Genomic DNA, 71,468 nt, shown 5'->3' on the forward strand with positions numbered 1-71,468 from the left:
TGTTTTGCGAGGTTTCGTATTTCTGGGGCGTTTAGTTGTGTTGTTATAGTCATGATGCGTTGTTGTAAATTTTGTGGGTCTGGATTGTGGTTTTGTGGTGTGATTGTGTTGTTACAACCGGGAGGCAAGGCTTTTGCGTTGTTTTGTCAAATTTTGTATTTCTGGGGTGTTTAGTTGTGTTGCTATAGTCACGATGCGTTGTTGTGAGTTTTGTGGGTCCGGATAGTGGTTTTGTGGTGTGGTTTTGTTGTAACAACTGGGAGGAAAGGCTTTTGCGTTGTGTTGTGAAGTTTCGTATTTCTGTGGCGTTTAGTTGTATTGTTATAGTCACGATGCTTTGTTGTGAGTATTGTGCATCCGGATTGTGGTTTTGTGGTGTGGTTGTGTTGTTACAACTGGGAAGGAAGGCTTTTGTGTTGTGTTGTCAAGTTTCATATTTCTGGGGCGTTTAGTTGTGTTGTTATAGTCACGATGCGTTGTTGTGAGTTTTCTGGGTCCGGATTGTGGTTTTGTGGTGTGGTTGTGTTCTTACAACCGGGAGGCAAGGCTTTTGCGTTGTGTTGTCAAATTTTGTATTTCTGGGGCGTTTAGTTGTGTTGTTATAGTCACGATGCGTTGTTGTGAGTTTTGTGGGTCCAGATTGTGGTTTTGTGGTTTGGTTGTGTTGTTACAACCGGGAGGCAAGGCTTTTGCATTGTTTTGTAAATTTTGTATTTCTGGGGCGTTTAGTTGTGTTGCTGTAGTCACGATGCGTTGTTGTGAGTTTTGTGGGTCTGGATTGTGGTTTTGTGGTGTGATTGTGTTGTTACAACCGGGAGGCAAGGCTTTTGCGTTGTTTTGTCAAATTTTGTATTTCTGGGGCATTTAGTTGTGTGGCAAGTTTCGTATTTCTGGGGCGTTTAGTTGTGTTGTTATAGTCACAATGCTTTGTTGTGAGTTTTGTGCATCCAGATTGTGGTTTTGTGGTGTGGTTGTGTTGTTACAACCAGGAGGCAAGGCTTTTGCGTTGTGTTGTCAAGTTTTGTATTTCTGGGTTATTTAGTTGTGTGCCAAGTTTCGTATTTCTGGGGCGTTTAGTTGTGTTGTTATAGTCACAATGCATTGTTGTGAGTTTTATGGGTCCGAATTGTGGTTTTGTGGTGTGGTTGTGTTGTTGTAACCGGGAGGCAAGGCTTTTGCATTGTGTTGCCAAGTTTCGTATTTCTGGGATGTTTAGTTTTGTTGTTATAGTCACTGCGCCCGCAACTTTATCCTTTTATATATATAGATTGTATTATATCATAAGCTGTAGTATATATACTACAGCTTATTATAGTATATATAATATATATAGTATAATATATACTTTAATATATAGCATATATTATAGTATACACAGTATAATGCAGTATATATACTTTATTATTATATATACTAAAGCTGAAGTATATAGAATAATATATATTAATATTACAACATTATTAATATTATATATAACATATTAGTATCATTATATTAACTTGTTGTTATAATGTTGTTGTGTAGCTGCACCCATTGTATGGAATCCTGGAGTTTGCAGTTTTCGGGAAGAAGCATTTAAAATGGACCTCATTGGACTACAAACCCCAGAATTCCACAGGATGTTGCCATGGAAGTTACATTGGGAAGCAGCACCTTATGGGGCGATTGAGCGCTTCTGCCTCTTTGAATCTGCCTCCTTCGCTATGAGTGATTGAATTCCCAGCCAATCAGAGATGGCCACATCCATTCCCAACCACCCCTTTCAGGAGTCCAAGCGAGCGTGTTGGAACGCACCAAGTGTGTTCATCGGAGGGGAAGACGCGGCGCAGGCCCAACTATCATTTCTGCCTGAAAATCGCAACCTTATGCCGATATTTCGATTCCTGCGCGCGGAAATAATTCCAGAATGTGCCGCATCCTAAGGTCGGGCTGTGTAAGTAAGGACTGACGTCGAGAGGAATGGTACATTCCGCAGCTCCGGGCGGAAGCTGTCTCTTCTTCCCTTGGCGTGGAGGCGCGGCGCAAGATGGCGGCCCCGGGTAAGAAGTGGCTTGAGGTGGCAGCGCTGGAAGATGGCTCTTTCTCTCTATGAAAGGAAAGACATAGGGCTCTTTGTTGTTCAAGTCTGAGTCGGGGCAGGCAGGGCTAGCCTTCCTCGACTCCGGTTGTAGCTTTCACTGAGTGGAAACACCGCCAGATTTCTGTTTGAATAGGGTCCAATGTGAGGCCTTATTTCGCCCTGACAGTGCCCAGCTGTGTTTGGCTGCATCTGCACTGCAGAATGAATGCAGTTTGGCACCACCTGATGGTATCAAGGGAGGAGTGGTTTTCCAAGATCTGGGGCCTCACCAAACTACAAATCTCAGGTTTCTACTGCATTGAGCAATGCGATAGAATCCTGGGAATTGTAGTTTTAGAAAACCTCTGCCAAAGAAGGCCAGTGCCTCTCCAAACTACAAATCCCAGCATTTCATAGCATGTGACCATGATAGCCTATTTTATTTATTGTGTCAGAAGCCAATTGAAAATACAGTTACAAAGTATTTTTAAAAAGCACAAAGTTAAAAACTTGGCATTGTACTAGATTTTCTTTGACTACTTGGAATGCCTCTGGTGTCGCTATAAGAATGTCCTCCATTGTGCATGTGGCAGGGCTCAGACTGCATTGTAGTAAGTGGTCTGTGGTTTGCTCTTCTTCACACTCGCATGTGGTGGACTCCACTTTGTAGCCCTGCTTCTTAAGATTGGCTCTGCATCTTGTGGTGCCAGAATGCAGTCTGTTGAGCACCTTCCAGATTTCCCAGTCTTCTGTGTTTAACCTTAAATACAGTCATATGTGTTTAGCTGTGGCAGCTAAAGTGTCAAACTGTATTAATTCTACACTGTAGATGCCCCCTTTCCATACAGCATAACAGGGGTGGTAGAAATGGGCTTTACCTGTTGAATTTCTTCTCTATGTCATGGGTCATCCTGTATTTGAAAGCATAGGAAATCTGCAGAAATAACATCACTGTAATGCATTGTGTGTCATGTTCTATGTTGAGGTAGTAATTGTAGACATTGTCTTGACAGAATGAAGGAAGCAAGGTGAATGCAGTCCATGCCTGTACATGTTTTAGTCAGAAGGACATCAGTGTTCATTAAGCTCATCTAGAGTTTTATAGTAAAACATTCTTTGATGTCAGCAATTTTCTGTAACAAAAAAGCAGGCTTTATTCATATCCAAGATTTCGTTTAGAAATACATAAAAATGTTACCAAAGTAAAACTGGCATTTACTGCAAATATATTATAATGGTGTTGGAATGATAATATCAGTGAAAGTAAAGGAATATTAGAAACAAGCCAGTGTCATGTTCCTTTTGACCTTGACTTACTGTCCCTATTATAGCATTCTCTATTAGAAGTGGTTTGCTATTTAGCTTTCTTAATAGCTGTTTTTATATCAACAGGTAATTCAGCTAAGTTTATTTTTCACAGAGATATTCACAGATGTGTTTTCTCCCTTCTAATTCTTAGGGTATTTTGCATATGTCATCTTAATCTTAATATTTGTGGCAAGCATACAGGCTCTGACTCCTAGCCACTTTCTCACGAAATATGATCTTCAAAGGTTACGAGCTTCATTGGAGCGTCCATTCACTGATTTGGAAGGAAGCTATTACTCTATCGTTGGACTGAACAGACTTGGAGGAAAAGTGGCTGATGAAAAGGTGAGAACGGACATTGATAAAATTGTCAAAGGGCTAAGAGATACAAATATCCCATCAAGGAGGTTGCTGCTTTCTTGGCGCAGTCCTACTTATTGAACAATCCTGGTATTTCCTCTGCTGTCTGTATTCTTATAGAGTTGGTGAATTTAAGCATATGCAGTCACAGTTGGTTTTATTTTTTTTTTTCTTCTCTTTGGATGATAGCAGACGAAATTAGACTGGCAGAGATAGTCCGTTATTTTATTCTAATGGCAGCAACTGACAATCGGCAGCTACCAGTGTTGACTAGATGGCTGTTGACTTTGGCTTCCAGTCAACCTCTAGAAGGAAAAGGAGGTAGATTACCTATAATGGTGCCTTAAATCCAAGGTGCGCATTCACTAACAGGAAGTATCTTTGTAGTAGAAGAGCACTCTGTGACAAAGGTGACCTACAATCCTTAACAGAACACTACACCCATTAAGACAATCTTTGCTCAAGTTTTTGTATGTCCTTTTAATTGCCTGTTAAATAACAGATTATCTTATTTATTCTATTTCCTACAAAATGCCATCATGCTGCACTGCAGAGCCTTTTGCTATCTTACATAGAGTTCCCAGAAGAGCTCAAATACCAATTATCACAGCCGGGGGAGCAAAGAAATGAAACCAAGAACCAAAATTCCTTCCTATATAATAGTTGGTTATTTGTACACATAGACTGAGTTTGGGACCTCACATTACAAGGTGGCATTACACAGAGGATTTCACAATTACTGTGCGAGGGATGTAACTATATTTTTAGTCTGATAATATATTTGAGCAATATCTTGTGAATGCAGCCAAACATCATCAAAAGTATGGAAACTTTGTGCCTAATATGTATTTTAATATTGTAGTTCATTGATAGATATTTTCCCTATGGTTCTTGTTTGTGGGAGTAATTCAGCATCAACACACAAAATTCAAAAATTGATTTGATTGATATATTTTCTCTGGGACTATCTGGATTCCCCAGTGTAATTCAGTGGTCAGCATCTGGAAGAGGTTGAGCATAGAGTTGTGCTGGAGTGCGTAGAGAGTTTTAGAAAGGTGTTCGCTCAGTGTTTTTTCATATAGTTTTTTACACTTTTGTGGGGATCCTGTGCTCCTAACCCTGGTGAATGTGAAAGTTGAATGTATATGAATTACCATGAATCAGTCACATGCTCAGTAATAAAATTTCAGTATCATACGTTGCATTGTTCAACATTTAACACAAGCATAGGATGCAGAAATAGCTGGAGTCCCAGTTTTAGGGGAAAGGTGAGATATAAATAAAGGAGTCCTTAGCAATAGTTCTTATGTTCCTTTTCATAATTCATCATGTTATTCACGAGAGGCGAGAGGTTGGGTAATCTGGAAGTAACCTATCTCTGTCTTGCACATATGATGTAGTGGGTGGAATATTGGAGACACAGGTACAGATCCCTGCCTGGTTATCAGACTTTCTGGGTGACCTTAGCCAAATTGTTCTCAGTCCTATCTACTTCGGGTCCTTTAGCATAACTCTAAGGGGCAAAGTTCTTTAAATCAAATAAGGTTGCTATTATCCACAGTTTTGATTTCCCATGCAAAGTCCATGAATGTGTCTCCACAGATACAGGTGTTGTACCTAACAGTAATTTATATCTTCTCTTTCAGTTGTCAATGACAGGCGGACTTTAAGAGGTTGTTCTACAGTTTTTCTGCAGCATGCTTTTTAGAGTTATATGTTTTGGCATTGCTACTGTTACCTGGTTGCTATCTCCCCTTTAAGACTCCCCCAGCTAAGAAGGCTTCACCAAAACTTCCCAGATTCACGTTTCTTTCTTGTCCTTCCTTCTAGCAATGCCAAAATTGCAGTTTCTCACCCTTCCCCAACGAACTCAGTCCAGTCAGCAATTATTTTGCCAAACTTTCAACTCGACTCATTCTCTCACCTCTTCCACCTTACTAACAGTTGTTCTGGGAGAGCTGTGCATTGTGGGCAAGACTTTCAATTTATTTATTTTTTGGAGAAATAGGCCCTTTACTACTGTTCTTTTCTCTGTCACATTTCAGAACATTTGTAAAATTCAATCCTCCGTGCCTTTTTGCTATTTCAAATCACGGTGGATTAGATCTTACTTTGTAAGGATTGGATTGTGCACATATAATTTTTATAGAGTGTTATAATAATTCTTCCATAAGGTGGAGCCAAAATGTAACTTATCACCTGTTTTGTTTTGCTAAGGATTGCCATTCTCTAGCTAATAGCCATATGATTGGTAAATTTATTACATGCCTCAATCAAAGCCATTCGCTATCTTGGGCTTATTGTTTTGTGCCTTGTAGCAAGTGCCACAAAAATGTGACGGTAACTTCCTCATCCCTGACATAAGTGCTGTACTGAGGCATGTGTGGAAGCATACATCTGGAAAAACTTGCTATTTGCTTTATTCTTTATTTGCTTTTTATATTTCCTCTCCATTAAATTCAAGACAGCCTATGATCCGAATAATAGCTCTGTGAAGTTGATTGAGAGTATTTGGCTCAAGATCTCTCTGGGCTTCATTGGTGAGAGGGATCTTGGACTAAAGTATCCTAAGGTCCACATCCAATATTCTCACCTCTGTACCACACAGGTTATTATTGTAGATGAACATCTTAGAGAGGCATAGAACACTTGACCAACTAACTCAGGTTGCATTTGTTAATTTATATTCATTTTCATTTTTAGGCTTCCTATAGATGTTTAGTAGGTGGTTTTGTAACAACAGATGTTTACACTGAGTACGTTCTCCCCCATGATTCCATTTTTGTAGATTTGCCGTTATACCCTTCCCTCAGTTCCATCTTATAAAGATACTAGCTTTGTCCAATCACAGGTTGCTGTGACATTGTCTGGCAATATGGAAAATAATGAGAAAGTGGTGGTATTTAGTATATGTTATATGCTTGTATATCTGTAGAAAATGCATAAGGTTGTGTGTGAATTACAACTCACATCATGCCTGGTTAACCCCAAAAAGTCCATGAGTACTTAAAGTGGGTTAAGTTTGGTCTAGATGCATCATTGGTGGGGTTTAGTCTGCTCTCTGGCTGTAGGGTATAGTGGAACTCTCACTATGGTGAGTCAGTCTCCTGAAACCCCTCCAGTAGGTTGAGTTAGTCATGGGGGTCCTGTATGCCAAGTTTGGACCAGGTCCATCATGGGTGGAGGTCCCAGTTTCTCTGGATTTGGGTGAATTTATTTATTTATTTTTCAAACTTATATGCCGCCACTCCCCTAGGGCTCGGAGCGGTTACAAGAACCGGCTAAAATCAACAATTTAAAAACATCTTTAAAAACATCTTTAAAAACATCCTGAACGCACCTTTTAAAACATCAACAACAGAACTCAAAAGCCTGTCGAAACAGGTGTGTCTTACATGCCCTACAGAAGGCCAACAAGTCCCGCAAGGCACGAACTTCAGGTGACAAGGTGTTCCAGAGAGATGGCGCCACTACTGAAAAGGCTCTGCATCTGGTTGCAGTTAGACGCAAAGTCTTAAAACTGGGGACTTCCAACAGGTCTTGGTCCTCAGAACGGAGGGATCTCTGGGGTTTGTAGGGAGTGAGGCGGTCCCTCAGGTACATCGGCCCTAGACCATGTAAGGCCTTGAAGGTAAGCACCATCACTTTGAAAGTGATCCGGTGCTCAATTGGTAACCAGTGCAGCTGCCGTAAGATTGGTGTTATGTGGCATCTTATCGGGACTCCCGCAAGGAGCCGGGCAGCTGCATTTTGCACCAATTTGAGCTTCTGGATCACTGACACAGGAAGGCCAATGTAAAGGGCGTTACAGTAATTCAGTCTCGAGATGACTGTAGCCTGGATCACCGTAGCCAGGTTGTCCCTCACAGGCTGAGGAGGCGGAGGAGGATGCCCCGCTGAGGGCCCTCCCACCTCAGGCCACTCCTCAGCTTCCTTCTCGCCGCTGGGGAGAAGATCGGGGAGGGAAGGATTGTGGCAGGGGATGGTCTGGCGCCATCTTGTAACATATGTTTCATCATGCGGTGGAGGGGGGCAGGGCCAGGAGCGAGGAGGTGGTTTTCTGCGCATGCATGATGTTGTTTTCATATTAATTTCATTTTTTTGTGTCCTTTCGTTTTTTATTTAAAAAATCTTTGTGTTGGTCACACATTGGCTAGTGAGGAGTTTTGTGGACAATTTTGGTGTGTTTTACTCCAGGGGTTTTGTTGTTTCTTCAATCCTAAAAATGGACATAACACATTTAAATATATATAGATGATAGTATTGATTGAGGTGGGTTTTTTCCTCTAATCAATACAGATTGTACTCCATATTGAATTCAGTGGGGCTAACTTCTGTGTGGACAAGTCTAGGATTATGTTGATTTTTTCATGTTTTTGATTTCAAAAGATAATTTTAGCTACCTACTCCTGGGAGTGCAACCAGTTGTTTTTATTGAAACGGAATATTTTGTGGAACTATCTTACAGTTACTTCAAATCACATCCATTTCTATACAGTGAGCCCTCCACATTCACTGGGGTTAGGAGCACAGAACCTACAAAAGTGAAAAATCACAAATTAAAAACCTTGGGGGGGGTTACATCTGAGAGAACACTTCCCTAGGAACCTCTAGGTCCTGCAGCATGACTCTGGAGAGGTAGATGTTGACAGTAGAGTTGCAGTGAAGAATCTAGAGATTCCTAGAGAAATTGTTTAATCAAAACCGCAAATGTGGAGAGCCAACTGTATTTTTCTCAGGTAATATATGTTTTAAACAACGAGACTTGAACACTTTAGTCAAGGAAAAACCAGAAAGATGCATTTCTTTAAAAGTTTTATCTTGTTTGTACAGGCTGCCTGTAACTTCATCAAATCTAAGGTGGATCCAAACAGCATTGATTCCCTCTTCTATGCTGCACAGGCGAGTCAAGCATTGTCTGGATGTGAGGTAAGTTGAGTTATTGCAAAAAACAATCATAATAACAAAGAGATCTTTCTTCTGGCTATTGGGATGTTTAGTTAATATCTTGAAGGCACTTCAAGTGTGTGACACATCATATGAGGATTTGAGTATAAATTTGGAATATCCTTTTTGAGTTAAATTGAATTTCTGTTGTATTGTGTGTGGTGAGAATCTTGAAGAAAGACTCTTCTTGAGGGTCTATAGTGCAAGGAAGACTCATTATGCTCAATAACCATGAAAACCTGACTAAGTAGATGGATCAGAAAACTATAGGCGTCAGGGATGGTAATGAAGTATCAAAGAAAGGAACATGGCTGAATAGGAACGCTGTGTGGCAGACTCCAATGTTGCTGCTTCTAAATACTCTGTCCCTTTTTTTCTCCATAGTTAATCTTTTTTAAAAATCCCTTTCCCACAAGGACATCTAACATGTCTTGGCCAGTGCATTCAAAGAATTGGAGGCTTATATTCCAGAGGAAATTGCATGATTTCCATTGTCAACTTATTCTTTATTGTAGCAATAGACAGTTAGTGAAGGTACCTTCTATGTTATGAGGTGGAGTTTCTATATACATGCATTTTGACCCCATCTATACCACCATGTAAAATTCAGATTATGTGATTCTAACTCAATTACATGGCAGTGTCGATTCAGATAATCCAGTTCAAAACAGATAATCTGGATTTTATATGGCAGTGCAGATGGGGCCTAAATAATGGAAATTAAGGAGATACCAAGTATACTCTCTGCTGTTTCCACACTAAGGAATTTGGTAGCCAGTGATGAGGATGACCTTTGCTTGTGATCCTGGTGAGTCATTACTGAATGGACTGTTCATTACTCAGTGGACAAAACATGGCTAAATAAATAAACAAACAGCATGACCCAATATAACACAGCTTTCTGTTTCTTGACTTGATAAATCTGTCTGTAGGCCTTTCGGTCTCTCACAGATAACAAATATTGATTGATTGATTGAATTTTTATACCACCTTTATCCCAAAATGGGATTCAGGGTGGTTTACAACAAGTTTTTTTAAATGCAGCTATAACATCAATTTCTCTTATGCCTGAAAAGCAGTATGTGTCTGACTATGGTTCATGAAAAGTGTAAAAGTGGAATAATAACATTTTTTCTTCAATTTCTTTTCTCAGGTTGCCATTTCAAATGAAACTAGAGAGCTGCTACTTGCTGCTGTCAGTGAAGATTCTTCAGTAAACCAAATCTACCATGCCGTTGGAGCCTTGAGTGGCTTTGGACTGCCTCTGGCTTCCCAAGAAGCCCTGACTGCCCTGACATCTCGCCTTAGCAAGGAAGAGAATGTCTTGGCGTAAGTTTTGTTTCTTTTTAAGAAGCCTAATAACACATTTTTATGCATGTTTATTCAAAAATAAATAAGAAATGAGTTCACCAGGGCCTATTCGCAGACAATCCTGGAGGGGATGGTAGCATAACAAGGTCGCTTAAATATTGTTTCCGCCATTGCACTTCCATGCAGCCACACTTTTTTGAGAATATTATTGGATTGTAAAGATAATCTGTATGGTTTGGATGGATTTTTCAGGACTTTTGTGTATTGAGAAAAGCTTTACAGCTTCATTTATTTATTACAAATACTTATATTTGAAGAAAACCACTAAGTAATGTTCATGAGATTGAAATCAAGAACCTTCCAAAGCATTGTGACATAATACAGTAAATTTTTACAGAGCTAATATATTATTTCCACCCCGATCACCTTTCAGGCATGTATATGAATTATATGTGGGGCATTCCCATTGTAAAGACTCTGGTTTAATTATCACAAATACTTGGTATTCTTTGCTACACCTAGAGCATCTCCATGTTTTGAGCTGTACATCATGTGATTTTAATTATGTTTTTATGCCTGTTTTAATTTTAATAATTTTATTCATGTCTGTGTTTTATGCCCAAGGCACTGCACACGTGCCGTTTGTAAGCCGCCTTGAGTCCCCCTCGGGGTAGAAAAAGGCAGGAAAGAAATATTGTAAATAAATAATTAAATAAATAATGATGATGCTTCTTCTAATGTATTGCAGCATCCTGGTAATTTCAAATCTCTTTTTAAAAAGAAAAAAAGAAAGAAAGAAAAGAAAGACCAAGCAAATAGGTTTTTTGGAGCTTCTGTTTTCCCAAGAAGATACTTCTGCATTGGCAAGTCACTTTGCCACTATAGTCCTGTCTATACCTTGTATTTATTACATGAGTTCTTTCCCTGCTTTGACATCATTTAGCTCTATAGTGCACTGTTTTTACCATTAGGAGGAACTAAAGTAACCTAGCAGGAGAGATGTTACTGTTACTGCTCATAATTGCATAATTTGTTCCATATGCAGTTAGTGAACATAAGTGCTAGATGTACTGTTGCTTGAGGTACTATTAGCTGTAGTATGCAAGACCTTCAAATCTGGCTTTCCCGCTTTGTGAAATTTTAGTTTATTGCTTAGGGTAGATCTGACCTCAGTGATCTCTATTCAGGTATTGAATTTGAACATTTGGAGCTAATGTTTTATTTTATGGAAGTGATTAACTTTATTTTAACATAGTAGTGTGGCTCTTTCATTTTTTGCCCTATTTTGTGCATCCCCTCTGCTATGAATGTAATTAGTGCTTTCTGTTTTGTATTACACACTTTGATACCTCTGGTGATATCAGCAGCCTGCTCTTAAGTACTCTTGATACAATTACACCACAAAGTGTGCATATGAGAGAGAGAGAGTGTGTGTGTGTATTTCGCCCACACATTCTGTTATTTATTGTTTCAGAACAATCCAAGCTTTGCAGACAGCATCATACCTATCTCAACAGGCAGACCTAAGAGGCATTGTGGAAGAGATAGAGGTATTTAAGTCATTTATTTACTTGTTTTTAATTTTCCCATCAACTTGAAATGTCCTAAGATGCAAAATATAAGACCAGTTAAAAACTTCATTTTAAAACATTTCAGTGTATTTTAGATACTAATAAACTTCTAAAAGCAGAAATGAATTATTGACTTTGATCAAATCAACTTAAACTTATGCCAACTCTTTGTATGAGATCTCTCCAGGTTACCCTTATCAAGTTCTGTACACTCCGGGTTATAGCTTCTTTCACTGAGTTCATCTACCCTGTTTACTCCAGCCCCAAATATTTGAAGGAAGATAGTTTTGTATTCTGAAGAAGAAAAGAAGGCCGAGAGGAGACATCATAAATATGTGAGGGGAAGTCATAGGAAGGAGGGAGCACGCTTGTTTTCTGCACTCTTGGAGACTAGCGTATGGAACAATGGCTTTATTAAACTACTGGAAAGGAGATTCCACCTGAACATTAGGAAGAACTTCCTCACTGTGAGAGCTGTTCGGTAGTGGAACTCTCTGCCCCGGAGTGTGGTGAAGACTCCTCCTTTGGAGGCTGTTAAGCAGAGGCTGGACGGCCGTCTGTCGAGGGTGTTTTGAATGCAATTTCCTGCTTCTTGGCAGGGGTTGGACTGGATGGCCCATGAGGTTTCTTCCAACTCTGCGATTCTATGATTCTATGAATTTAAAGGGACACGTGCCTCTTAAGTTGAGAGTTTTGTATTGCACAGTACTAGAGGATAGCATAGAAATGTCACTTTTCCTGAAGACCAAGCCCCTGCTGTTGATAGAGCTTAGGGCAAAATGTCTGTCTGTTTCTTGGTCACATTTTCATTTCTCCTTTTTCCCCAAATCAATAAGGGCAGCTACATTTTCACCTAAACCATGTGAAGCCAGTCAAACGGTAGAAGAGAAACATGCACTGGCAAATTATGTGAAAGACAGTCAAGAACCAATATTGAGAAAAGTCAGTAGTAGAAAACCGCTTAAAGTGCAAAAAACAAAGAATGAATATTGTTAAAATACAGTGCAGAGCAGAAGAGAAAACTGGCAAAAGAAGGCTCTCTGTGGACAGTTCCTGGGAAAATTTGAGAGCAAAATTAAAGCAAAACTGAGCAAAATCAAAGGAAAAATCATGGATGTGGCTCACAAATGGAACTTACAAAAATTATACCAAGGGCCTGATTATTACAACCCAAGAACAAGCAATTAGAACAAATGCCATCAAAGCCAGAATTGAAAAGTTGACTACAGATTCTAAGTATAGACTTAGGTGATGACAGATGAAATGATGGATCACATACTTAGCTGCTGTAAGAAGATGGTGCAAACAACTACAAGCAGAGACTAATACTGTTTCACAGATCATCCACTGCAACTTGTGCCACAAATACCATCTGCCTGTGACAAAGAACTGGTGGGATCACAAGCCAGAAAAAGTTACAGAAAATCAACATGTCAAACTACTCTGGGGTTTTCGAATTCACACTGACAGAGTTTTGGAGCACAGTACTCCTGACCTCACAACCATGGGAACAAAACAAAGTATGGGTCGTCAATGTTGCAATCCCAGGCGACAGCAGAATTGACGAGAAGCAGCTAGAAAAGCTTACACAATTTGAGGATTTAAAGATCGAACTGCAAAGACTCTGGCACAAGCCAGTAAAGGTGGTCCCAGTGGTGATCGGCACGCTGGATGCAGTGCCTAAAGACTTTGGCCAGCACTTAAAAACAATAAGTGCTGACAAAATCGCCATTTGTCAGCTGCAGAAGGCCACCCTACTTGGATCTGCACACATTATTTGCCAATACATCACATAGTCTTAGACACTTGGGAAGTGTCCGACGTTGATCCAATACAAAAGCTGGCATAGTGATTTTGTTTGCTGTATACTAATCTTGATGTATTAAAAGTTTCTATCCAATCCTAGGCTATTTAGATAAATGGCATTTCTGCCATTGAATTAAAGATTTTGGTTCAGTTGATGCTAACTTCAGGCTCATCATGAATCTATGAAATCTGATGGACTTCTTGTTATAACCTTTCTGCAGGATCTTGTTGCCCGACTGGATGATCTCGGAGGAGTGTATCTACAGTTTGAAGAAGGCCTTGAGACAACTGCATTGTTTGTGGCTGCTACTTACAGACTCTCTGACCATGTAGGGACAGAGCCAGCGATGAAAGAGGTGGGTACCATTTGGATTTTGGTTTTGCTTGACATCAAATTACTGTAGGTGTTTTGGATACAAGTATTAAGAAGAGCATTTGTTGTCATAATGGTTGATGCAGCAATAAATAGCAAGTCCAAAACAGAAACGGGACTGATGGGTTGAATGGAATGCATAATCCTGTAATAACTGTCATTATGTAATCACTCTGTTAGTTGACACAGGAACATCTTGTTCTTGGTTGTATAAAAGTATAATGTCAAGGTCATCCTGTTCTAATAAAGTAACCGCGTTGGGTAGTAGTAGCAAAAAGGTTCCTGTTTAAGAGCAGCAGTTGCCCAAAACACTGTACCTATAGTACAAAAGAAAAGCCATAGGAAAAGCCAAGCTGTCCTGGAATCATACCATAATGTGGTTGAAGCAAACCAAGGATAGCATATGAGAGGCAATGTGAGTAACTGAAGACCAATAGCAACTCAGGGCAGCCAGAGGAAATGATCAGACAAGCAAGATGCTCTCCAGTAATCTATAGTGCAAGGAATATCAAACATTGCTGCATAGAGATTTTGGAGTAGCTGTTTGCAATAAAGAAATGGCTTTGGCCGTGCTAATTTACAGCTATCTGTAATTCAGCGGAACTGATCTAATTGTCTCAGTGTCTTGCTTTTAAGGCCGGTCAAGCTTTTTCCTTCTCTTTTATTTAGTGTTTCAGTGCTCAAATGAAGTGGTTCAGTATCTGGCTCTTGTTTTTTGGGAGCTACATTGGTTGGAGTTACACTTCTGAATAGGTGCAGAACAGCTGTCATCTTCCTCTAGTTCAATCTGGAGCCTGTTATCTTGGCTCTCTTCTTCCTTGTCCTCATCTGAGGAGGCCTCCTCCAGGTAGGGGATGACAGAAAAATTGAATCATAGTGACGCTCAAGCTTCATCTGAACTTGCCTCTTGAATGGACTTTGTGTCTACATACAACATATATTTTCTGTCCCCTTCTTCATATAGCAGTCCTTTTATAGCTCCAATGCAAAAGTGAAATGGAAACAAGAATTTTAAAAATGTGTCAGTGTTTTAAAGCTCTTTTCGATTAGACCAGAAGTGTCTCTGCTCCAAATATTATGCTCACACTGTCGCCACTAGGAAACCTGTAGACAATTTCTCCTACTAACGTTCATCAGACTGGTATTCCAAAGTATAGTCTGGGAATGTCACAAGTGTTGAAGTTCAGTTATAGTGACAGGATGTTAAGACTTTGAACAGAAAGGAGATTAGAAACATCAGGTAAAAACTGATTAAATTGTGACTGAACTTCTGCTGACCTGATGATACAGGAATTGATTGAAATTATTTATAGAGTTTTTAATGTGTCACCCACTGGAATATACATATTTCCCCCCCTGTAGATTAAGATCTCAATCGCCAGAATTCATTTCTTTGAACTAAAAATTTAATTGGTGCCTAACATCTCTAATTAATAGTGGAAATGGTAATGGACTAGAATGACCCCCTAGGTTATGGATGAGGCCACTCACTGCCTCTTTTTAAGAATATTGCTGCAAAATAAACGATGCAAAAACTATTTCATGCCATTGTGTTAAATGCTATTACTCAAGACAATCTGAGGTGACATTTTATAGACTGGTGAAAAAACAAACAATTAGTACAATTAAAGATAATTGTTCAGTTGGAATTATAAATTATGTTGTCAAGTAGTGGAAAGTTGTACATGCACTTTATTCTCTTCAAAAATTAGAACAATGATTATGTTAAATAGAATGAGGTTGTGCCTTTTCCCCAAAGAATAAGTTTGTAAGGCTGTCCATGGACAGTGATTTGAGGAGTTATTAGATCAGCACTGGGTGTCAGAACCCTGCTACTAGAGCCTGGATGTGGCTCTGAGTTTCAGGGTCACTGACATTGATAAGACACCTGCGTCCCAGGACTCGGAGGAGAAACGGCTGATGGACTTGGCGGGGAATTTGCGCGGGGTTTTACTGAGCGGGAAGAGACTGTTCAAATGAGGGGGAGGGTATATAAAGGAGGGTTGGCCGGAGCCTCCCATTCTTGGCTTTTCTGATGTTCATGTTTCCTACAGTAAAAGTTCCTGGTGATACCACAGAGAGTCTCGTGTGTTCATTCAGGAGCGGCTGTGGTGAGCTGACACTAAGCCAAGAATACGGACACCATCCCGCTGTAGCGGTGAGGTGTAACATGCAAGTGGAGGATGAAGAGCTCTTGGGCGCCGGAGGAGGAAGGTCGGAAAGGGCCACTCCCGAGACGGACGCTGAGTTCCACCAGCTGGCGGCCCTGGCGTCATCCACCGCTTATGCCCAGCCAAATGGGGTAACCCAGAGGCGCGGAGTGGTGCGGGGAGATAGCACCGGAGGAGAGGAAGGTTCACCTTCCCCAGGCCCGCAAAAGATGGTGTTTCTGGAGGAGAGGATGTCGGCGATGGAGACCACCCTGGCAGTGATGTCGAGGGCGATGGAGCGCCTGGCGGTTTTGGCGGAGCCGGAGCGAGGAAGGGAACTCCGGGCTAGCTCAATGTGGGACGTGAGCATGGGAAGCAGCCAGGGCTTTGCAGACCTCCCAGCACCGAAGGGAAGGGAAATGCGAAAGGAGCCCGGTGCCCGGCCCAAGATCCAAACGAGCCTGACGCGGGTGGAGGAGAGTGACGACGAAGGGGAAAAGCCTCCGAGAATCCCGGCTACGCTCCCAACTGAGACCCTGGTGCCCCTGGCGAATGCCGGGCGTGGCACAGGACAAAGGGAAGCAGCAGCGGGGCCCACTGGCCCGCAAGGGGGCTTGCGACGGGCGGAGAATTGGGGATTGCCACCACAGGGACCCCTACCGAGACGAGAGGAACTAAGGATCGAGTTTGGGGGAGAGTCCTCTGAACTGGATTTTTTCCTGACCACGGTGAGGGGCTATATGGAGGACAATGCCCACACTTTTAGAACGGAATCCAGCCGGGTACGGGCCATTGGTGCAGTGTTGAAGAGGGGAGCGGCCAGCTGGTACGTTCAACTACACGCGCGGCGCGACCCATGTCTGGGGTCACTCCGACGCTTTATGGGGGCCCTGGAGACCCGTTTCCGAGATCCACTGGAGCAGATCCGGGCGAGGGAGGAGTTGAAGACCGTCTCCCAGGGGCAGAGGTCGGTATCTGAGTATGCGGAGGAATTCCAATGCCTCGCTGAAAAGGTGCCGGAATGGTCTGCAGTGACAAAGATAGAACTCTTCAAAGAGGGGCTCAGGCGGGAGATCCTCTCCTGGGCGGTGCATCGTGATGAGCCTGACACACTGCGCGGATGGATTCAGCTGGCGGGGCGCATCGAGACATCGCTGGCCCAGGCGAGGAGGCACCGAGGAGGGCTACAGCAGCGGCCGCAGATGAAAGAGGGGAGCCGGAAGGAGGGATCAACCCCAGCCGGGAGGAGAACGGAGCCGACAGGGAACGTGAGCACCAGCAGGAGGGGCTGCTTCGTGTGCGGCCGTTTGGGCCACAGGGCTGCCGAGTGCTGGCAGAGAAAAGGGGAAGGCGGAGGCCCGCCCAAACCAAGAGCCGTGGCAGGGAAACGCGCCGAGGAAGAACCACCGATGAGGCACCACTCGGGGGGGTTGGTAAGTCAGGACAAAGCCATGATAGTGGTCCCCATTCAGCTGGAAAGTGGCAGCAAACAAGCAACCTGCAAAGCATTTGTGGATTGTGGATGTTCCAGGAACATCATCTCCCCTGAATTAGCCGAGGGATTGGGATGCGAAAGAACGAACCTAGAATCCCCAATAGCTTTTTCGCAGTTGGACGGATCCACAGCATCGGGATCATTAGCTAAGTACAGTGCCGAAGATGTAAAGTGTAAGATAGGGAGTTGGGAAGGAAAGGTGTCATTTGTGATATCACAAATAGCCAGCTATAATGTTATACTAGGCATGCCATGGCTGGGGCAGGCCAACCCGCAAATCAACTGGGAGGATAAGAGCATGATCTTCAGGATGAAGTTGGAAGGAGGGAGCCAGGAAGTGGAGAGGGAGCCGGGGAAAAGGGGGGAGGAAGACTCTATCAGGATAGCAGAACTGGCAGATAAATTACCCCCAGAGTATCGGGATTTTGTGGACGTATTTGATGAGAAGGAAGCAGACAGTTTCCCACCGAAGCGGAGAGTTGAAGTGAAGATAGAGCTAGTCCCAGGAGCAGAGCTTCCTAAGGCAAAAATATACCCAATGTCGGCTAGGGAAAAGGAGGAACTGAGAAAATACATTGATAAAAACCTAGCGAGGGGTTTCATAGAGCCTTCAAATTCCCCTCTAGGGGCGCCTGTGTTGTTCAGGCGCAAAAAGGACCAAACGCTGAGGCTCTGCATTGACTACAGGGGCCTGAATGCAATCAGTTCTGGAAATAAATACCCCCTACCTTTAGTGAAGGACTTGATCGCCCAGTTATCGGAGGGACAGATATTCACTAAATTGGACTTAATTGAAGCGTACCATAAATTGCAGATTAAACCAGAGGACAGGTGGAAGACGGCCTTCTCCTGTGCATTCGGATTATTCAATTATCGTGTGCTCCCTTTCGGTTTGTGCGGCGGAGGCGCCGCGTTCATGCAATTAATCAACGAAGTGTTGCATCCATTGTTGTACAAGGGAGTCTTTGTTTTTTTAGATGACATATTGTTAGTATCTCGGACTAAGGAGCAACACATAGAACTAGTCAGGGAAGTCCTGCAAAAGTTGAGAGAAGCAAAACTGTATGCGAAGCTTGCCAAGTGCGAGTTCAATAAAGACCAGATAGACTTTCTGGGGTATAGGATTTCCTCCCAGGGAGTGGCGATGGACCCTGCGAAGGTAGAAGACGTGAGGGGGTGGGAAGCCCCCAAAACACGGAAGCAGCTGCAATCCTTCCTAGGGTTCGCAAACTTCTATAGAACATTTATCAAGGACTTTGCGCGCCTCACTTTGCCATTAACGGATTTGTTAAAGACTAAAGGTAGGGGAGAAACAGCCAAAGTGAAGGCCCCAGGGGCCAAACTGACCTGGACAATAGAATGCCAGGAAGCTTTCGAAGCCCTTAAAAAGCGTTTTACTGAGGAGCCTGTCCTACAGCACCCTGATATGTCTAAAGCCTTTGTATTACATTGCGATGCGTCAGACCGGGCATATGGGGCAGTTCTGCTACAGAAAGACGAGGGGGGGAACCTGAAGCCATGTGGCTATCTGTCAAAAAAGTTTAGCGATACAGAAAAAAACTGGCCGATTTGGGAGAGAGAAGCCTTAGCGATTCTAAAAGCACTAGAGTGCTGGAGACACTTTCTGGAAGGAAGTGGAACACCGTTTGAGGTGTGGACTGACCATAGAAATTTACAGTATCTAAGATCCCCTCGTAAACTATCAGCGAAGCAAATTAGATGGGCCCAATATTTCAGCCGTTTTGATTTCAGACTCAGATTCTTCCAGGGGAAACATAATATACTCGCTGACGCTCTCTCTCGGATGCCTCAGCACGGGGGAGGAATTCAGGAATCTGAAGGGAGTATTTTTCTTGATAAGCAATGGGGCCTGGCAGTACTAACTCGAGCACAAGCGGCCAAAGAAAACAAACGTACTGCCATTTCCACGGGGGGAGGAGAAATATGGGAGGAAGAGTTGAAGCGAGCGTATGGAATGGACAAATGGTTACAAACAAACAAAGAAAAGGGAGAATTGTGTGGGGATTTGGTGTTTGTAAATAAGAAATTGTATATTCCTGAATGTTTAAGACGAGAAATGTTAAGGAAGTACCATGATAACAAGGGTGCGGGTCATCTAGGCCCCACCAGGACTATTAAACTGTTGGCCAAACAATGCTGGTGGCCCGGAATGAGGAAAGACGCCAGGGGGTACGTCACGCAGTGTGAATTATGTGCAGAGGGAAAAACACCACCGGGGAAGCCCCAGGGGCTATTGCAGAAGGTGGTGGAGCCCATGAGGCCATGGGAATGCGTGGCCATGGATTTTGTAGGCGAACTACCCCCCAGCAGAGGCCACAGATACATTTGGACAATATTGGACCTATTCTCAAAACAGGCACACTTTGTGGCTCTGCCAAAACTCCCTTCAGCTGAAAAACTTGCTGATTTGTATGTGAAGCATGTATATCGCCTACATGGGTGTCCCGACAAGATAATTAGTGACCGGGGAGTCCAATTTACTGCAAAATTTTGGGGAAAATTCTTACAGCTGTTAGGAGCAGAAAGGAACCTGAGCTCGGCCTTTCATCCCGCGACCAACGGGGGGGTCGAACGTACCCAACAGACACTGTGCCAATTCTTAAGGATGTACACCAATTATAGACAGGATGATTGGGCGGACCTTCTTCCGTTTGCTGAGATGGCTTTTAACGGGGCCGTACATTCGGCCACAGGTCGTGCCCCATTCGAAATAGTATACGGACAGGAGGTGGCACCTTTCCCCAGGCTACCCGAGTGGAAGGAAGGGGAGGGCCAGACCGACGAGGAATGGCCGGCCAAAATCAAGCAAGGGTGGCAAACCGTGGTAGAGGCATTGCGGGAAACACAAAAGAAGTACAAGCTCTTTGCGGATCGTAGGCGCCGAGAGGGGGACAAATTGGGCGAAGGAGATCTGGTTTGGCTGAGCACAAAAAACCTGAAATTGGGGTTCCCATCCAAGAAATTGGCTCCACGCTATATAGGGCCATTCAGGGTAGCAAAAAGAATAAACGAAGTGACCTATGAGCTGAGGCTACCAAAGGACCTAGGAAAGGTACACCCGGTATTCCATTGCAGCCTGTTAAAAAAGTATAAAGGAACTCTGGACAGCGGAGAACAATAGTTGTGTTTAATCTTTTCCTTCCAGGACGAAGGGGAGGAGGACGCCATGTCAGAACCCTGCTACTAGAGCCTGGATGTGGCTCTGAGTTTCAGGGTCACTGACATTGATAAGACACCTGCGTCCCAGGACTCGGAGGAGAAACGGCTGATGGACTTGGCGGGGAATTTGCGCGGGGTTTTACTGAGCGGGAAGAGACTGTTCAAATGAGGGGGAGGGTATATAAAGGAGGGTTGGCCGGAGCCTCCCATTCTTGGCTTTTCTGATGTTCATGTTTCCTACAGTAAAAGTTCCTGGTGATACCACAGAGAGTCTCGTGTGTTCATTCAGGAGCGGCTGTGGTGAGCTGACAACTGGGGATTTTAAGGCACTGTCTGAACTCCTAATTGAATGCAGACATTTAATGCTGTATATTTTAAAATACAGTAGAGTCTCACTTATCCAACACTCGCTTATCCAACATTCTGGATTATCCAACACATTTTTGTAGTCAATGTTTTTAATATAACGTGATATTTTGGTGCTAATTTTGTTAATACAGTAATTACAACATAACATTACTGCGTATTGAACTACTTTTTCTGTCAAATTTGTTGTATAACATGATGTTTTGGCGCTTAATTTGTAAAATCATAACCTATTTTGATGTTTAATAGGCTTTTTCTTAATCTCTCCTTATTATCCAACATATTCGCTTATCCAACTATCTGCCGGCCCGTTTATGTTGGATAAGTGAGACTCTACTGTAACAGTGATCATGATCTTTCTGGACCAAAAAAGGTTAATTCTAAGAGTTATGAGATTACTTACTGGACTACAGTTAAAAATATGCTAAACCCATTTCCTGAACCACTATTTATGTGCCATCTCTAGCCTTGACTCCACTTCCTCAAGTGTTGCAATAGACGGAACTTATAAGGTCAAATGGCAGGACTTTTTGATTTGTCAGGGATTATATCCTTATCTAAGGAGCCCCGGTGGCGAAGTGCATTAAAGCACTGAGCTGGAGACCGAAAGGTCTCAGGTTCAATCCCCGGGAGCGGCGGGAGCGGCCGCTGTTAGCTCCAGCTCCTGCCAACCTAGCAGTTCGAAAACATGCCAATGTGAGTAGATCAATAGGTACGGCACTCCATGAAGTCATGCCGGCCACATGACCTTGGAGGTGTCTACGGACAACGCCGGCTCTTCGGCTTAGAAATGGAGATGAGCACCAACCCCCAGAGTCAGACATGACTGGACTTAATGTCAGGGGAAAGCCTTTACCTTTACCTATATTCTTATCTACCCCCTCAGTCTCCTCTATGTCTTCTGAGCATAGCTGTGATCCTTACTGTAGCTAAGGGTGAAGTGAAAGGTTCCAATAACCGTCTGGTGTTTTGAAGTACTGTTATTATACTCAAATGTTCAGGAGTGGCTTAGATCTATAAGCTTCACAGAATTATATGTTCTAGGTAGAAATGAGAACTCTAGAACTCTAATATGCCTCAACACAGCTTCCTGAATTGTTGAATTTACCTTAGTGGCCTGGCAAGCCCCTACATAATTTATGACTACAGCATTGCTCCTCCGACTAGGCCAGGGTCCTCACCTTACAAAATCATGTGTCTTTTGCATTTGTTGGTTGACAGACCCAGACTTGTACAAATGTGTGAAAAATTATGCTGTGTGATACAACCATCCCTTCTTGGTGCAGAGACTAACCCATCTGTTTGCTGTCTGTTTGCCTTTATGGATCCTGAACCTACCCATCTTCCCTAAGATTTAGTTTCTGTGCTTTCTTTTTCCTTTTAGGATCAAATAATCCAGCTGGTAAATGCAATTTTCAGCAAGAAGAACTTTGAGACTCTTTCTGAAGCATTCAGCATAGCTTGTGCTGCAGCTTCCCTTTCCCAGAACAATTACCATTTGCCAGTCATTGCAGTCCCTGAGGGACCTGCAGCTGTTTCTCACCATCAGCCCATTCTCAAGGTGAGTTGTTACACTAGGATCTGTTCTGCTCATGTCCTTAATTCTCAGAAGCTAATTATTCAGACAGCTGCAAAAAGAGGATAACACTGAAACTGGATTTTTAACTAGGGATTAGCTATATCAGCCTTTTGTAAACTCATTTTGACAGCTCCTGCTGTGGGACTGAAGTGAAGCTGGCATGACCATCGAAAGCCAACTCTTGACATTATATTTATTGTGGAAATAGATGTGGATGAGAAATGCTTCTCTTAGCATTGTTCTAAGGTAAAGGTTTCCCCTGACGATAAGTCCAGTCGTGACCGACTCTGGGGGTTGGTGCTCATCTCCATTTCTAAGCTGAAGAGCCGGCGTTGTCCGTAGACACCTCCATGGTCATGTGGCCGGCATGACTGCATGGCGCACCGTTACCTTCCCGCCGGAGCGGTACCTATTGATCTACTCACATTGGCATGTTTTCAAACTGCTAGGTTGGCAGGAGCTGGGGCTAACAGTGGGCGCTCATTCCGCTCCCAGGATTTGAACCTGGCACCTTTTGGTCCGCAAGTTCAGCAGCTCAGCTCTTTAACGCACTGTGCCACCAGGGGCCCCTAGAAGCATTGTTCTACTATTATCAGTCTTGCTCATGATATCAGACACTTAACTTAACCAACCCACTTACCCCCACCCCAATCCCTTCAATTTTAACAATATCTGCAGATAACTTCTTGAAGATGTTGAGCACAAAAAATTCTTTGTAATGTGAACATTGGTTTTGTCAGGGAAATGGAAGAGCTAGATTTTCAGTGGAATGAGAAATGGAGGTTTGGGCTAAGGTTATGAAGTTACTTTGTAAAAGTCCCTAGGTTTAGAAATGAATTTTTTTCCCTACAAAGCTCTGAATTTAACATGTTGCATTATTTTCTGAGCTATTTGTTCACCGGTGCCTTCTGATAATAATTTAAAGTTAAAATTGGTAAGAGAATGGCAGAAAACTTGAAAATGTCCAGTCAAAAAAGAACCCAGAAATTACCTTGAAATTAACTGTTCATTCTGTTATTTTGAAAATATGCTCTTGTTACATCTTCTTTTTCTCCAAAAACAAACGTGTGCAAGTAACCATGATCTCCTAAATCTAGCTTTATGAGTATAGAGAACATTAGGCTGAAAGGATGAAACTGAACAGTATTGAAGTATAGCTTTTATATAAAAAAGAGTTTTTGCCAAATATATTTGTGGATTTGGAGTTCCAAAAGCATGTGTAGAGTAGATACAAATAAAATAGATTAGATACAAATAAAATAGAGAAGGAAGAGAGAGAAGACATGCCACCCTAAGTCTACATTCTGCGTTTGCAGAATGTAGATTTAGATCTCACTAGATATCTGGATGATTTGCAGTAGATTGGTAAGTATTCCTCACTCCGTGATTCACCTGCCCATATTTATGCTACTGAAATGAACGAAGTTTGAACAACCAGAAATAGATTTTTGTGTCTATGAGTTCTGTTACTCAAAATAAATTCCTGTGCTCAGAATATTTAGTTCCAAGTTTGACTTCTGCAGAAACGCAGAGTCTTCCTGGATCTTGGGATTCTAGTAGAAAATTAAAGTATACCTTTAAGACCTGCCTTCTCTGGTCTGCATGATAGGTTAGTGATCTAAATTGAAATAGCACTACATTAAAGACAGAACAAGAAAGCAATCAGATGTTACCCAGAAATTGACTAAAGGGAATCGGGTGTTGGATCTCCATCTGGCTTTGTCTCTTTCTAGGATTTGTTGGTTGGTTGATTGCTTTTGGAAGCTGTAGTGGTTAAAAAAACTACCATTATCTTTCGAATCCCTCTTATTCCTTAGCTCCAGGTGACAAATGTTATGTCACAGCCGCTCACCCAGGCGAGTGTGAATTTGGATCATGCAAAATCTGTTGCTACTAAAGCCACTGTCCTCCAGCAGTCTGCCTTTGCCCTGTCTGGGTAAGAAGTTGTTGTTGTGTGTAAATATTGTGATGTATAAAGTTGATCCCCCCATTCTGAATTTAAGTTTCTAAAGGATTAAGATTTGTAAGAATTAGGGAAATTTAAAGATACACGTCAGCCTCACTCTGCAAAAGACTTTTAGATTTCTGTTTTGACAGCTAGGGATTGACTTGGCTTTTGTACCACAATTAAGTTTGAGAGCCAAATTGTCATTTGGGGAAGAAGTGACTAAGAAAATCAAAGCATAAAGTCAACCTTGCATACAGTTTTATTCATATATGACTAGTTTATGGCTCTCCCTTTTTGGTAATGGTATTTGAATCCAAATAACTTAGTCTTCCTCTCTAAATTGTGCGATGTTATTTTTCTGTTGCTGTTATTTTCTCCTTGAGCTAATATAGGCCAGAATGTCATTTTTGGCTTCTGATATCAACTATTATTGAGCATAAACACAGTCAGATTCCTGCAATTTTACAGCTATTGTTTTTATTAATAGAGATATCTTTGAGCTGAACTTCATGAGTGTTAAGCCTGCCAGTGGCTACTATGATTTTGCAATCAGCATTGATGGAGACAGTCGATTTATTGCAAACAAAGTTGAGGTGAGTACATGTTTCGAGAGAATTTGGAGCCTGCATTCTTGTTCCTGTTAACTAAAAATTTTCATATTTATCCATTTATACTCTGCTCTTCAGTGTCAGAATTGGTTACAAAATTTACTTTTAAAGAATAACAGTGAGCAGAATAATTTAAACGTCTGGATAATCAAAATATCTCTGATACTGAAAAGACATCAGAGCGCTGGACAAATCTCATTGGGAAGAGAAATATTTCAGCAGGATGCCATATACACAGTTAAAACTGACTTTGTTTAAGGTAGCAAGGCCTTCTGAAAGTCTGTGATGGTGACCCAAGCCTTAGGAGAAGGTTCCTGGAATTCACTCTGTGTACCCACCCTCAATTAGGCTTTTGCCATGTAGCTGGCTATGTATCAGAATGTTACAGTCAGGCCCAGGATCCCAGCAGATTTCAAAAATGCCACCCTCATCACCCTTTTCAAAAAGGACAAACTAGAAACTATTGAGGTATCGCCCTTCTAACCTCTGGAAAAATCCTCGCAAGAATCCTTGCAAACCACCACCTACTTATTTCAGAAGACATCCTCCCAGAATCCGAGAATGGCTTCTGCCCCTCCAGAGGAACAGTGGATATGGTCTTCACTGCACGACATCTCCAAGAAAAATGCAAGGAATAAAATCAACCTTCGTACATGGCATTCATTAACCTTGCAAAGGCATTCGGCACAGTGAATCACAGTGCTCTCTGGACTATCCTCCAAAAATTGGATGCCCTGACAAATTTGTGAACATTATGCAGTTCCTCCATGATGACATGATGACAGTCTTGGACAACAGTGGCTCCCAAAGTGACCCATTTAAGTCAGAATCAGGTGTCAAACTGGGATGTATTGTTGTTCCAACCTTATTCTCCATCTTCATAGCTATGATATTGCACCTTGTTGATGGGAAGCTTCCTACCGGCATGGAAATCATCTATCAGACAGATGGCAAACTATTTAACCTCAGCAAACTGAAACCCAAAACCAAGGTGTAATGAAGTATGAATTTTTGGTTTACAGATGTTATGTTTAATTGTGTGTTTGTGTTTTAAAAGGGTAAGTATTACAGTTATTGCATCTCAACACTCAGAGGCTGGTTGCCATGGAGAAGTAGGCGGAGCCAACTGCCATTTTGTTGAACAAGTGCAGAGTTTTTTTAAAAAAAGGGATTCAGTCTGTGCTCTGATGAGGCACAGGGAAGATTGATCCTAGGTTGAGGGGATCAAGGAGACTCAATTGTTCATTTTGAGTCGATTTAAAATAAGTTTGGTGACTTATTTAATGTAGTCTGTGTCCTGGTAAGGAACAGAGAATCTGTGATCGTATATCACAGGGGTGACTGCGGTTTAAAAGTAGCAGAGGAAGAAGTTCTAACTACTTTAAGTAAAAGAAGTGACACTTTAGGGAGTTTGACTCACCTCATTCTAGTATTATAACTGTTAATAAAAGTGCCTTTAAGTGAGAAACAACATTGTAACCACTAAGCTCTGTGCCTGAATAAACTTGTTATTGTTCCTCCAACATCTAAGCCTCTGTCGCATATATTATAAACCAAGTTGCGTTACCATCTAAAGTGAAGAAGAAGAAGAAAAAAGTAAAAGGTCTTCTCTCTGAGTCTTTGGTGGTTGCATCTTTACAAATTGGTGGCAGCAGTGGGATAAAATGATTCCCCCTGCCTGAAAGAACCTTAGTCGTTCATAGTCCTTTACACAAGTTTGCAACAACATTGGTTACAGAGCTCCAATATGCTGATGATATTGTAATTTGCGCTCATTCAGAAGACCCGCAAGCCACTCTAAACACCTTTTCAGAAGCACTAAACATCAAGAAAACCAAAGTGCTTTTTCAGCAGGCATCTGCTCATCCCTCTGCAATGTCAGAAATACAGCTTAATGGTGCAATGTTAAAAAAATGTTGACAATTTCCACTACCTTGATAGCCGCCTCTCCACAAAAGTCAACATTGTCACTGAAATACAACACAGTTTGAAACAGAAACTGTTTGAGAATCGGTACATTCATAGGGAGACCAAGATGCTTGTTTATAAAGCCATTATCCTCCCAGCCCTGCAAAACTAGAATGTCACACTCAACTTCTGGAATGATTCCATCAGCATTGCCTCTAAAAAGTCCTGCAAATGTCTTGGGAAGACAGGCAGACAAATATCAGAGTGCTGGAAAAAGCAAAAACTACTTCCTCTGCCATCAACTTCGCTAGACTGGCTACGTTGTCCGAATGCCTGATCACAGTCTCCCAAAGCAGTTACTATACTCCCAATTCAAGAATGGAAAACGTAGTGTTGGTTGGACAGGAAAAGAGATTTAAAGTTGGGCTTAAACTTAAAAACTCTGGCATAGACACCGAGAACTGGGAAGCTTTAGCCCTCGATAGTTCTAACTGGAGGTCAGCTGTGACCAACAGTGCTGTGGAATTCGAAGAGGCACAAATGGGAGGCGAAAGGGAAAAATGTGTCGAGGGGAAGGCGCATCAAGCCAACCCTGACCGAGATCACCTTCCACCTGGAAATCGATGTCCTCACTATGAAAGAGTATGCAGGTCAAGAATAGGTCTATACAGTCACTTACGGACCCACCGCCAAGACACTACACTTAAAAGACAATCATGCTCGGACATGAGTGATCACCGATGATGACAGGTGAGGACTCAGAACATAATAGAAAAGTCTGAGAATTTATTAAGCAGCAACAGTAATGCTCAGTGCCAGAACATGGTGAGGAGCCACATGTATTGAGACAGGAACTAATTAAATCCATGCTTCCAAATCCTTGGTTGTGATTCTGGTATGTAAAACTACAGAACCCTCTTATAGCCAGAGGATAGGGACAGAATTTAAAATGACCTGGAAAGGTAGGAAAGCTAGGCCAAAACTGACAAAATGAATTTCAGAAAGGTTAAGTAAAAGTTGTTATATCTATGCAAGAAAAATGAAGTGCACAAATACAAATATTCTTCTGTGTTGATGGGTTTGTGTGTTGATGGGGTAAGGCCAGGTACTATGCTGATGGCAGCAGCACTGTTTGTAGGGTCTCCCATGTCAGGCAAATGTTTGCTGAAAAGTCAGAAATGTGCCAGACAGCTCCCGAGCATCAGCGGTAGTGGTACATAATAATAATAATAATCATCATCACTGTCAGGACGTATCAGAGAGAGCAACAGTGGCACTATGGCTAATGCTTGTTAGCAGAAGAAGGCAGTGGTAAACTACTGAAGATTTTTACCTTGAAAACCCTACAACAAAAGATTTTGAAATGATACAAGAGATAGTACCAGAGGATGAGACTCTCAGATGAGAAGGCACTCAGCAAGCTATTGGGGAAGAACAGACGGCAAATATGAATAGTATTGTGGCTAATAATGAAACTGGACTCAATCTCAAATGAAGTTTAGCTGTTGACATGCTCTGAGGTGAAAGAAAGGTCTGAAACCCTGCAACATATATAATAGAAACATGGAATGTAAGAAGCATGAATCAAGGTATGCTAGATGCTGTAAAGCAAGAATAGAACATATAAACATGTGAAATAGCGACATCAGGAATGGGATGTTTTCATTCTTAATCAAGAAATGAAAATCTCAGATGAAATGGGGTGGCATTAATAATGAGGAGAGCTGTAGCAAAAAGTAGTCAAGGGATATAGAGGGAGAAGTGGAAGAAATTCAGATGATGTTATTCTGGAGTCCAGAAGAACATTGATCACATAGCAAAATCAGACATATTGTTAATCATAAGTTATTGGAATACATAAGTCGTAAACAGAGGAGAATCAAAGATTATATGAGAATTTGACCAGGGAGCAAGAAATGAAGCATTAACCAACTGATTGAATTTTGTAATGTCAACACTTTATTCACAGCAAATATATTCTCTGAGCTACTCAAGAGGCAACAGTAAACACAGACGCCACCTGTCTGATAGAAATCAGATAGACTAAAATATTGGAATTAGAGGCTCAATTTTCCCTGAAAAAACAAGACCAGGAACCAATTGCGGCACAAACCATGAACTACTAATATTAAAAGTTAGTGTAAAGCTAAAGAAGAACACTAAATCAATTATTCTGCCCAAATACAATTGGCTGCCCAGTGTTAGCTCCCCTTTTATCAAAGACAGAAATGATGTCAGCAAAAAAGTTCCAATTTTTGGTGTCAGATTTCTCAATTCTGTAGATGGAATTCATTGTGGATCACCTAATGTCTTTGTTTATTAATACAAAATTTAATGTAATATAATTGCAATTCCTACTTAGTGATGATTCTAATTTCTTCTTGGGAGGAGAGCAAATCTCAATCAAATAGTTAAAATGAGAGACATCACACTGACGAAGATACACATAGTGAAAGCAATGGTATTCCCCATAGCAACCTATGGATGGCGAGAGCTGGACCATAAGGAAGGCTGAGTGAAGAATGATAGACACTTTTGAACTGTGGTGTTGGAGGAAATCTTTGAGAGTGCCGTGGACCTCAAGAAGATCCAACCAGTCCATACTCCAGGAAATAAAGCCCAACTGCTCACTGGAGGGAAGGATATTGAAGGCAAAGATGAAATACTTTGGCCACATGAGAGGACAGGATAGCTTGGAGAAGACAATCATGATGGGGAAAATGGAAAGAAAGAGGAAGAGGGTCCGACCAAGGGCAAGATGGATGAATGGTATCCTTGAAGTGACTGGCTTGACCATTAAAGAGCTAGGGGTGGTGATGGCCGACAGGGAGCTCTGGCATGGGCTGGTCTGTGAGGTTAAAAAGAGTCAGAAACAACAACAAATAAACAACAGTTCACTGACAATCAATATTTAGTTATATATCTTTAAGCATTTGACATTTGAATTTCAAGAAATGTATAATTGATCTGAAGGAGGCAGGCAGTCCTTTTCTCAACAGTCTTCCAAACAATTATAATAAAGCTAAGATGTATTTGCAAAATTTTTGAGACGGCAATGATCATATATGCAATGAATACCTTGCTCATTCTGACGTTTTGTTGGGTTGAATAAAGGTATTGTCCACTATGTTATCTTAATACTTTTTCTCAAAGATAAGCCCAGTTATCTTTTGCTTGCTGTTCTTACCTAATTTTCCTTTTTTAAAAGTCATTATTAAGGTCACAATAGGTACTGATCAGTAGAATTGAGGGTGTGGGGAAAGCACTGCGGTATTCATTCAAGCATTGTTTACTCCATGTGTAACAATTTTTTCCCTTTAATTGCCTAATTAATTGAAAAATTAGTATTTAAGTATTGCTGCTCACTCTGGGACAGCTAAAAAGAGGCTCTTGTTTACAGGCACTGACATCTGCCATAAATATCAAAATCATTGTGGTAATTGGAGTAATAATTTCTCTTGGGGCATCAGAAAATGAGTGATGGTGCTGCTTGAACACTCTGAAAACATAAGTAGTGCTAGTGGTTATGCATTAATGCTGATGGCTTTGTATGAACCCAGCCTAATAATAAGCCACATTCTTCCTGGGGGAAACTGTCGGGGAAGCTGCTTTTTAGAGGCTGTCATTAGTGATAATTCTAATGAGTGTACTAGAATTTTTGAAAATTACGATTTTAAGTTGAAGGTAGTGTTCTGGGCAGAAAGACTGCATTACCTGGTGTGTGTGTTAGAGAGAGCGATTGAGAAAGAGAAAGAAATAAAATTCTCTCACACGCAGAAGCATATGCACAAATCAGGCTGACCATAAACATTGCCAAATGCCTTATCCCAGTGCTGTGCCAGAACATGGCTATAGTGAGAAAATTTTATTCCAGTCTCAAGAAGACAAAGGATAACCTTTCCATTTTAGTGGGTCAAAAGCTGGAGCCATATTCAAATTCTATATATGTGGCCATTTGCTCATGACCTCCAATTTCAATATGCATTGACTATCTCCTTAAATTAATCCGCCAAGGAGGCATCTGGCAAGGGTGCATTCACTCACAAATTAATGTAAGACTCCTTCCCCATCCCCAGTTGAAACTTGAATCAAAAGATGAAAAAATAGATGCATAGAAAAGAAATAAGACAAAATTCTGCATTTGCACAGCTTTTTCCAAATAATGAAGTTGGTTGATCCATCAAGTGATCATATACTTCAAACTGAAAAAGATTTACATTCTTGTCATCTTTGCTACAGTCTTAAGTATTTCAAATATATATTTTGTTTCAAATATAGATAATGTCCCGAACCTCTTCTCTGTTTCCTACACTGAGAGCTGTTTTGCATTTTAGCATCCATTCCCGTGTTCAGTATTGTGAGTTGTTTTTTCCATTGTTTCAAGAAATGTTGAATTTCCTCCAACACATTCCATGAGTTTTGCCGGCTTTTGTCATAATTCAGGAAAATAAAGATGCCAATTCATTTGCTGGAGATTACATCATTCTCACTTTAAGAGAAATGCAGCATATAATAATTTCAATAAATAAAAATTAGAGAAGTGATGGTCACACCATAGTCTGTTGATTTATTTCTCATTTGCAGCTGAAAGTCAAGGTCTCAACAGAAGTTGGTATTTCAAATGTGGATCTCTTCACTGTGGATAAAGATCAGAGCATTGCACCAAAAACTACCAGGTAAAAGATCACCAGGCTCTATGTAGTGCTAAATGAACAGCCATGTGACTCCATTTCCTTTGCCAACTTTTTACTGAAGGAAGATTGGTTATCAGCAGATTCTCCTGCTGTCTTAATGAGCTTTGGTCTGGGTTGCCAATGTTTGTAGCATACACATACAGTTAGATGTTTATTACATTGAAGCAATTAGCCAAGTAGCAAGTTAAAAGCAAAACATTCCTCACTTATTACTTCCAGTCATTGATTGGAGATCACAAGAAGGATTCTCCCCAAACCATTATCCCTTCCAGCTGGAAAAACAGTACCATCCAAAGCTTTGTAGTGCTCAACCATTATATGCAAGTGCTAGCAAAAAGAACTTTTTCTCCCCCCTATCTATGGTGGCAGTAGTGGGGAGCTCGATTTACAACTAAGGCCTGTGTGATGGCATAGAGATGGGTGTAATCCTTATTCCATCTTGCTCACAAAAGACTTTGGGGGGGGGGGTTCACCCCCAGCACTAGAAAATTGTTTCGGACTCCTAATTTACATCTCAACAAGTTTAAAGACTGGGTATTGATAAACAACTCCTTAAATTGTTTCAGCTCCTTGGGTAATCTCAGGCTGCTTCTACACTGCCATTTACAATCCAGTTTGGTGAACAGAGAGGACAGTTGTACTAGCTGAAAAGTGATCTTTTCCTGATTGCACTACTACCCCCCCCCTTTTTTTTTAAGGCAGCCAATTGGCAGATCATTAGCCTGCAGTTGTTTAGCCAAGACTCCTAGTTTAACAGCAGATTGTTTCAATGGAAGGAAACTGCCTCAAATACAACTTTCCTATAGCTTTCATCTACTTCACAGACTAGACAGTGTCATTGGGCTTTCAGGCTCACTGATTTTGCAGGGGACTGTCAACAAGAGGCTGAGTTTGAAACAGTTACTTATTTGGGCTACAGCTTCCAGAAGTTCCAAGTTATGGCATAATGTAGGTTTTGGGTGAGCAAGAGGGCTTAAATTAATTCCCTTAGCAAAACTTGTGGGTTTCCCCCCCAAAATAACTAATACTTTGTCCCTCTCCCACAGGGTCACTTACCCAACAAAAGCCAAAGGGTCCTTCACTGCTGATAGCCATCAGAATTTTGCCTTGTCTTTCCAGTTAGTCGATGTGAACACTGGAGCAGAACTCATCCCTCACCAGGTAAGTTGCTTTGAATTATTAACTTTTCTACTTTCTGTCAATGGACATGTCTTTGCCAAGGAAGTCTTTTCAAGGTAGTCTCTGTAAGGCTTTAAAAAAACAGTCTATTTCGTTCTAGAATGGATAGCAGGAACAATATTAAAGATAAATCTGAATTGCCCAGATTGTTTTGAGGTAAGTAAGGCAATTTATTCTCTCTGTGATTTGCTGATTCTACCTCTTAAAAGTCTGGCAAACATGAAAAATGAATAAATGAAAAACATGAACAGAACATAAAGTTGCTACCATATTTATGTGTTTACATGAAGGTTTTACCAGTTCAATTATTTTTCAATTTTACCAGTTCAATCACTCATTCAGCTAACCCGCAAATAAAGTTGTAAAGTTGTGTGTTTTTTGTGGGGGTAACACTAAAAATTGCACCAAATCACAGTGTGGCTTTTGAAACAATATTTTTGTCTGTAAAAAAACATTTTTTTGTACAAAATAGCCAACTTTTTCACATAAAACACTTTTTTGTGTGAAAGATCACGAAAGTTTTGTTTGTTGCATGTTGTGTTGTGTATTATAAGAATGAAAGAAAGTACATCAGAATGTATTCTCTAAATCACCATTCCTAGAATTATCTCATGATCTTACTTTTCTGTTGGGATCTGCTCATAAATCCCTTTTCTGAAAAGTGGATACCATGTAATAATACTCTCTTAGTTGCAATAGTATACTGATCTGAGATTAGGATATAAAACAGAATGGTACGCTCTTCTTTTTCCTGGCTTGTCCTTCCATGATTTGTAATCTCTTTACTTTTTGGGGAGAACAGTGTGGGCAGTCATTTGGAAAATAATTGAACCTTATGATTTATTCCAAGCTCTAAAAGAAACAACTTTTCTATTCTCCCTGTACAGCAAATCACATGCCACGTTGTCTCATTTAAACCACCAGAAATAAGGGTGGTATTCAAAACCTTTCATGTTGTGTTATTGGATGCTAAAACAAGTGTAAAAGCCTTGCCACTGTTTTGTTGGGTGCCTTTTCCTGCAGACCTTTGTTCGTCTTCACAATCAGAAGACTGGTCAAGAAGTAGTGTTTGTTGCAGAACCAGACAGCAAAAATATCTACAAGTTTGAGTTGGATACTTCAGAGAGAAAAACAGAGTTTGATTCTGCCTCTGGAACCTATACTCTTTACTTGATCATTGGTGATGCTACTCTGGAAAACCCAATCCTCTGGAATGTGGTATGTTTTTCACTCTTTACACACTGCTTGCCTGAAGTATCACTGTTAGATATATGTAACATCATTGGCATAAAATGTTTCACCACATAGTGTCACACTGTAGTGTGAAATCTCTTTGTTTTCATGTTGATCTTTGTATCTCCTCCAGGTGAAGCACAATTCTTTGCTCACAGTTTTTGAGGGAATTTAAAACTTTAATACTCTAACCTTTTAGCTAGAAAATTGTCTTTTTTCCTCTTTTTTAAACTATAATTTGCTTACATGTAAAAGAGAAAAATACTCCTAAAAGCAATTGCATTCATGCTCAGGTTTACCAAAAAGTGGCTTGTTGGCTTGTGCAGACTTTTTTGGGTGGTAAAATAGTGACATAGCATTTCCATTTGTACATGATAGAGCAATTGAGGGATTAACCATTGTCAAGATGACGGTTGACCCAGTGTAAATCCTTGTCATGACATTATGTCTACCAAGGTCCAGTGCTCAACTTCTGTCTTTTAAGCCATCATATTTAACATAAACTGAAAACTAATGTTACGGCTTTGTACAGACAAAGCACAGAATGACTTCCCAGTGCTAAAAAAGAGAAAAGAATCAACAAGTCTATTTCCTCTTGAATTGCTCCCCCTACCACAAATTTGCATTAACAGACAGATGATCCGTCTCATTTTGTGTGTGTGCACATGAGCATAACATTTGTTATACCAACTGGCAATGTGTAAGAATGTTTCTGGGGGAAGCAACATATATTCTCAACATAACTATATAATATTCAGTATTAATCAAGCGTAAGTAAATTGTCTAGAGGAGGCTTATTTACCAATAACTTTCTTTTCAGGCTGATGTTGTCATCAAATTTCCAGAAGAAGATGCTCCATCCACAGTTCTGTCAAAAACCCTTTTCACTCCAAAGCCAGAGATACAGGTAGAGTGCAGGAAATAAGTTGGTTACATTTCTCTATTTTTCTTCTGAGCATTCTTAAGAAAATTTTCAATTGTATGTGGCCTTACAGATATCTGGTGTAAATAAGCCTACATATGTTATAGATGAGAGGCTTGTAATAAGGGAAGAGGAATAACACTCTGAAGCTGGAATTTGCAAGCACCTGAGTGAGGTCTCAGTTGGCACCAGCATAAATCAGTGCCTTTTTGTTTCTTTTTGGTGTCTTCTGTAACATAAGTACTCCATCTGGCACTTTGGCAAGAGACCTCGTGATATCAGTGGGCCCTGCTATCCACTCTTCATACACAGGGACTAAAAATACCTTGAACTTTAACGTGTCTTGTATTATGTCCACCACCTTCTAGACAGTTTCCAAGATTGGTGGTGATTTAGTATACAGGGATTTCTAGCAATTTGGTACTTGAAAGTGACAATGAGCAGCTGCTGCCTCAGTTAGGTTGAACAGCAGATTCTGAACTGTGTGAATTCTATAGAATAGAGCTATGAACAAATGAAGGGTGGTTATTTTCACCCATAGTTTTCTGTCTTACTTGCTGAAAAGAGCTACTTTTCAGATCCATTTTACCTGGAACTACTTGTTTTACAGCACCTGTTCAGAGAACCTGAGAAGAGACCTCCCACTGTGGTATCTAACACATTCACAGCCATGATCCTCTCTCCACTGCTATTGCTCTTTATTTTGGTAAGTTTCTCATAGCCAAACCGGTACATACTTTCCAGTCGGTGGTAATTTGAGGTTAGAAGTTGAGAGGAGATGAAGCTTGGCCACAGGGAGACAATGCTATGCAATGCTAGCTAGAATTTTAAGGAGCCATGTCAGTTTATGTTATATGGCTCCATTTTGCTGTCAATAAAACATTTAATCAACACAGTTCATGTCTAAACTTCTCCCCCTTCCAAATTTCTACTTCCATGTGAGTTTTCTCGATTTTAGGTGACATCCAGTGATACTTTCCAACACAGGTTTACACTTCGTATGCAAACAGTCATTTTGAATAGAATTAATTGTAAAAGACAGTACCCTTGCTATGGTTTGTGATCTACATATACAAGTATGCAAACACAGATAAATACATGCATACATAATTAGAAGCCTTTCTTAAGTTGATAGATTTCTTTTTTTGAGGGAGGATCAATGTGATCTTGGTTTCATTGTCTATTGATCTTTTTCCCTAATGGCTGTTTTGTATTTTTTTCAGTGGATAAAGATTGGGGCCAACATTTCCAACTTCAGCTTTGCTCCTAGCACCATTATATTCCATCTGGGCCATGCAGGTAACTGGCAGAGTGATTCCTCTCCATTTGTCTTTTACCACGTAAGCTCTGAAGCAAGAGCCTGATGACACATGAGCTCACAACCTATTAACTATAATGGGCATAATAGTGCCTTTTGTCCTCCCCCCTTCACCCTATTTCTATCTCGTAGAGTTATTTCTGTGCTGCTAAATACATGTTGCCCATCACTTAAACAGCTGCCATTAGACTAGGTTTCTCTTGCTTCCATTTAGATACATTTCATAGTACAGAATGTTCAGAATTTGCTTGTTATTTAACTTTGATGTGTGCATGTGTGTGTAGCATTCTGAAAAAGAGCCCAAGGGCCCTGAGTCATTTCCCTTGTTTAATATACTTAGAGATGTTACATAAAGTGCCTTGGTTTCTCTGCCACAAGTCCATAGTATTGGCTAAAGATTGCTATTACCTCACTGCATCTCTTGTCATTTCCTTGTGTTGTTTTACTTTCATGATACTGAATTCTCTGAGAAAGAAACATGGGAACCTGTTGTGTTCTGGAAGACATCCTCTACTTCTTCAGAATCCTGCACATAAATATTTAGTTCTGCCTTCCCCATAGCTTCATGGTTTCCTAATAAAATGGACAATTGAAGTAGTGTATCAGAATTTACTGAGGGAGTGGGGTGAGTTCTCGCTGTTAGCCCCAGTTTCTACCAACCTAGCTCTTTGAAAACATGCAAATGTGAGTAGATCAATAGGTACCTCTCCGGTGGGGAAGGTAACAGCACTCCATGCCGTCATGCCGGCCACATGATCTTGGGGGTGTCCACAAACAACACATGCTCTTCAGCTTAGAAATGGAGATGAGCACCAACTCCCAAAGTGGGAATCAACTAGACTTAGATGTAGATGTTCAGAGCATATGTTGAGTTACATTTATACTCAGTCATTCTTTTCAAATTGAACTTACTAGGAGTTAACTGACATGCTCTGTCACTTTCAGTGATAACTAAATGTGATTCATATCCAACTTAAAATTGGAGCAAGTTCTTTTAAGCATGTTCAGGCTTGGGATGTAGATTGCCTGTCTACTGTTGCAGGGGCTTCTCACTAATATTGCAGGGAATTGCAGGGGCTTCTCACTAATATTAGTGATGCACAGAAGTTGTTGGATCATTTCTAGTCAGCAACATAAACTGCCAACTTTCTCAACTTTCTCAGAATCAAAAGGTGATGGAAATAAAGAAATATTTTATCTGGGGATCTAGTTAAGAAGATGCAGAAATTTCAAAATACTGTATCCAGTGGAGGCTAATATTTCTGCCTCTACTATAAGGTATTGTAGATCAAGCACATATGTACTCTCGTTCTCCCAATTGATAGTAATAGATCACAATTTTGGCATCTAGAGTAATATTTGTGATATAGTTTCACCGTTACCTCCATGTAATCCAGGCAGTGATGTGAATTAAGACCTTGTATGCATTTATTCTATATTACCTGTGCTATGAGTGTTGATGCTCAGTCTTTCCCAGTGTAATTTCACCCCCTTTGCCTTTGTGTCTTTCTTTTCTTAATAGCCATGTTGGGACTCATGTATGTCTACTGGACGCAGCTCAATATGTTTCAGACCATGAAGTACCTGGCTATACTTGGCACCCTCACCTTCCTAGCTGGCAACAGGATGTTAGCACAGAAAGCTGTGAAAAGGTAAGAAGGCAAATATGGATATTATCATAGGTGCTTTTGGAAATAACGCACAGGCCATCCTTGTCCAGATGTGTTGGAAAGCTCCTAGAATTCCCCAGACAGCATAGTTATAATCTAAACATTTGATGGTTTCCATGTTGGCACAAGGTATTGCTGCTTGATTTCATGACCAGTGTTTATATTTCAGGCTGTGAGAGGCACTTCATAGCATAAACTGATGCCACTGCATGCTCACCTAGACTAGTATATTTTTTCCTCTACAGTGGGAGTTCACTTATAGCTGTAAAACCATTTTCCACGTAATCTTCCTTTACTCAAACAAAGCTCCTGGAAGTCAGTTCACCACCATATTTGTCACGGGAACATAATTCATCCACAAGAAGGAAGGAAGGGAGTGGAGGGCTTGGCCACAGATCCCATTCATTGATTGATAGATGTTTAGTTTGGCATCTGGGATACATGTACATTTATGGTGTTATATAAATAAATAAAATTATGGTGATGATATAGCTTGTACACGTGTGAATGGGATCCCTGTACAGTGATTGCACACAGTCTTGGGGCTTTCCCAATCATGTCCCGTTCACATGAAGACATTCTGTTTACCAATGTCATACTTCAGTTGTTTGTGGCAAACAGCTTGGGCATGGAATAGGTTTGACTGCGAGCAGCAGCATAGTCCTGTTCTTTCTTTAAAGTATTTGTCACAGAAGTGAGGAACCTGAAGGACAATCTCTCAGGAGTTCATACTGGTTGATAGGTGAAGCCAGAGATTGGCACAACTACAAAAAATCAATTCCTCACTGCTGTTTATGTATTTCTCCGTTTTCTACCCACCTTCAAAGTTGCTGGGGAAGGACAGGTTATTTTTGCAGTGACTTGAAATAAATGCTTTTATAGGGTTCTTGAAATTACAACAAAGACTACATGGGATAAGATCAAGGGCCTCTGTTTGTCCACTTCTAGTTTATTACGCATGAGGAGATTTGAAGAAGGCTAAGGCTACCAGCACTTAGAAATGGTAACCCACAGAGGCAGCAGCTGTTACATGCCACAGGGAGTCCTTTTGGTTCTAGTCTGTTTTAAGGACAGTTAGAAAATCTTTGACTCCCTGGATGCCTTGGACTTCAACTTCCTTGAAGTCCCAGCTTGTATGGAACTATGGGAACAGTGTCCAAAGAATCAAAGAATCTTTTCCCTGATTTTCCTAGTGGCCTTATTGCTGTTTTTTTCAAAAGCAGTTTACAAACTGAGACTGCAGCACCCTGTAAGCACTTCACATTTAGTGGTTTGGAGACCCAAAGAATGCACCAAGGAATGCACCTTATAGATGCGATGTGGAGTGAAGTAAAAATTCACAGGAGTGTTCACCATGTCAGAAATTCGTCCACTTCTTCCTTGCCCTACACTCAGCTATAAGACACTGACAGGGATGACCTGGAGGCAAGGCATGCAGTAGAGATCAGTCAGTATAGACCCACATAACAGCAATAGAAAGTTTGCTCTATAAAATAGCTTCCAAGCAGACTTGAGTTTCTATTTCAATTCTACCAGAGCTTCTAGTAACATAAATAAATAAATAATTCTTGCTAGCAACAGCTGTGCATCAAGGTTATAATAAAATAGTTTGCATCTCACAAGACAAGATTTTAAATTTATTTTCTCAGTCTAGCGAATAATACCATATGGTAACACTTCTGCTAACATTCTGGTGTTAACTTGATCTATTGGATTCCAATCACACCTGTCATGATGGCCTAAATCGTCTTTTAAGGTATTATGAAACTCCTTGATGCTTAGCCATATTTCAGAGTTGCTGGAAGGTCTGGTTTTGCTGCTTGCATGTTTCTTTTTTTAGGTGTTGTCGGTTCCTGGAACAGTTTTGCTCTCCGCTTACTCTCCTGTCTGAACCTTTTATCCCTTTTTCCTTTTGGCAGGATCGCTGCAGAACAGAGCAGTAGGTTGGCAAAATATAGAACACTGCGGTAAAAGGGTTATTTGCTAGTGACCAGCTCTTCTTCCTAGAAGTAAGGGTCTTTGGATGTTGCCTTTCCTAAGCATGCTGGCTGCTTCATTTCATGCTTATTGTTCACCTCTCTGTGTGCCAAATAGAATCTTAACAAATTGCCAAGCACATCCTTGAATCTGCAAGAGCCACATTCCTTAAATTATAGTTAGTTAAATATCATCATTCAGATTACTCTCACTGTATTCCAAGCCTGTGTCATGTGTTAATAGATACCTACATGCTAACCCTTGCTTAGTAGAGATGCTAACCAATTTAAAGTAATGTGTTGTCGAAGGCTTTCATAGCCGGAATCACTAGGTTGCTGTGAGGTTTCTGGGCTGTATGGCCATATTCTAAGTAAATTTGCATTTTCCTAATTGTCATAAATAGTACTATTGGTAGTACTATCGGCCCTTCTTGTTCTATTAATGCCAGGCAGTTTTCCATGAGCACTGCTTCAGCAACATTGCTATTCCACTGTGTCTTGAGACCATGACCTTAGTTCTGAAGGGAGTGTGTGAGAGCTTGGAATGTAATCAATGAACTCAAGAGTCAAGCAAGACAAAACAATGGCATGTATTTTTCCCCTAGAAATTTGCTGTCTTTAAATACAGAGCAGCAGGGGGATCCCTTGAAACTAAAATTTGTATTATGAGGAACTGCACTACATACAACTCTTTAGTCCATTGCTTCATCCACTTACCTCAATTCACGTCAAGTACTGGCATTAGGAAGGGAGAAAAGAACCTGGAGCAATGGAGTAGAACAGTGATGCACAACCTGTGGTCCTCCAGGTGTTTAGGGTTCTAACTCCCAGAAGCCCTAGCCAGTTTGTCCAATGATCAGTAATTCTGGGAGCTGAAGTTAAAATACCTGGAGGATGGCAGGTTGCGCACCACGGGAATAGAATATAAAGTACAAGAGAAATAAAACTCAGCTCCCTTCTTTTGTACACTGCCTTTATTGTTAAAGTCACTAGAGTAGCATAGACTGTCATCTGTCAAGGCATGTTGGATGTATTTTTCCTCATGCCTTGTTTACAATTAAGTCATCACTTAGAATATAAAGATTTCTTCCTTTTCCATTTACTTTAACATTAGCCAAAAAAGTAAACAAATTGTTTCTTCACAGCTGCAGATCTCATCATCCTCCCCCACTATAGGCTGTGTTGAGCTATGTAAAAAAAATAATTGTTCGCATCACTGGTTATACTCACTAGGGTTGATGGAGCTTGCCTAATTGTGTATGTCCTTCTTGTTGGTCTCTGTTGCTTCACTGATCCAAAAATGAGAGGCTTAAGTGGTTAGACTAACTGTATGGTTTATTTTTGATCCAAATTAGATTAAAAGTGTTACATTACCAGTTCATATTAGTACCACCGGATTGTGCCTGAAGTTGTGATTGTAGAGCAAAATGAGTACATTAGTACAGGCTGTATCTCTATGTTGTCACCCATGTGCAAGAGGAATGTGTTAGTTTGTCCAAGAGAACATTTGACTTTGGAGTATCCCAAAATAATCTAAGGAAGATGCAATCATAGCATCTACTTTACCTCTCTTTTTCCCAAAACATGTTATTATTTCATGAAGCAAAGAATAATTATAATGCTTACTTTATTACAAAATTGTAATTCTAAGAAATCTGGAGAGCCTGTTAAGGTTAAAGTCATGTTGATGCAAACTCCATGGGAAGAATTGTAAGGTAAATACAAATGACAGGAGAGGCTGAGAAAAATGTTCAAGTAATCAATGAAAGCTATGCTGCTATAGAATCATAGAGTTGGAAGAGATCTCACGGGCCATCCAGTCCAACCCCCTGCCAAGAAGCAGAAAAATTACATTCAAGGCACCCCCAACAGCCTCCGTTTAAAAGCCTCCAAAGAGGAGCCTCCACACACTCTGGTGCAGAGAGTTCCACTGCTGAACAGCTCTCAGAGTGAGGAAGTTCTTCCTAATGTTCGGGTGGAATCTCCTTTCCTGTAATTTGAAGCCGTTGTTTGGCATCCTAGTCTCTAGGGCAGCTGAAAACAAGCTTGCTCCCTCCTCCCTATGACTTCCCCTCACATATTTATATATGGCTATCATGTCTGCTCCCAGCCTTTTCTTCTGCGGGCTAAATATGCCCAGCTCTTTAAGCCGCTCCTCATAGGTCTTGTTCTCCAGACCCTTGTCATTTTAGCCGTCCTCCTCTGGACACATTCCAGCTTGTCAACATCTCCCTTCAATTGCAGTGCCCAGAATTGGACACAGTGTGATTCCAGGTGTGGTCTAACCAAGGCAGAATAGAGGGGGAGCATGACTTGCCTGGATCTAGACAGTATACTCTTATTTATTCAAGCCAAAATTCCAATTGGCTTTTTTTTTTGCTGCCTCATCACATTGTTGGGTCATGCATGTTTAACTGCAATAGACTATATATTTTTTTCTCTTTTAAAAAACGGACCTTGCTCCATTGGCAAAGAAATAGTATTCTTCCAATAGTTAAGTCAGCATAACAGTTTATGTGGCATATCATGTCTTCTCAGTAACAGAGGAGAACAACCAAGATGTTGGTCCCCAACATGTCCCACTTCTAGATAGTCCCAAAGGGTGCTGGATTGCGTACAACAGCTCCAAATTCTGGGCTTGTGTGTTGATGCCATAGATATATAAAATATTTATTTTCTTGCACATATCAACATTGATGAAATAATTTGATGCCAGAGTCGACTGTAAGCATACATTCAGGTTTACAAATTCTTAGTTTTACTCTGTGCAAAGTGAATTGTTTGAGGAGGGTGCATTTTGGAGTCTTTGATGAGACTATATGTGAATAACTGGGTGATAGCTGATTTGATTTAAAAGTGATTAGCAGTTTTGATCTAGAAAGTCGAGTATATATAGATACACATTTAGTATGAATGCTGAGTTGCAGCCTTTTCTGTTTACTACCTGTGAAAATAATTCCAGTTTGAAAGGAAGGACATGAAGCTACCAGGTGAGAGGTAGCCTAATAAGGTAAATTAACTGATACAGCAATGCTCCCTGTGTGCTTTTACCTAATGCCACAAATAAATGCAAATATTTGTGTATGCTTTTTTATTTAAAAAGATACCGTATAATGCAACAGGAATACCTTCATGTGCAAATTATTTACTCTTTGTTTATCTGGTAGCCTTTAGTTCTGGAATAATTCTAAGAGCTTAGATGCTTGCTATTATTTTCACCACTCAACCCCTTTCCTTTTAATTCCAGATGATATTTATACACTTTATCCTATTTGGAGGTTAGCAATGTGAAATATAGTAAACCCACAAGGTATGGTAATTCCATCCTTCCCATCATCTTCTGCAAAGGAGAGCTTTCCCTGTTTATGGTGGTTCTCCCTACAGTTTGGAACTCTTGAGGGAAAATGTTCAAAATCTTACAGAGTTCTTCTGAAAACAAAGGATGAGTCACCCTCCATGTGCAGAAAGTGTAGAAAGTGATGGATGGGAGCTAGTGTACTCTTCATATAGGTTGATTATTTCCATATTTCTAAAGCCAGAATAGGACTTTAATGCTCAGCTTAAGTTGGGAATATGAAGGCATTTCAAATTTTGCCATCTTTAAAAAAAAAACTGGAAACAATCCATAGATACGAGTTTAATTAGGCTACAATGCTGTGTGGCAAGTCCACAATATCTTTGGGTTCAATCTGCTTTGGCAAGTCACAGCTGCTTGCCATGTCTCTGTGGAAGCTGCTCGCAACCCTGCAATTAGCGATAGCAGTGCCTTTGCTTGTTCATTTGTGAACCACCATGCAGGGTCACTGCTATCTGGAGGACAAGCACCAGCCTCTGTGGGATCATAGTAAGAGTGGCAGCACTCCTGCAAATTAATTCAGGAACAACCATGCAGAAACATCACTAGTGCTGCCAATTGCAAGGCAGCAAGCAGCTTTCCACAGGGAAGCAGTGAGTGGTGCCAATGCCAGTATTCCTGCTTGGTCATTTGCAAACAACTATACAGGGACACCGCTCATCACAGAGCATCAAGCAGGTTTTGCAGGGATATGGCGAGTGATGGCTGTGCTCCTGCTTCATCTTCCATGAATGACTGTGTAGGAGAACTGCTTGTGGCCACCAATCCCAGGATGGCGAGTAATAGCAGCACTCTTATTAGGTTGTTTGCGAAAAGCAGCTCCAAGGGGAAAGCAAGTAGCTGTCAGTCTTCCTGCCTCCCCTTCACAATTTTTAACAGGAACTTGAGCATTAGCCTTTTTTGGTATATGCAGGGGTCCTGGAACCAATCCTTTGTGAAAACCAGGAACCCCCTGTAAACCCATAATTAGGTGTAAGATCTGTTAAGCACAGTTGCACTTTCAGTTTTGTTAATGTTTATAGGATAGAGCTGTAAACATTTGTCTTCACTGTATACAACAACGCTGAAGTGCAAAGCTTTGATATTCAGGTCCTGGCCATCTGTAAATACGATGTAGTATGGCATAACGTTAGCCTTTATATTTTTATTATCTCGTCATTGTGCCTGTAAAAGGATAATCATGGAGATATGGTGTTTTCAATATGGAATTTAACTTTGAGGATATTTTTGTGTACTTGCAGAACACACTAATTTCAGAAGAAAGGAAGAACTGAAGGAAGATCAGTTTGAGATACAAAGGAAAGGAGCCAAAGGAGAGTTTAAAGACCAGAAACTGAAATGTGGAAAATAATTGCCTGTAATGTTGGAAAGATGTCTTTTTTTTACAAGAAGTGTTTCCCCACTGTTTCTGTTCAGTGTCTGAAATGCTTTGTTTTATGACATAAAAAACCTTGCCAACTACCCAGAATGATAGAAATTGATGAACTCCAAACTGTTGTTTTGTCTTTTTTCCCCCCCATTGTCCTTATGAAATAAAATAGACAAAAAGGAGCAGGTTTTTGCAGCAAATTCTGATACACCAAGCATGTACATTTGCACTCTCCAGATCATGTTCTCATGGAAACATATAGTATGTCATGAACTACTTGGGGGGGTTTGAATGGCTGAAGAAACTTAAGAAAGTCAAAAGTAAGTTATAATGTGTTTTGAGGAATTAAAAGCCCACTTATATCTAGACTTTCGATCTAGGTGAAGTCTCCAGGATAATGTAGTGGCCTTTGAAATAGGAACAGTAGCATTACTAGGCCATGTATCTTCCTTGATCTGTGTCAGCCAGAGGTATACAACCATTTCAGTACTAAAGGGATTGTGTTGTAGGACTTGAAAGCATACAGGTTATATACCTATGATCTATAAACCTTCCTCCCCAATCATTATTTATGATTCATTAGGTTTTCCCTATATTTTAATGAATCCTGTTGATTAGTCAAAGTAGAATCATTAAATCAAATTTCAAGTTGGTAATGAGTGTGTCCCGGTGGCAAAGTGCGTTAAAGCACTGAGCTGCAGACCGAAAGGTCCCAGGTTCAAGCCCCGGGAGTGGCGGGAGCGGCCACTGTTAGCTCCAGCTCCTGCCAACCTAGCAGTTCGAAAACATGCCAGTGTGAGTAGATCAATAGGTACCGCTCCGGCGGGAAGGTAACGGCGCTCCATGCAGTCATGCCGGCCACATGACCTTGGAGGTGTCTACAGACAACGCCGGCTCTTCGGCTTAGAAATGGAGATAAGCACCACACCCCAGAGTCAGACATGACTGGACTTAACGTCAGGGGAAAACCTTTACCTTTTACCTTAATGGGTGTAGTATACTGATGAGTAACAGCAAATTTTTGACCTCATTGATTCAGTTACTCATAATTGCTTTTGACTATAAATATTCCCTTCATTCCTCTCACCAGCTTGCAACAGGTGGAAAAAGCTATCTGCAGCCTTGAAATCATCGAAATTATTTTCATTAATGCCTTAAGGTCAATTCCCAGTTCATCAGCAAAGTTCTTGTTTGTTGTAGTTTCAGTACTGGCAGACATTTCCTCTTTTTCCAATTGATCAGATTGTCTTGTACATTAGCTCTCCATAGAAAGATAAAATAAAGAATTGGCTATATGAAATTTGCTGAATAGATAAATATTTTATTTTCAAACCAGACACAGACAACACATTCACCAATCTATATATGTAATAAATGTAGGGAACATACATTTCCCTCTTGCTTGTTTTCCCCCTCTCTCTGGCAGTTGTAAGTGTGGTAGAAAATGACATTCCTGACAGTGTCAACACTCACAGGGCAGCCAATGTTTGTTTTCTTATAACTGCTTCAGGAATTTGAATTCTTAAGCTTCAAACTTGGGAATGCCATTGACCAGATTGAGATGGGAATAAGCTGATTTACAGTTCCATGAGCTTTGTCAGAGTACTAACGAAGTTCTCTAGATGGTTATGGTTGCAATCTTGAGACCTAGACACAAGGGAAATAGAAGAGCTTGACAAAATACTTCTGGTTTACGTCAGATAGAGGAGTATCTTCTAGGAACAATTGATTGCACAGACTGAGAAACAATATAATGATCAGGGATATTATTAAAGGGGATATTCAATGGGCATGGAAAGAGATGCTAGACCACTTCATTTCTGTCAGCTCTCAGGGCAAGATTATCTGAAGCTATCCTTGTCTGTTGGCCCATAACTCCATCTGGGGTTGGGAAAGTCAATCTGGAAGACTTAATTCAGTTATGCATTCATAAAGAAGTACACAATGTAACAAGAATTAACTATATTTTTCAGTTGGCATTCAATTTTGTGGGTGCACCTAAGAATATAACATTGTATAAATCAATTTGTATAATCCAATGAATGTGCTTACTAACCTCTTATTCTGTAACATGGCTCCCAAGAAGTTTCTCAATACCATCTGCTGGTGATAGTGACTGTCCATAAGAATGCTGTCTGAATGGCGCCGGGTCAAGAATTCATGGTCTTCATCTCCTAGGCTGCCTTCTCTGCAAAAATATTGGTTGTAGTGAACCTAAATGAACCCTGCTTAGTGATGGAGCTTGCATATTGAGTCTGAAAAAATTAGTCTTAGCCTATCTTCAAACAACTCATAATCTGATAACATTAGGTTACCAGATGTCCCTGACAAGAGGTACTTGCAAGAAAATGTCATACTATCAGGACTAACGGATTGGAGCTGGAGCACTAGGCTGCAAACACTGTACAGGCAGTCCCTGAGTTACAAACTTACAAATGACTCATAGTTAAGAAAAGGGCTGAGGCAACAGGAAGTGAGAGAAATCTACCTCGAGGAAGGGAAAAGAACTCTGGGGAAAAGGTGTCTCCACTGAAGCACCAATCCCTGTTTCCACAACTAGCCAAATTATTCAAAATTCAATTATCACAAGGACAGAAAGTGAGATGAAACCTGAACAGGGACACAGACAGCAAACAAACACCACAGGGGTGTTAACCCTTCCCTATGCTATCCAAAGCTTATATTATTATATAATATGTATTACATACATGCACAAACTTAAAAATGTGCCAGTTTTGACTTGCATACAAATTCTACTTACGAGCAAACCTGCAGAACCTACCTTGTTTGTAACTTTGGGACTGCTTGTAGTCTAATAGTGCATGGAGAAATGGTGTATTCCATCCAATTACTATCTTTAGCTCACATAAGAAAGTTCTTGCCATTTTAAAAGAAAGATAAACTGAATCCTTTTATAAACTGGCATGTCTCAATTCTTTTAAGAAGATAAAAGCCATAAGATCAATTTTTATATTTTGTCATCAAACGCCCTCGCTTTTTACAGGTAAGCTTGAATGGGTTCTTGTAAGATATTTTCTTTGAATGCAGCCCACTGTGACTGAACTTTAAGAGCATCTCTGGAGAGACATCTCTTACATTCTAACTTCATGAGCTAAATTGGGACTACAGCAGTCTGTACCTTCCCTGGACCTATATGCTTGACAGACACTACCACAATAACTGATAATGAGTAATGGTACTCCACTTACCCAAGTCTTTTCCCAACAATACCCTGCAATAACTTCTGGGCAGACAGCTTGCCTCGGACTTTACGGTAACTATCGGTGAATATGGCATCTGCATGACGTTGCATTCTAAAGAAATAAATTATGTAATTATGGTAATGAGGATAGCTCCTTGCACACTCGCATCATATACAAAATCATATGAAGATTAGCTTCTCACCTCATTCAGATGTAGCAAAACCCATAGTTCACATCTTTTTTGTGAACATGCAGCCCATTCCAGGGATGGGGAAAGGCTACTTGTGTTGCAGCACTGTGCATGCTTCTAAGTATTGGCAAAGTATGTGAAGGCACAAGATGGACAAAAGAACTAGAAAGGCTAAAAAGTTAAAGATCAATAGCACTTGAACTGAGTAAACTTGAATAAGGTGCATCATGGGAAATGCTCATATTTTCTTTCTGTTGGAAGTAATGTGGTGTTGGTATAGAGCTATTGCATTCTAACTTTCTTAAAATGTCCTGGACCCATCTAACATCTACATGGAAATATGGCTACACTGAAATACACTGTGGATGTCTTACGACTATGGCCTAAATCCAACTGCCCAAAAAAAGAAAATACATGGGTTTTACATAAATCTGGACTTGCCATTCAGCAATTGTTTCAAAAGGTTTATTCAGCCTTGACATAAGAATTGGATTCAGGATTATAATGTGTATATCCCATTTTAATTTTTAAAATATTGATAATATATTCAAGCTTTTCTGGAATGCCCTTGGTGCTTCCTTCATATATATTGAATAAAGAATATATGAAAGTCACTGGCACAAGATGGGATCACTAATATTTTTATCAACTTGTTATATCTCATCACCTAAGTCCTATCTGGCTCCTCAGATGGTAAATTTGTGGTGACATAAAAATGCAGAAATTTTTAGCTCATTATTACTATTGTATTTTTTACTGCCAGAGATCACAAATCAGAGACAGTATACACAAAATGTGATAGGAATATTGGTAGCTTGTGATCTGAGCAAGAGAAGTGGGACCCCACCTTTTCAAAGTCAGGTGCCCATGCTCATGTGCCGAGCCAGTGTGCTTTTTCAGAAGCAAAAGCTCACAGATGGGCTTCCTAACAGCATCTGGCATGGTCACTGAATGAAGCAGGATATTAGATTAAATGGACCTCAGAGTGATCTAGGAATGATCTTGCACTCTTTTGACAAGTAGATTTGGGGAAGTAATACACTCACCTTTTCTCAGGAGGGCTAGTCAGGAACTTCTCCTCTTCTTGCTCTTCCACCGAGAGATTGTGGCTCTGCACCGGACCACTTTCTTGTAGCTGAAAACTTACTGCCTTCCCAGAAATGGGTAATGGACTGTACCTAAAACAGCAACCCAAATATAATATGACATACTCAGAATAAACCTTAATACGTGCTTTTGCGTGCATGACACATTCAGAATAGACATCGCCAGACTATCCTGGAAGGGGAGGGGAGTGTTATCTGTGAGATGTAGCTGTACTTCAACATGTCTTCTTTTCTCAAAATGTCTGCTGAATGTGTTGGTTATAATTTCATCTAACTCACCCTCTACACAAAAACGATTATCCATTATTTCTTGTTTTAGCAGTATTGTTGCCAGTTTGAAGCAGAGAAATAATTTAAGAGCACATACAAGAAGAAACAAAGCAACCACACATATAAGAACAATTCCAGCGAGACATGTCTGATAGCTTTTAAAACAAAAATATCCATTTTTACCCATAAGACCAAGAGCATTTTGAGACAAAGGCACTATACAGCTATTCCACCTCAGTGGGGAATTGAAAAATCGAAAGAGTGCTATGAGTGGAGGTTGACAACAACCTTGACATCCAGAATTACAAACTGTACCTCTTTTATCCCACAATTAATCATAAAACAAAGGATGTGAATTGCAAGAAACAACTGAGAAGAATAACATGTCTTTCACTACTTAAATGAACCCCTTTTCTAAAAATGTGCCAAGCATGTTGCTCAGTTTAACCTCTACTATTAGAGAATATTTGGGATCCAGCCCAATATTTTGTTCTGTTCTGGTTTTGTGGGTTTGTTTTGTTTTGACTAGACAGGAAGATAAGCACGAATGCCACCCACCGGAGTGCTGGGTAGAGAGGAGAGGAGAGAGTACACATGACAAAATACAAGAGGAGAATAGGCCTATCCAGCATTTTTCACTCTTCTGAAGCAATCTGCAAAAGGATGAGGAAGAAGAATAGAGAAAGAATTAGGATTCATTAGTATTGCAAAGACAGTCTCATATGCAGCCTTGGAGATATCCAGATAGTACATCTGTGCTACAAGTGAGTCTACTACACTACACCCTCCTGCTCTATGCACACATTGTTGCTTTATTTCAGTGGCCCACCAGACAGTTGCTGAGCAATAGTGCATGGCAAGGGGTTGGACTAGATGGTGTCTTCCAACGCTATGATTCTATGATTCCATCTTTCCAACTAAACATAAACACAAATTAGACTGTGTCCAGAGAAGTACAACCCAAAATGATCAAAGCCAAGTCCTCTGAGGAAACTCAGAGAGCTGGGCATGTTTAGCTTGGAGAAAAAGGGTTCCATGATAGCCATGTTTAAATATTGGAAAGAATGTCATACTGAGGACATTCAAGCTTGTTTTCCGCTGCTCTAAGGGCTGACACACGGAGCAAAATATTCAAATTGCAGGAAAAGAGATTCCAACTAAACATTAGAAAGAACTTCCTGGTAGTAAGAGTTGTTTGACAGTGGAATATGCTTCCTTGGAGTGTGGAGGAGTCTCCTCTAAAAGTTTTTAAGCAGAGACTAGATTACCACAGATTGGGGATGCTATATGATTGTGTGTTCCTGCCTGACAAATTGGGGTTGGACTAGAGGACCCTTGTGGTCCCTTCCAGCCCTAAGATTCTATGATTCTAAGCCTAGCAACAAAATGTTGCTGTTTGGAATTCTAGCTGCCCCTTCCACCTTTCTCTCTAAAACATTGTCTGTATTCTGTGGTCATTGATCACAGATGTATATCCACATGATGCTATTATAGCATTTTGATATGTCTTTAACTGCAGTGACTCTGCCCTATAGAACCCCAGGATTTCTAGTTTCCAGAGATATTTAGAAATCTCCTGCAGAGGATGATACTGCTGTAATTCAGAGAAGGGCACTTTAAACCTCAAATCCCAGACTTACAAAGTACATTGCATGGTGGCATCAAGCTGCTCTATTTATACAGTTTGATACATGCCCAGTTTTCATCAAGTTGTTCAGGATTCTCCTTTTTGATTCTCCCCTTTTGTCTGTGGGTGATGGTATTTTGGTTGCAAAATGAATGACACTCAAACATCATAGACCCCTAAACAGAGAAAGCAATTATCACAGAAATGCATACAATTTTGTTTCCAGCTGGAAGACTGTAGGCAGATTCACTCACAAGTGGGATCTCCACCTGCTGTTTTAAAACTGTAAAAGGACGGGAGAATTCATTTCATAACGTGACTCTTCAGTTGTAATCTACAACCCCACTGAGCTGTCCTGGTGCTTCTAAGTGGCTGAAGGAGTGTGTTTTCACATAACAGAATCACTTTCTGAATGTCAAGGGATGTAGTGCTGGGATTTTCAGGATTGTATGGATTAAATCTTCATACATTGCTGTCTCTTTTTACATGAATTACTTCCCTACATTCCAGAACCAATGAAGATTTTTTCTGGGATTTCAGAAATTGTAGTCTAAAAATGTAAGTTTTCTAAATTCTGCTGCATGCTTATTATTCATTTAAGGACTATAATCATGTGAATAATCTTGTGAGCACTTAATATTTTTGCAATGGTGCAGTTAAGTTTATTGTGGATCAATTTTCTATTCTGGTCTTGAAACCGTGTTGACTGGTTTCAAGACCAGAACAGTAGTTATAAATATAGTTATTTTATCTCTATTTTCTTTTTGTGATTCAAGGGTTTTGATATTTCAAAAGATATTTTAAAAGGATGTTTCTTTCCTCTGCACCGGATTTAGTTGACAGCTCAGCAAGATGTTACTGGATTTAAGAAACTCAAGGCACTGTTGTTTTTATCTTGGCTTTGAGATGGCGCAGGAGATAAAGTGATGGATACAGTGTGCATTATGGAATAAAAAAGGAAAACAATTTTTTGAAGAAAAGCCTTTGATCGTCAAAGAAAAAATCATCTGTTAGCCAATAGTACTTCAAAAACAATTGAAGTGCTACTTAATCATAGTTGCAGAGATAATGATGCGATCATAGTTAGTGGCAGATAAACTGTTTACTATGCCAGGGATTTTATTTCATCGATCTAGAAAATAACACCAAAGTCATAAGGCTAAGAGCAGTCCTTTAGCCTTGAATTTTGTTTTGGTATAGTATTATACCTATAATCCATTGTTACTGTGGGGTTTTCTCAGCAAAATTTGTTCAAAGGGGGGCTGCTATTGCCTTCCTCTGAGACTGAGAGTGTGTGTCTTAGTCAAGGTCACCAAATAGATTTCCACAGCCAAGAAAGGATTCAAACTCTAGTTTCCACGGTCCTAGTCCAACACGCAAAACAGTATAACACTCCCACTGAGTTTAACAGATCTTGCTTTCAGTAAAGTATGTACAGGATTGCTGGTTACCACTGATACTTGAAAGTACATGTATTTGAAATTAATGAAGCTTAGTTGTCATAATTGCATTGTCATAGCATTTTATATAGAAAATAGTTATGTAAGAACATTGACAATTCTAAAAGGGTAATTGCATTAACAAAAGTAAAAAACAAAACGTAAGTATTGCATGTTTCTTTTAGCTTTGAAAAGTTTTTATTGATGTTTGCGCATTTGGATAAAAGTTAATCAGTTATGTATTAGTTCCTCCCTCACTTCCACTTCTATTTTTAACATATCTGCAACATTTTTTATAAATAAACTTGCAACTAACCCTGCATTGACTGAATAAACATTATTCAGAAATTTGAAATGCTCTTAAATCTAAATGGTTCACATAGCTGCGATAATGACACCTTTGTTTTTGAATAGTTCAGTGCACACAAACGTTATTTGATGCACAAAACTATTTAAAATAATGTGTATAAAATTTCCGTCAGACTATATGTATAAAGTGTATACGAAACATGAATGAATTTCATGTTTAAACTTGGATTCCATCTCCAAGATATGTGTGTGTGTGTGTGTGTGTGTGTGTGTGTGTGTATTCCAAAATCTGGAATTAAAAACCTGAAACAACTTTGTTACTGCACATTTCGGACAAGCAATACTCAGCATATAGTTCAGATATCCACTCTTTTTCTGGAGTTGGAGAAAAATAAATGAAAAGGCATGGAAAGATTTTTTTAAAAAATGTTTTCTAAAAAAACAACAACAAAAGGAACCCTGAAGTCTGTGTTAGATATATGAGGTAGAAAATGCTCTGTTTTGCAAGTATGGTGAAATCTTCTAAAATTATATGCTGTCTACATGCTGTCAGAGTCCAATTATTAATATTTAAAACTGTAATTTACAGTTCAATCCTATGTGCAAAATACCCTGCTATTGACTGGTTTCCAAGCAAGATAATTTCTTTTAAATCCTGCAACCTACAAAGTTTCTTGAAGATAGACAGGGAAAATGAGATGAAGCAGCTCTCTGGTGGAAATATAAAAATAACCATTAAAATTCATGCATCTATTAAACTTACCTTTGGGAACAACACCCTGACAAGTCAGCACGCTCTTTTTTGACCTTCCTCTTTCTTGTTGTCTTTTCTTACTTTTGTTGTGTCCTGGGAACTGGGGAGCACTTCAGCTTTTTCTAATCTGTGTGGCTGTTGCATTGCTGCATCCTCTTTATATCTTCACTCCCTCATCAAACCTGTAAGCTTGTGAACGTCAGAGGATCAATTACGTCCCTGTCATTGAAAAAGCTATGTCTCGCAAATGAGTGTACAGGCAAAAAGGAAACTAGTAGTGAATGGTCAACACGCCAATCATTAACACTACCATGGCTAGGTAGAAAAAAAGGCAAATTTGTTTTGGTGGATAAACTTTTTATTTCTTTAAAACATAAGTTTTAACATTAAAAACAACAAGGATCAAGACTGGCCATTAATATGTCATATCCTCCCTCTCCTGCAAAAGAACTTGTAACTTGGTTCTTCAGTTCCTGCATGGCAGGGGGTTGGACTAGATGGCCCATGTGGTCTCTTTCAACTCTATGATTCTATGATTCTATGGTTTATCATTGTAGCACCTTATGTTTTTTCCAATTAACAGCATTGTTCTCTGCTTCCTCTGGAGTTTTTCATTGCTAGAGGTAGCAGAGAAGTTTATGATACAGGCATTTGCAAATGTCTCAGAAAAATAAAATATCCAGAGATCTGGAATCATAGAGTTGGAAAGGGCTTTAAAGTTTATCTAATTTTCTGCTAAATTGAAAGAGAATCTGCTGTCTCATCCACAGTCAATTATATCAACTCTTCATATGTTGCTGAAATCACCTTTCTTGTAATGAAAGAAACGTCAATTTCTTTGAAGCCTATCTTTTGGAGCAACAGACATTTCTGCCATCTTTATGTCTTTCAGATATTTAAAGACAGAAATCATATTGCTTCTTCATTTAATTCTTCTTCTCCAAGTTTCAACCTTTTCTATACCTAAAGTTGCATTTATCTTTTTAGCTACTAAATCAAACTGTTGAGGGGTGTTTCATGTGTGCTAAAATCTCTTGAACTTTTCCATACATTAAGATGTCTCTGATGATAATTTTGAAGAGAGGAATAGAGCCACTTCATAATAAAGTGCCCTCTACACAAAATCCATTAAGTTGCTAGAGCAGTCAGCACTTAGGAATTGTGAGTTTTTGTCCAAAATACCCAGAGGGCCAAAGTGTGCCCATGCCTGTGTTAGAAAAAGATATTTGTAGCCAATGGTACCAAAAGCCATTCAAGATATCAAGAAGGGCAATAGTAACAAAAATTGGTTCTCTTTAGTGTCTGTCCATATTATCTCTATTTACACTAGTTTTGTTCATTTTGGTCCATTTTATTATACCAATAATAATAATAATAATAATAATAATAATAATAATAATAATAATAATAATAATTTTATTCTTATATCCCGCCCCATCTCCCCGGAGGGACTCGGGGCGGCTTACATGGGGCCATGCCCAGACACGACAGCACAAATCAGATAAAACATTAAACTGAGCAGTAAAACTTCAACATGATTAAAAACAGTCATAAAAGTCAATATACACAATAATATTAAAATCCCGATTTGGGTCAAAAGATCCAGGCCAAGGTGCAAAGCAATATCAAGTTATCAGGGAGGGATAATTATACAGCAGGTGTAATACTTAAAGTGCTGAATGAATCCTAAAAACAATCCAGAGGGTCTACTGCTTAATAGGTAAATAACATGATCCCACAAGGATCAGTCAACGAAGGCCTTCTGGAATAGCCAAGTTTTCAGGCTCTTCCTGAAAGAAAGTAGGGTAGGGGCCTGCCTAATCTCCCTGGGGAGCGAGTTCCACAGCCGGGGGGCCATGGCGGAGAAGGCCCTCTCCCTCGTCCCCACCAACCGCAACTGCGAAGTTGGTGGAAGCGAGAGGAGGGCCTCCCCCGATGAGCGAAGATGTCGTGCGGGTTCATAGGGGGAAATCAAAATCTTTAATATGGTTTCTTAAGAAATTGTTTTTTTAAGAGTGATCAACTTAGCATAGAGTTAACTGCACATAGGAATATCCATGCTGAAACAATACCTAAATGGGATAACTTGTGTCTTAAAAGACAGAAACAATATATCCATCTAGTCAGCCCTCTGCAACTATGGGTTCCACATTTGTGGATTTAACCAACCTCAGATAAAAAAAAATATTTGGAGGGGGAAAGCCATGTCTGACATCTCAGCTATCTCCCCACATCCCACCTGGTCTATGGGGGGCTCATGAGAGGACCATAACGGAAGCTGTTCTTTAGGCTGCTCCCCTTCTGGGGGTGAAGGCAAAGAAGCCACTGAAGTGGACCAGAGGAGAGAGAGAAAAGGGGAGAGGGAAGGAAGGAAGAAAGGGGGGCACTCACTGAAGTTTGACAGAAGGTGGGAAGCCATTCTAGGGTCTTCTTTTCATGGAGGCTGGAACAAAAGGGTTAGTAGTCCCTTTGCCAGTGGTTGTGAAAGTGAGGACTTGAGCATCTGTGGATTTGGTATCCACGGGAGGTCTTGAAACCAATCCCCTGTGGATAACAAGGCCTGGCAACAAATATATATTGACATCTCTCATCACACTGGCCTTGTATCTACAATAAGGTCTTTTAGCATTTGTGATACATAGCTTTTCCAAAACAAGAGAGTCTTATGACACATTAAAGGACAACACATTGGTTGTAGCATTCACTTTGATAAACTAGAGTCCAGTTCATCAGATGCTCTTCGACTTTCAGCTGGAAACGTGTAAAACTGTGTCTCTGTATGCCATTTCAAGTAGCGTCTTAGTGCCTTATAACAATGTGGAAAAGCCAAAGCTAAAAGGGGTACAGTAATACTGTAACCAGGGCTGAGATTCCTTGTGGTATTTAGGAATCCATTGACTGCTGAAGTAGGATAATAATTGTCTCACTGTCCTTTTGACTCTCTTTTTAACATCCACAAAGCTACTGTAGAGAATTTTCCATCCCTTCAGAGGAGAGTTGTAGAATGCATGGAGGTGCAAAAGAGAGAAAAGAAAGTTATTCCTTTTATATAGAACAAGCAAATTGCAATTTTATCCCATACTTGGGGTGTAAGCCCTTCATGAAGACAGAAATTTTTGCATTGTGTAATTTATGAATCTGAACAATATGATAGTTTTACCGAGAAATTGATGGCTAAGTTAACTGAAATCAATACTTCCACCTGGTATTTCAGTAATACACCAGCATGTTTAACAGCTACTTCTGCATTCGCAACCTGTATGTTATGAATTTTAATTATCCTTTTTTGCTGTTTTAAAACAACACTATGGGGCATATGTGTTCTGGTTTTCATCTGTGAAATGTTAGCACGTATGTGATTGTCCTGCCTTTCTTTGGACAGAAGTGTGTTGGAGCATTAAAGGGGTAAAAATGTAATAGTTGAATGCACATTTTCCCACTTTATTCCAGAACTGACATCTATTTCAAAAAATGCAGGAAAGTAGGATCGTTCACCAGATCACCAACAATCTTAATGGAGCATTCTTTCATGTATCAATCAATAAAAGACAGCCAAGCTGACGTTACAGTTCCATTTAGAGTCAGAAAATCAGCTCAATAGAAAAAGCAAAAGAATAGAGAATGACATGGAACATCCTGAAATCCAATCGTTAGGAAGTTATGTCACTTGGATCCTCCTCCATAACTGAGTGATTTAATTATATCAGATGAAGAGCGAATGGCCAGAGTGGGCGCAACCTGGGTTACACTGACCCAGGCTGCCATATACAGGTCTTATCAAGTATTATAACATTTCATACATTCACAGAATCATTTTGATTTTGATAGGTGTTGCTGAGAACAAGTCTTTTTAACTGTGTGGATTGGAAAATGTGTTCTTATACTCTTAGTGCCATAGCCATCATGCTCCACACTGCTCTGACCCACCTGGAGCAACAAGGGAACTACGGGATGATGCTTTTTGCAGACTTCAGTTCTGCGTTTAACACAATCTTCCAACAAAGACTGGTATCTAAATTTATGGATCTTGGATTGTCATATTCAGTTTGTTCCTGGATTATGGACTTCTTGTCTGGACGTTCCCAGAGGGTTAGATTAGGTAATCATAGTTTTTCAGCTCTCACTCTCAACACTGGGACGCCACAAAACTGTGTGTTGAGTCTTCTGCTTTACACTTTGTACACATATGATTGCACCCTCGTCCATCATAGCAATATCATTATCAAATTCGCAGATGATACAACAGTGGTGGGGTTTATCTCTGAAGGGGGTGAGTCTGCCTATTGGAATGAGGTGGATCAGCTGTTCTCATGGTTCAGGGACAGTAATCTGGTTCTTAACATCATTAAGACCAACGAACTTATAGTGGACTACAGAAAGAACGGATCAGAAATCCAGCCCTTGGTCATAAATGGAGACCAAGTGGAGTGGATGGCCAGTTTTAAGTTTCTAGGTGTCACTGTGAAGGAGGATCTGACCTGGAGCACCCATATGGCAGCTTTGGCTAAGAGGGCCCAGCAGAGATTGTATTACCTGAGACTTCTATGGAAACAACATCTGAATTAAAAACTGCTGGTGACTTTCTACTGTGGTGCTACTGCATCTGCGAATGGTTTGGTAACTGCACAGTGACAGATAGGAAGGCGCTCCAAAGAGTCACCACTTTTGCACAGAGAATCATTGGTTGCTCTCTCCACTCATTGGGATAACTTTAAAAGTCCCACAGCCTTAAGAAAACTCAGAACATTCTTAAGGATCCATCTCACCCAGCATGTTCTCTTTTAGAATTATTACCATTTGTCTGACGGTATACTATAGGGTAACAAAGACAAGCACAAACAGACTGAAAGATGGCTTTTATCCTAGATCTGTAACTATATTGAACTCTGTGATTTCGCATTGATGTGGCATTGGGGGTAGTGCGGTGGTGGGTGGAGTGCGGAGGGATGGGTGTGTTGTTTTTGTGATGTGTGCTGGGGAGGGCATTTAATTTCACTGTACAATGTACAATGACAACAATGTTATTTTATTTAGATTGTTACTCCCTAGGATAGGAGACCCAATGAATCAATGGGAATGTGCCTGAGCTAACTACTATGCAAGATTTTACTGATGCAGTGGCTCAATCTACTCCATTAGTACTAACAATTGGATTTAGGCTTGATAAAGTGATAGAAGAGCAGACTTTCCAGACTTTAAGCACACTTCATATATTTGTTATTTGTTACAGGTTAAACTTACCTAAAATAGGGTACTTTTGAAGAAGTGAACATCCAATGTGTTGTCAAAGGCTTTCATGGCTGGAATCACTGGGTTGCTGTGAGTTTTCCGGGCTGTATGGAAATGTTCCAGAAGCATTCTCTCCTAATGTTTTCCCCACATCTATGGCAGGCATCCTCAGAGGTGTGAGGTCTGTTGGAAACTAGGCAGGTGGGGTTTATATATCTGTGGAATGTCCAGGGTGGGAGAAAAAAACTCTTTGTGGCAGAATGAAAAATCACACATAGTTCATGTTTGACAAGTCCACACACTGTCTTGCCAGAGAAAAGATATGCCACACAAATCATCAGTAAAGAACAAGAAGTTTACTGTTCAAAATGCAGAGAAGTGTATATACAATCATGTGAACAGTTGCATTGACTCACACAATGTCCTTTTAGAGAGATTCAAGTGGTCTGTAGATTGTCCATGTAAAATGTCTTCTTCTCAGCAGCCCAGGAGCAAAACCTCATCTCTTGCTAAGCTCCTGCACAGAAAGCCATCCGTAACTCTTGCCAAAATCCCCAGGTTCAGTTAGCTCCCTGGGTGTGGCCCAACCAATCAGTTTTGTGGTTTGCATTTTCAGTTATAGGTTGTTGATGTTATACTCAGTTCACTGATATTAGGTTTAATTTGAAGTTAGGTTTTTAATGCTGTATTCATATGTGAGGTCTTGTTGGGATTTTATGCAAATATTTATCTGTTTTTTTTTATTTTAAATAAATGTTATTAAATATTTCCCAAAAGATAAAAAAAGAAAAATAAGAAAAGAAAAAAGAAAGAAAACAAAACAGAAAAAGTTACCGTATATGGTGGCTTCCAATCCTCTTCATCGTGAAGTATAGTCCTTTAAAAACTTATTTCATATATCTATTCTTCCTCGAGATTGTCGTGAGTTCCCTAGGATTAATATCATTTATTTTTTCTTTCTGCTTTAAAGTAATATTCTCATTTCTTCCAGTTTCATAAGGTTCATCAATATAGTCCAGTCCGTTTCCTTTTTGGTTTATTTTGACCTATAGCCAATTTGTATGTCAGTCTGTCCACACTCATTATTTCTTTCATCTTTGTCAGCCATTCCTTAGAGGAAAGTATTTCATTTGTCCTCCAATGTCTTGCCTAGACAATTCTTGCTGCAGTTGTCAAATGATTGAACAAGATATCTTTATTTCTTTCTAACTTTATATTGATGATGCCTAAAAGAAAATATTCTGCTTTCAATTGTAAACTTATCTTTAAGATCTTCTGAATCTTCCCATGAATCTCTCGCCAATATTTTTTGCCCTGTTGCAGCTCCACCACATAGGAAAGAAGGTTCCGATTTCCATGTTACATTTCCAACATTTTGCGTTCATATTCTTGTTACATTTTGCTAATTTACTTGGGGTGATATACCATTGGTACATCATTTTATACCAGTTTTCTCTTATATCATATGCATATTTTATCTGTTTTTTGAAGGCATTGAATGTATGCCATTGTTTGTTGGAATCCGCCCTGAGTCTCTTTGGGGAGATAGGACGGAATAGAAAAAAAGTTTTATTATTATTATTATTATTATTATTATTATTATTATTATTATTATTATACAGCAAACAAGATAGATATGCTGGATTTCATATCACAATATCACAAGTTGAACACTTCCCAAGTGTCTAGGACTGTGTGGTGTATTTTCGGATGATGCGCGCAGATCCCAGCAGGGTGGCCTTTTGCAGTTGGCAGATCGTAATTTTGTCAATGTCTATTGTTTCCAAATGCCGGCTGAGATCTTTTGGCACGGCACCCAGTGTGCCGATCACCACCGGGACCACCTGCACTGGTTTCTGCCAGAGTCTTTGAAGTTCAATCTTGAGGTCCTGACAGTGGCTGAGTTTTTCCTGTTGTTTTTCGACAATGCGACTGTCACCTGGGATGGCAACATCAATGATCCAAACCTTTTTCTTTTCCACAATTGTGATGTCTGGTGTGTTGTGTTCCAGGACTTTGTCAGTCTGGATTCGGAAGTTCCACAGTATCTTTGCATGTTCATTTCCAAATACTTTTGCAGGTTTGTGATCCCACCAGTTCTTTACTGCAGGGAGGTGGCACTTGAGGCATAAGTTCCAATGAGTTCCAATTATTAATACATCAACTGATTTTTCCATCCCCCAACACTCTTGTCTGTTGGAGGCAAGTGTGAATGTTGCAACTGGCCACCTTGATTAGTACTGAAAAGCCTTGCAGCTTCAGAGCTTGGTTGCTTCCTGCCTGGGGGAATCCTTTGTAGGGAGATGTTAGTGTCCATTTCTGTTGTACACCATTGGCAGTGTTGAACTGGTTTTTCCCAGCATTCCAGTTGCAATATTTCACACCTAGGATGTTTCCCATTGAAGTGTTTATTATTTTATTGCCTGACCTCACTTACGAAACGTTGCACTATATTTGCACTATATCTGTATTTACCGCCATTTTGTTTTATCTGGGAAGAAAGGCAAAATAAATACACGCCATGATTAGTAATTGTTGGAGCTCCCCATCCAGAAGCATCCTAGGTTGTATGGCTTGCTGTTGTAACCTTCATTTCAAGCGAAGGTAGCAAAAAAGGCCTTATCACTAAAGCCCAGGCATGGGCACACTTTGGCCCTCCAGGTGTTTTGGACTTCAACTCCCACAATTCCTAACAGCCTAACGGCTGTTAGGAATTGTGGGAGTTGAAGTCCAAAACACCTGGAGGGCCAAAGTGTGCCCATGCCTGCTCTAGATGCACTCTTAAGTATCCAGAGCAGGTTAGAGACCTTGAAAATATACAACTCCCATGATATCCCTCAGCATGGAGCCATGGCAGTTAGAAGTGGTGCCAAAGTACACTAATGCCCATAAGATCTGCAGACTTAATAAGTCAATGGCGAAGCAAAGACTCAGAGGAGGCCATCCCTCTGTATGACGCCAGGGGGCGCTCTGCCCTCGCTCCAAAGAAGAGGCTTTTCAGCAGCACAGGAAGCGCAGCAGCGAGGCAAGCAGCAAACCAAAGGCCACGCCTCCCTAGCAACGCGTTGCTACGGGTGGTTGCTACGGTAGACGAAGAGCGAGCACTTCCTGGAGGAGCACAACCGCTTCCGGGGGAAAAAGGCTTGGCGTTTGGGTGGAGGTAAGAGGCATCTTATTGGGAGTGTGAAGAGGGAATGTTGCATTTGTTCGGTCCTGTGCAAGAATAGGCAGGGACATCTTTGTATTTCCCAACTAGGAGGCCGGTCTGTGCATACACACAGCGTGGTGCTAAAGGTGCAGCCACACTGTCGAATTAACGCAGTTTGACACCACTTTAGCTGCCCTGGTTCAGTGCTATGGAATCCTGGGATTTGTAGCTTGGTGAGGCACCTCTTAGGCAGAGAAGGCTAAAAGGCATTGTGGAAATCCCAACTCCCATGATTCCATAGCAATGAGCCAGATCAGCTAAAGTGGTGCCAAACTGCATTAATTCTACAGTGTAGATGCACCCAAAGCCGTTTTTATTCAGTATAGGTTGAAATTTTTACTCAGTATGGCCCCTGGTGGTGGCGCAATGTGTTAAAACGCTGAGCTGCTGAACTTGCAGACTGAAAGGTCCCAGGTTCAAATCCCGGGAGCGGAGTGAGTGCCCGCTGTTAGCCCCAGCTCCTGCCAACCTAGCAGTTCGAAAACATGCCAATGTGAGTAGATTAATAGCTACGGCTCTGGCAGGAAGGTAACGACGCTCCATGCAATCATGCCGGCCACATGACCTTGGAGGTGTCTACGGACAATGCCGGCTCTTCGGTTTAGAAATGGAGATGAGCACCAACCCCCAGAGTCGGCCACGACTGGACTTAACGTCAGGGTAAAACCTTTACCTTTACCTTATAGGTTGGTGCTCATTTCTGTTTCTAAGCCGAAGAGCCACCATTGTCTGTCTATAGATACCTCCAAGGTCATGTGGCCGGCATGACTGCATGGAGCACCGTTACCTTCACACCGGAGTGGTACCTATTGATCTACTCACAATACACAGTAATGTTATGTTGTAATTACTGTATTTACGAATTTAGCACCAAAATATCACAATATATTGAAAACATGGACTACAAAAATGGCTTGGATAATCCAGAAACTTTGATAAGTGAGGCTTGGATAAGTGAGACTCTACTGTATTTGTATATTTGTTTATACCCTGCTTTATCTCTCTTGAAGGGGACTCAAAGCGGTTTAACATAAAAGCACCAGCATAACCATTTAAAAATATACAAAAATAATGTTTATATAGTTGTATATTTTGAAATGGCTATGCTGATGCTTTTAGGTTAAGCTGCTTTAAGTCCCCTTTGGAAGAGATAAAGCAGGGCATAAATAAATATAATTGCAGATATCTGCATCTATCTTGGAAGCCTAAACACAGAATCCATTCATGTTTCATATGCACCTTATACACATTCCTTAAAGGTGTCATTAGTATTATCATGATTTATATGGCATTAGGAAATGTACATGGTGCTTTACAATAGAATTAGCAAAATCAGCGGGTCCTGCCCAAGGCATACTATTTAAAGCAGGTATTGGCAAACTTCGGCCCTCCTGGTGTTTTGGGCTCCAAATCACCTGGAGGACCAAAGTTTGCCCATGCCTGATGTAAAGTGTGCATATACACATACAAAAGGAAGGAATAGCAAATCACAAAACTACAATACCAGTGCAAAACAAATCATCCAGATCAAATGCACATTTTAAAAAATCCACACATAATACAATTCAAAGCAAACCGAAAAGTATCTGTATTCAAAATCCTTGTTTATTTATTTACAGTATTTATATTCTGCCCTTCTCACCCTGAAGGGGACTCAGGGTGGATCACAGAACACATATACAGCAAACATTCAATGCCAGTTATACAATGACAAGACAGACAACAGATAGATATTATATAGACTTTTCCCCATCTTTTTCGGCATCTTTGGAGGCTGCGCTCAGTTCTGGCGACGGGAGTGCTGTTGCTCCATTTCCTTAGCAAAGAGCTTTTTTTTTGTTCATAAACTTTTTTTCCTCTTCGCTTTTCATGCGGTTCCTATTTATCTACTCACATTGCTGTTTTTGATCCGCCAGATGGGCGACAAGCTAGGCTGAAGGTCAGGAGCTCACCCTGACCTGGCTTCGAACTGTCAGCCTTTTGGTTCGTAAGATTTACAGCAGCTGCAGCTGGTGATTAACCTGCTGTACTAAAGCCAGTCCCTATGTGAGTTACTGTGAGTATCCCTTTTCTGAAATTCTTGGGACCAGGAGTGTTTTGGATTTGAGGAGATTTTGGAACACCAAATGAAAATTCATTTATTATTCATATATACTTTATATGCATAGCTTGAAGGTAATTTTATATGCAATGTTTTAAATAATTTTGTGCATGAAACAAAGTTTGGGTACATTGAACCATCAGAAAGCAATGGTGTCAACATCTTAGCCATCCAATTTGGAAACATTTCCAGGTAAGAGATACACTACTTATTAGAAATTGCCCCATGGCTTCTTATTATCCGCCACATAATTCTTTTTCTTTTCCTTCTTTCCCTTCTTTTCCTAATGGCCTTAAAAAATAAGAGGATTTTTTCCTGCTTGCAGAGTACCTAGCAATTAGTCTAGTTCTTTCCTTCCTAGAGGAGTAAGTGGAAGAAAGTAGGTCAGGAAACACTATTTTATCTGTTTCAGCATAAAAAATGAAAATATAACCTCTAGAAATGGGGAATGGGATTAAGAAAGTGGGAGGAAGTAGGTTACTTCACAGAGAGTGATGGTGAAGGTGTTATATTTTTTTTAAAAATGCAGGAAGTGTTTGTAGGATGAGTGAAAGCATTTCAGGGGGTTGTATTTTAAACCTGAAGTTTTAATAGGAATGAAGATAGAGTACTTGAGTAGGTGGGGAACTATTTTGGTTGTGACTTGTCATTCCCTCTTTATGTGAATCTAGTGACTAAAAATAGGTGTTCTGGAAGTACATGATTTTTATAAAGGTTTTCGCCCTCCTCCAAACAGTTGTCTAAATTGCAGATCCAATCTCTTTCCATGGCTTAAACTGTTAATCATGTAAACTTCAATGAACCTAAAAATCAGTGATGTATTAATTGGGAAACATATCTCTTTATGGATTGCTATAAAGCTTTTGGTGGGCCACTTTTTAAACAGAAGACTGAACTGGGTGTTTTTTGTTCTAATCCTGTAAACCTTTGTCCCCCTATGTCTTTTCAGTGGCCATAACTGAGCCTGACATAATTGGAAGTGGCACAGTTTCACTCCAAAAAACAAACAATATAATGAGAGGGGTACTGTATATCAAATCCATCTGGCACTTGCTTGTTTTACTCTAAAACTGGCAGCAGCTCTCTTTAGTCTAAGGCAGAGGTCCTCCTGGTTAAAGTACTGAATAGATCTGGGACTAGGTCTTATCCAAACTTTTTCCAGGAGTTTAGCACCATAGCAGCTCTAAATAACCAATCAACCCAAAGCCCTATTATTTCGGGTGTATATAAGGGACACAGACTGGAAGAATTGCATATGATAGGAGTGAGCAAGTAAAATCAGGTGTAGTCCCACCTGCCTTTATGTAATTGAACACACACATACATGAAGAGATTTTATTGTGGGGATGCCTGCCATAGATGTGGGTGAAATGTCAGGAGAGAATGCTTCTGGAACATAGCCATACAGCCCAGAAAACTCACAGCAATCCAGTGATTCTGGCTATGAAAGCCTTCAACAACACATATGTTGTAGCTGATGATAACTAGTACAGGCAGCCCCCAAGTTACAAACAAGATAAGTTTGTTCTGTAGGTTTGTTCATAAATTGAATTTCTAAGTAAGTTGGAACAGGTACATTGTTAAAGTGTAACTCCAGCCATATATACAGTAGAGTCTCACTTATCCAACATAAACGGGCTGGCAGAACATTGGATAAGCGAAGACATTGGATAATAAGGAGGGATTAAGAAAAAAGCCTATTAAACATAATATAACATTATGATTTTACAAATTAAGCACCAAAACATTATGTTTTACAACAAATTGACAGAAAAAGTAGTTCAATATACAGTAATGTTATGTAGTAATTACTGTATTTATGAATTTAGCACCAAAACATTGCAACATTTACTACAAAAACATTGACTACTAAAAGGCAGACTGCATTGGATAATACAGGACATTGGATAAGTGAAGCTTGGATAAGTGAGACTCTACTTTATATGGCTTTGGATAGCATAGGCAAGGATTAAGAAAGGCCCATAAGCCTAGTTACAAATCTTAGTTGCAGAAATTCCTTTAAACTCTGCTCCAAAAACACTGGCTCACCTCCACATATTACTTGGCTGTGGTTCACGTAGACACTGTGGGCCGCCAAAAAGACAAATAAATGGGTCTTAGACCAAATCAAGCCTGAGCTATGTCTAGATGACTAAACTGAGACATATCATGAGAAGACATGATTCGCAAGTCAAGACAATAATGCTTGGGAAGGCCTGCAAGACCTAAAAAAGGCTGTTAATGATAAGGTGAGTTGGGTTACCATAAGTCACTCAACCTGACAACAGTTAACAACTAATGTATGAGATGTACAAGGGTTGTTTAAAATGAGTCAATACTACTAAAACTGAAACCTAGGAAATGATGAAATTCTGGAAATACTGAATATTAGTGTGACAGTGTGGCCTACTATGATGGCCATTTCTGTGTCACTGGAAAAAGGGAGTGGGGAGCACTGAGAGTATCCTGATCTTTTTTTATGACTGGATACACAGCTCCTCCATTCTAGCATTGGATAGTCTGGCTGTTCATTGATTTTGCAGTCTTTGTGCTGCCAGAGATATCCCCAATGCTTGACTTTTGAACTTTCCAGTGTGCAAGGGACTTTTTTTTAATTAATTAAAATTTAAGATTTAATTAATTAACACAATTAATTGATGTATAGAAATGTCTATCTTGCCTTTCCACATACAAAAGAATGAGGCAGTTCATGTCAATTAAAAACACTTTAAACAGTCATTCATGAAACAATTTTAATAAAGCTTTAAAAGCAATTGATACAACATTTAGTAACAGGAAGCCAGCAAACAATGGATTCAGGCCATGAACAGACCAGAAATTTCCTGGGATAAAACTTTGGCCATCATGGAAACGGTGGTAAGGAGGGAGCAGAATGATCTGTAAGTAGTGATTTTGACATCTTTAATGCCACCACACAAGCCTCTTTGAGGCTGATAGGATTTATAGAAATGCCTCATTAACTTTTAGGGCTGAGCTGGTTCATTCTGGGGGAGAAACATTTGTGGCTTTAAAGGTTACAGATATTAACTACCTGACAAGTAAATGTAATCATCAGATTGGCTGGTACCAGTAAGATAGCAGGATTTTTATGCTATCTAAAATTTCTGAATGGCTGTCATGACTTTATGGGGCAGAGGGAGGGAAACTATACAGAATACTATACACTTATTCATTTCATCACAGGAGGAAGAGATCTGAACTTGTTGGGGGCTTAGTTGGAAACTTCTGTCATGGCTGCTGAGCTAGACTTCTCACCCCCTGAAATCCCAGAGCCTACACTCTTGGAAAACATCCTTCACTATGGTCTTTTCTTTGGTGCCATTTTCCAGCTCATCTGTGTGTTAGCCATAATTCTTCCTATTCCAAAGACACACAAAATGGTAAGCAGTGATAAACCAGTTTTGTTCCATAATACTAATGTTTAATTAGGTTTGTGAGTCTTGATGCAAATTCTGGCCATGATTGTGCCAATTTAGTCATTGTCAATTGTATTCTTTAATGGTAATTTGTAACATCCCGCTAATTCTTCCCGGTGAGTTCCAAAGGTATGTGTGTCTTTTATATTGTTTTTATGGATGGGTTTTATATCCCAAACACAGATGGGTAATGGAAGAGTTAAGCCACTTAACTGAGGGTTGTATTTTAAGTGTATATTATGGAGAAGACCAACCACATCCACTTCAAGATATTCCCAAGCCAGACCAGTGATGCTGCCTGTTTCACTAGTTTCTCATACCAAGACTTATATGCAAGACTTTTTGAAGTCTTGCCTCAGCTTGAACATTAGAAGGCAGCAATGATCTTTCAGGACCTCTGAACTTTGAGTTCCCGAATGCTTCTTGTTCCATTTTTCTAGAGCTGAAGCTCTTTTGGCCAGCTTCCTTTGGGTGAATCACATCCTTTAGAAACCAAGCCAAGTCTCCTCCCTTCTTGGACTGCCGCATTAGCATGAACTGCAATAGCCCATTTACTTGTGAGATTCAAGCCAAGTTCCTTGAAGATAAAGATACTATTAACTATTCCCCCCTCTGTGGTGTTATCCACACTCTTCTTAGAGGTTTGACATTTGCCTACACCTCCATTTTTCTGCAGCCTTTTCCAGTTGGCATATATTGATTTTGAGATTCTCCAAAAGCCTAAAAATAAATATGTATAGCAAAGCTTGTTTGATGATGAGGAACAATGTGGGTGTATGTAGCTTCTTAAAGGAACCTAGTTCTGCTCCCATGCGTGTGTGAGATTTTTTCCTCCCAAAAATGGTGAGATTTTGGGTTCCATGGAAGGAATGTTTTCTGCTCACAAATGATATTAAAATAATTGTGCAGTTGGAAACAGATGTATTTTTAACCTCCTGGGTTTTAAAATTTAAAATTTCCAGGTTTCAAATTAGACTGTAATTTTTTTTTAAATGTTAATTTCTTATTTTTCTTTGATGGCTTGAGCAACTATTTTTTTAAAAAAGTTTGAACTACTTGAAGGGTTTAGGCATTGAAACTCTGATAAATCAACTTCTGTACCCACTTACCATGCCAGATATTTGACTTTCCCATGTAACTGTGATGTTCCTTCCTGTGATCTTTCCCAAACTGGCTCCCTTCAGATGTGTTAGAGTGCAATCGCCATCACCACCAACTAGCACAACCATTGGTTGTGCACATCAGTAGGTATTTAGTTTGGGGAATGCTCTCATGCAGACAGGCAAAAGGGTCATTTAAATATATACCACTAAAAATTAACTACACTGCTACATCTCAGACCTCATCTCCAGAGTGCTTTCCCACAGCAAAACTGTTCTCTGCTTTCTCTTTTTTCTTAGTATTTAATCTTCTCTCTCCTCCTATGTTTTCCTGTCTTCTAGCTCTATATTTACCGTAAAAATCATCACAGTTGCCACCAAAATTTGGCAGCAATTATGAGAACTGTAGTAAATTTGATGGTTGCCCCCACCACCATCTCCAATAGGTTCTCCAAACCCAGAAGGCTGTTCACTCCAGAATAAGCTTCCATGGCCCAAATTCCATTTCTTTCGCCTAAAATATCTGACAAAATTAACTTTACTCCATGAGAGTGTATGCAGGGAGGTATATACTGGTTAGCTCTTAATGCAGTGGTTCTCAACCTGTGGGTCCCCAGATGTTTTGGCCTTCCAACTCTCAGAGATCCTAACAGTGGTAAACTAGCTGGGATTTCTGTGAGTTGTAGGCCAAAACACCTGGGGACCCACAGGTTGAGAACCACTGCCATGATGCATTTTTGTTACAACATTTTAACACAGCTTGAAGATTTCAATAGTGTAGACTCATTTAATGCACAGTTACAAAATAGCATATCACAGGTGAACCCACATAGAAATGGTTAATCTTAATTCCCATCAAAGCCACTTGGATGAAATTGCCATTACAAATTTGTTCTATTATTTAAATGAGCACTAAATTCAACTAGCTAAACTTAAGTCCAGCCTGTAGACCTTGATATGCTATAAGAATGTGGAAATCTGCCCACTGAAAATATTACATTAACCAGGATTGACCTGCAACCAGCATTTTGTTTTTTCGACACTTTTTTTCATGGTCTTTGCTTCACTCCATCTCAATCCAATTAACCTCACGACCCCACCCCCACCCCCGTTCTTTCTTTGCATCCTGCTGGTGTCTAGCCCTTAGCCTTCTCTTCCCTATTTTCACTTCACTCCCTATCCTTTCCTTTTTTTCCTGCCTATACGAGAGCTGCAATGTATTCTTAAAATGTAAATATTGTATACATGATGATCAGGCTGCAATCCTATATGGACTTCCTTGGAGTTAAGCTGCAGTGCTCTGTCACTTAAAGTAACGCTGGATAAAATCAGTTTGCATATTTTTTTTTTGCATTTCCTTTTAAATAATGTGCTTTAAACCCATGTAAAAATAGTGGTTCACTTTCTATCCCATCCCTGTAAAGTTCTCATGTACTACTGTAATACCCTGTTTCCCCTAAAATAAGACATCCCCAGAAAATAAGACCTAGTAGAAGTTTTGCTGAATTGCTAAATATAAGGCCTCCCCTGAAAGTAAGACCTAGCAAAGGTTTTGTTTGGAAGCATACCTGCAGAACAGAACACCAGAGCATGCAGAATCAGGAAATGTACGTACCATAGAGTGTTGTACATGGAAATAATGGTAGTAACAAGAAATTCTTGATAGGATTCACAGTTTGTCTGGTTGTGCTGGTTTGTGATGACAACTACTGTAGAGCATATAATAAATGATCATTTTTTTGTTCAACAATAAATTTGAATTCTTCTTCATGGAAAAATAAGACATCCCCTGAAAATAAGACCTAGAGCATCTTTGGGAGCAAAAATTAATATAAGACACTGTCTTATTTTTGGGGAAACACGGTATATGACACCAGATAAGCCTATGGGTTTTAATGTGTGACCACATACTTAAAATCACTGTTGATTTTATTTCTCTAAATAAACTCCTAATAGGATACTGAAAGCTTTGAGATGAAAAATTCAGAAGTGATAAAGAAACCCAAAGCTGCTACTGCTTCGCTAAGCAAGAAACCCAAGAAAGAAACGAAGAAGAAGAGATAAAGCAGCTTAATACAATATTTTCAAGACCAAGTTATGGCAAGAAGCAAGCTTTCTTGAAGACAGTATTTGGAGAAAAACTTTAAATACTTTCAATAGTATTATGTTCATTATTGTTATGGATCAAGTGGAGGTACCTCCTAAAATAGCTTGCCAATTATTGTAATATATTGGAGGTTTACTAAATTTTGTACTAAGACTGCCTCCTTTTTGTTGTTGAGATGTGAAGTCAAAGTCTCTTGAAAAGAAACTGGACCATAAGATTGCCTTCACTGAATTCTTTTTCATGCTTAAAAAAAAGACAGAGGGATCAAACACTACAACTTTTTATTTTGTGTGACATTTATATGCATAATATATGTGTTATTACAGCCATTTGGTTGGATTTATTTGCTTTATTTCTTAAATCATGTAATTATACCGGAGTTTAGCTTTTCTTGACTACTCTGACAGTTTTATCTGTCTCGCTTTGCACTTCATGCCTAATTACATAAGTCATTGCTCTCATCAGTGCTTCAAAACATACTTTTTTATAAAAAGATTCAGGTGGGCTGAATGCATAAGAATCGTGATTCATATTCCATGAAAGATAAGCACTTACATCTTGATGAAAACACACTAGAGACAACAGTACGCCAAGTTTAGAGCTTCCTCTGATATGTGAGATTTCATTTTGTTACATAGTCGTCATAAGTGATTTTAATACAGTACTCGGATACTGAATTACAATGGCTCTGGCTGTTGAGAAA

The 71,468-nt window shown here is 40.1% G+C and overlaps 4 protein-coding genes across 6 annotated transcripts in view; 3 read left to right on the forward strand and 1 right to left on the reverse strand.

Moving 5' to 3' along the window:
• The first annotated feature begins 1,794 nt into the window (after window positions 1-1,794).
• On the forward strand, window positions 1,795-44,867 carry rpn2 (ribophorin II). Of its 2 annotated transcripts, XM_003225286.4 has the most exons (18): window positions 1,795-2,039; window positions 3,519-3,712; window positions 8,561-8,656; window positions 9,828-10,003; window positions 11,460-11,535; window positions 13,584-13,718; window positions 22,311-22,487; window positions 24,323-24,441; window positions 24,941-25,046; window positions 31,554-31,645; window positions 32,710-32,824; window positions 33,866-34,060; window positions 34,896-34,982; window positions 35,608-35,703; window positions 36,221-36,296; window positions 37,838-37,967; window positions 39,905-39,994; window positions 44,558-44,867. In XM_003225286.4, the coding sequence occupies exons 1-17, from the start codon at window positions 2,027-2,029 to the stop codon at window positions 39,954-39,956; spliced, it is 1,935 nt and encodes a 644-aa protein (XP_003225334.2). In that variant the 5' UTR covers window positions 1,795-2,026; the 3' UTR covers window positions 39,957-39,994; window positions 44,558-44,867. The 2 variants fall into 2 exon arrangements, with proteins under 2 accessions (XP_003225334.2, XP_008115803.2); XM_008117596.3 differs by lacking the exon at window positions 39,905-39,994.
• Window positions 15,555-20,859, forward strand: LOC134298478 (uncharacterized). The gene is made up of 2 exons (XM_062978866.1): window positions 15,555-17,318; window positions 20,547-20,859. The coding sequence occupies exons 1-2, from the start codon at window positions 15,771-15,773 to the stop codon at window positions 20,586-20,588; spliced, it is 1,590 nt and encodes a 529-aa protein (XP_062834936.1). The 5' UTR covers window positions 15,555-15,770; the 3' UTR covers window positions 20,589-20,859.
• Window positions 44,868-45,985: 1,118 nt separating the features above from the next.
• On the reverse strand, window positions 45,986-53,747 carry ghrh (growth hormone releasing hormone). Its single transcript, XM_003225298.4, has 6 exons — window positions 53,593-53,747; window positions 50,013-50,107; window positions 49,125-49,256; window positions 47,895-47,999; window positions 46,742-46,873; window positions 45,986-46,332 (listed from the first exon to the last, which is right to left on the reverse strand). Exons 2-6 carry the CDS (start codon window positions 50,084-50,086, stop codon window positions 46,263-46,265), a joined length of 513 nt encoding a protein of 170 aa, XP_003225346.2. The 5' UTR covers window positions 50,087-50,107; window positions 53,593-53,747; the 3' UTR covers window positions 45,986-46,262.
• Window positions 53,748-61,844: 8,097 nt separating this feature from the next.
• manbal (mannosidase beta like) overlaps window positions 61,845-71,468 on the forward strand; it is a 10,892-nt gene continuing 1,268 nt past the window's right edge. Inside the window, exons 1-4 of one of the 2 annotated variants that reach the window (XM_003225287.4) lie at window positions 61,845-61,972; window positions 63,937-64,076; window positions 67,326-67,522; window positions 70,615-71,468. The exon at window positions 70,615-71,468 is cut by the window's right edge and continues 1,268 nt beyond it. In XM_003225287.4, coding sequence (XP_003225335.1) covers window positions 67,373-67,522; window positions 70,615-70,722 — 258 coding nt within the window. In that variant the 5' untranslated portion in view covers window positions 61,845-61,972; window positions 63,937-64,076; window positions 67,326-67,372 and the 3' untranslated portion in view covers window positions 70,723-71,468. The remainder of the gene's footprint in view (window positions 61,973-63,936; window positions 64,077-67,325; window positions 67,523-70,614) is intronic. The other variant, XM_008117598.3, reaches the window with a different exon arrangement.

Source organism: Anolis carolinensis, chromosome 4 (assembly GCF_035594765.1).
Source record: "Anolis carolinensis isolate JA03-04 chromosome 4, rAnoCar3.1.pri, whole genome shotgun sequence".
NCBI lineage: Eukaryota > Metazoa > Chordata > Lepidosauria > Squamata > Dactyloidae > Anolis > Anolis carolinensis.

What these genes read in the sequence shown, in the direction of transcription:
- ghrh (XM_003225298.4), bottom strand. Translation starts at nt 50,086, where the DNA reads ATGCTGGATAGGCCTATTCTCCTCTTGTATTTTGTCATGTGTACTCTC. An exon ending in CCTCTCTACCCAGCACTCCG is followed by an intron (nt 49,257 to 50,012) that starts GTGGGTGGCATT and finishes TTGCTGTTTTAG; the next exon opens with GTACAGTCCATTACCCATTT. An exon ending in ATTGTTGGGAAAAGACTTGG is followed by an intron (nt 46,874 to 47,894) that starts GTAAGTGGAGTA and finishes ATATTTTTGCAG; the next exon opens with AGAAGGCAGCCTAGGAGATG.
- LOC134298478 (XM_062978866.1), top strand. Translation starts at nt 15,771, where the DNA reads ATGTTCATGTTTCCTACAGTAAAAGTTCCTGGTGATACCACAGAGAGT. An exon ending in GGCACCACTCGGGGGGGTTG is followed by an intron (nt 17,319 to 20,546) that starts GTAAGTCAGGAC and finishes TTTTCCTTCCAG; the next exon opens with GACGAAGGGGAGGAGGACGC.
- rpn2 (XM_003225286.4), top strand. An exon ending in ACCCAATCCTCTGGAATGTG is followed by an intron (nt 34,061 to 34,895) that starts GTATGTTTTTCA and finishes CTTTCTTTTCAG; the next exon opens with GCTGATGTTGTCATCAAATT. An exon ending in CTCCAAAGCCAGAGATACAG is followed by an intron (nt 34,983 to 35,607) that starts GTAGAGTGCAGG and finishes CTTGTTTTACAG; the next exon opens with CACCTGTTCAGAGAACCTGA.